The sequence below is a fragment of the Stegostoma tigrinum genome, chromosome 6, assembly GCF_030684315.1.
Source record: "Stegostoma tigrinum isolate sSteTig4 chromosome 6, sSteTig4.hap1, whole genome shotgun sequence".
Lineage (NCBI taxonomy): Eukaryota > Metazoa > Chordata > Chondrichthyes > Orectolobiformes > Stegostomatidae > Stegostoma > Stegostoma tigrinum.
In genome coordinates, this window is record NC_081359.1 from 6,224,863 (window position 1) to 6,296,951 (window position 72,089).

General features: G+C 42.6%; 1 protein-coding gene across 1 annotated transcript; it reads right to left on the bottom strand.

Annotated features, from left to right (window-relative positions):
- Nucleotides 1-25,378: 25,378 nt before the first annotated feature.
- On the bottom strand, nt 25,379-32,809 carry LOC125453388 (protocadherin-8-like). The gene is made up of 4 exons (XM_048532899.2): nt 30,234-32,809; nt 27,659-27,726; nt 27,346-27,485; nt 25,379-27,139 (listed from the first exon to the last, which is right to left on the bottom strand). The coding sequence occupies exons 1-4, from the start codon at nt 32,703-32,705 to the stop codon at nt 26,724-26,726; spliced, it is 3,096 nt and encodes a 1,031-aa protein (XP_048388856.2). The 5' UTR covers nt 32,706-32,809; the 3' UTR covers nt 25,379-26,723.
- Between the last annotated feature and the right edge of the window lie 39,280 nt (nt 32,810-72,089).

Here is a 72,089-nt window from a genome sequence, read left to right on the forward strand (position 1 = left end):
GGTGTAGAGGAGATTTACCAGGATGCTGCCTGGACTGGAGGGCAGGTCTTACGAGGAAAGTTTAAGGGAGCTAGGGCTTTTTTCATTGGAGCGAAGAAGGATGAGAGGTGACTTGATCGAGGTTTAGAAGATGATGAGAGGCATAGATAGAGTGGATAGTCAGAGACGTTTTCCCAGGGCAGAAATGACTATTATGAGGGGGCATAATTTTAAGGATTTTGGAGGAAGGTGTAGGGAGATGTCAAAGGTTGGTTCTTCACACAGAGTGGTGGATGTGTGGAATGCGCTGCCGGTAGTGGTAGTGGACTCACAAACTTTAGAAACTTTTAAGCGACTCTTGGATAGGCACATGGAAGATAGTAAAATGTAGAGTGTGAAGGGTAGATTGATCTTAGTAGGAAAATAGGTCGGCACAACATCGTGGGCCAAAGGGCTTGAACTGCGCTGAATTGTTCTAAGTTCAACGTTCATCTATCTGACTGATCCTGCTGGGTAATAACTTTTCTAAATCTACCACCATCTCACTCTGTACCTTATATCTGGCCTTAATAACATTAAGCCTAAAAAGTTTTAAGAAGACCATAAACTGTCTTTTATTACCTCTGGAAAATAATGTTAAAATGGAAAAAGATTAAACATATACATATCAAACATATAAAATTTTAATTAAAACCAGTTATTTAGCTAATTAGCTGAATAAAAATGATTCCTCTTCAATAAATCCCTCAAAAGAGAAAAAACATCTTCTCCAGAGCTGAGAGATAATGGGAACTGCAGATGCTGGAGATTCCAAGATAATAAAATGTGAGGCTGGATGAACACAGCAGGCCAAGCAGCATCTCAGGAGCACAAAAGCTGACGTTTCGGGCCTAGACCCTTCATCAGAGAGGGGGATGGGGGGAGGGAACTGGAATAAATAGGAGCTGACGTTTCGGGCCTAGACCCTTCATCAGAGAGGGGGATGGGGTGAGGGTTCTGGAATAAATAGGAAGAGAGGGGGAGGCGGACCGAAGATGGAGAGAAAAGAAGATAGGTGGAGAGGAGAGTATAGGTGGGGAGGTACGGAGGGGATAGGTCAGTCCAGGGAAGACGGATAGGTCAAGGAGGTGGGATGAGGTTAGTAGGTAGGAGATGGAGGTGCGGCTTGGGGTGGGAGGAAGGGATGGGTGAGGAAGAACAGGTTAGGGAGGCAGAGACAGGTTGGACTGGTTTTGGGATGCAGTGGGTGGAGGGGAAGAACTGGGCTGGTTGTGTGGTGCAGTGGGGGAAGGGGATGAACTGGGCTAGTTTTGGGATGCGGTGGGGGAAGGGGAGATTTTGAAGCTGGTGAAGTCCACATTGATACCATTGGGCTGCAGGGTTCCCAAGCGGAATATGAGTTGCTGTTCCTGCAACCTTCGGGTGGCATCATTGTAAAGATGCCACCCGAAGGTTGCAGGAACAGCAATGGGAAAGAAGAACTGGTGAGACAGTGATGGCCTCAAGGCCCTCCGCTTCTTCCTGTCCCGCAGGCCCGACCAGTCCCCCTCCACTGACACCCTCATCCGCCTAGCCGAACTCGTCCGCACCCTCAACAACTTCTCTTTCGATTCCTCCCACTTCCTACAGACTAAGGGGGTGGCCATGGGCACCCACATGGGCCCTAGCTATGCCTGCCTCTTTGTAGGTTACGTGGAACAGTCCCTCTTCTGCACCTATACAGGCCCCAAACCCCACCTCTTCCTCCGGTACATTGATGACAGTATCGGCTCTGCCTCTTGCTCCTCAGAGGAGCTCGAACAGTTCATCCACTTCACCAACACCTTCCACCCCAACCTCAAGTTCACCTGGGCCATCTCGAATACATCCCTCACCTTCCTGGACCTCTCAGTCTCCACCTCAGGTAACCAGCTTGGAACTGATGTCCATTTCAAGGCCACCAACTCCCACAGCTACCTAGAATACACCTCCTCACACCCACCCTCCTTCAAAAATTCCATCCCCTATTCCCAATTCCTCCGCCTCCACCACATCTGCTCCCAGGATGAGGCATTCCACTCCCGCACATCCCAGATGTCCAAGTTCTTCAAGGACCGCAACTTTCCCCCCACAGTGGTCGAGAGCACCCTTGACCGCGTCTCCCGCATTTCCCGCAACACATCCCTCACACCCCGCTCCCGCCACAACCGTCCAAAGAGGATCCCCCTCATTCTCACACACCATCCCACCAACCTCCCGATACAACACATCATCCTCTGACATTTCCGCCATCTATAATCCGACCCCACCACCCAAGACATTTTTGCATCCCCACCCTTGTCTGCATTCCGGAGAGACCACTCTCTCTGCGACTCCTTTGTTCACTCCACACTGCCCTCCAACCCCACCACACCCGGCACCTTCCCCTGGAACCGCAGGAAGTGCTACACTTGCCCCCACACCTCCTCCCTCACCCCCATCCCAGGGCACAAGATGACTTTCCATATTAAGCAGAGGTTCACCTGCACATCTGCCAATGTGGTATATTGTATCCATTGTACCCGGTGTGGCTTCCTCTACATTGGGGAAACCAAGCGGAGGCTTGGGGATCGCTTTGCAGAACACGTCCGCTCGGTTCGCAACAAACAACTGCACCTCCCTGTCGTGAACCATTTCCACTCCCCCTCCCATTCTTTAGATGACATGTCCATCATGGGCCTCCTGCAGTGCCATAATGATGCCACCCGAAGGTTGCAAGAACAGCAACTCATATTCCGCTTGGGAACCCTGCAGCCCAATGGTATCAATGTGGACTTCACCAGCTTCAAAATCTCCCCTTCCCCCACCGCATCCCTAAACCAGCCCAGTTCGCCCCCTCCCCCCACGGCACCACACAACCAGCCCAGCTTTTCCCCTCCACCCACTGCATCCCAAAACCAGCCCAACCTGTCTCTGCCTCCCTAACCTGTTCTTCCTCTCACCCATCCCTTCCTCCCATCCCAAGCCGCACCTCCATTTCCTACCTACTAACCTCATCCCACCTCCTTGACCTGTCCGTCTTCCCTGGACTGCCCTATCCCCTCCCTACCTCCCTACCTGTACTCTCCTCTCCACCTATCTTCTTTTCTCTCCATCTTCGGTCCGCCTCCCCCTCTCTCCCTATTTATTCCAGAACCCTCTCCCCATCCCCCTCTCTGATGAAGGGCCTAGGCCTGAAACGTCAGCTTTTGTGCTCCTGAGATGTTGCTTGGCCTGGTGTGTTCATCCAGCTTCACACTTTATTAACTGCTGAGACAGTGACTGGTTTCATTTCTCCTGGCAAAGAACTGAAGCAGATTCAAATGTGCATGCTGCTGTATTCTATTCTGTTAGACCCAAAAAGTTTTACAAGCCAAGGGTTATCAAAAACAAGCCCAGAAATCAGGCACACAACAGGGCCCACGATTACTCTCCCCAGGCTTGTATCAAGTCACTGGGAGTTTAAACTTCACAAGTAAGACAGCCTCAGTGTGAAAGGACAATCCTTTAGAACTGAGGTGAGGAGGAATTTCTTCAGCCAGGAATTGGTGAATCTGTGGAACTCATTGTCGCAGAAGGCTGTGGAGAGCAAGTCATTGAGTGTATTTAAGACAAAGATAGATAGGTTCCTGATTAGTAAGGAGATGAACATTTACATTTATTCATATCACTTCTTGTGTTCCTGAAAAATCTGGACTGTTTGAGACAGCCAAAAATCTAACATTTTAAAACCATTCTGCTATTTTGTATGTTTATAATCGCCTGTTAATCATTCATCTCTCACCCTTGTTTCAACCCATTGATAATATCAGAACATGATCAACCTGCTAAAGAGCACCTTACTTTGCTTACTATTGTCCACTGCAGACATCTACTATAAGTGCCATGGGAATAGTATCCAAGCAAGTGCTGGAGGTGGCAATCCCACTGCTGGCCACTTCTGAGTTAAACTGAGTATAATGAAAAAGTTCAGCTCCTGATTGAAAATCTGAATTTAATTTCCTCCGAGGTGTTGTTGCTCTGATGCTGAACTTCCAACAAAGATTCAGTGGCAGAGCTGAAACAACAAAGAAATTCCAAGCTCAAATACGTCCGTGTATTTGAATGATAGGTTGAAGTAAGCCCTCATAGACTATGAAATATTTAGCATTCAGAACAGAGACAGAATTCAGCAGCATTATCAAGTGAATCCAATATACATTTGCAATATTAATCAAGGACGGTGAATCAGCTTCCACTGTGTGTGAGTAGATGCTTATTACATTGGGACTTCTATTATAGGATTATGAGTCATTAATAAGCAGGTTACAAGATGAAAGGAGTTAATGTCTCCTTAGATCAGTAACATGCATTGCAGCTGAAAGACTTTGGTTTATACGTGAACAGTCTGCATTTATCTGCAGTGATGTGCCAGCAAATGAGAGCAGCAGAGATTATCACCACTTGGCTAAAAATTGCTATTATCAGATTTTTCCTGAAATTGAATAACATTTGCAAATATGTATGTGTACCTTGTGTGTGTAATATAGAAGATTTCCTCTTGTGAGCCAACCTTTCCATTTGAATTTTATCTGGTGAAATGGAGAATGAAAATCTTCCCTCAAGCAGCCTATTGAAAATGTTTAGCCTCTACTTGCAATTTTTTTTCTTGCTCTTATTTATTAGTTGATCTCTACTCAAAACATGCAATCTTGTTCAATAGTCTATTAGTTCAAAATAATCAGCTGTCTTTTCTTTCTTTCTCAACCTTTCTTGTTTATTTTTCCATCTAGTTATTTTTCAAACTTTTATTCCTCCAACTGCTCCTCTCACGTTCTGTATTGGCTCGGTTCCAAGTTTCACTTGCATTGGATTACAGAATTGATTTTCTAAGTGTAGAATCAGAATCGAGGATCTTCCAGCACAAAACAGATTCAGATCTCCAAAAGTGCTACAAAATGAAAACAAGTTTTATATTTTACCAATTCTCAGATGTGTATTAATGCTTCTTCTAGCTGAAATCATCAAACGCTATCAAGCAGCACTTTCATCTGGTAAAACTGTTCACTACTCCTGGATTATCCTGCAATGCAAAGATAACCATTGGCTTCCTTTTCTACGTTAGTAACTTTCCTCTTAGGGCCTTCCTTCTGCTTTTTCCATCCTCCCCACCTCTCCCCCCCCACCCCCCCGCCCCCGCCCCACAACTGAAAGAAGCCCATGGTTCACTTTGTCTCAATTATTTAGATCCTTAACTTAGCGACCGTTCATCTATATCCAGCAATGCACACATGCAACCATGCAGCAAGGCCTTCTATAAATTCAGAGGAATCAAACAAACCACTAGCATCCTCCTGAAGAGACCTATACAAGCATTGAAGTAAAACTGCTGAAAAATCAACAGTGCAGGACTAGACACCACTGAAAAGCATTTCCCCTACCAGATCTATTTTTGCAACTCTCAAGTGGCCTGTGTTCTAGTGGAGAACAAAGCAAGTATGAAAAAGACACACAGCATTGATGTTACTGGCTGCAAGGAGGTTGCTACAATTTGATCAAAACGCAACCTTGCCCATAAATCTGCATCATACCTTGGGTCAACACTTTAATTTAAAGAAAAAGCAGAGGCAGCAGCTGAGAAGAAAGGTCAGGAAAGTTGACCCTGTCCTCTGAATGCCACAACTTTGTGGGGGATCATCTGTCTCATATGTCTTCCAAAATCTCCAACTTCAGAATTGACCTGCTCAGTCACATGAAAATCCAAGGAAGACCCTGAGTGGATGTCATCATCAAATTGAGGTATGGCTGATGATGACATGTATCCTCCCACTCTCCAAAGTGCTGAACTTGAATCTTTCCCTCCTTTGTTTTCTCTCTCCCCTGCTGTCTGGTCCAAGACTCAACTCTTTATTTCTTGTCCCCAGTATACAGCAGAGCTTCCAATTGCCTGACCTACCATTCCCATGCCATCAAAGTCCATCAAGGATCTACTGTTTACTTCTATTTCTCATCTATATCCTGTTCTTTGACAAAAACCATCTGAAAATGTGACACATATTTCCTCATCTATACTGACAACATCTAGCTGCAATTCAACGTTCCCATTACCTCAGTGTTTTTAATCTGCTTGTCCAACATCCCTTTCTAAACCAGATGAAATTTTCTTTCAGTCATTCTGGTCCCTGGGTCCCTGCCATATGTTCAGTTCCACAGTCATTGATTCTGTTCCCTTCTATGGCCACTGTTTCAGGGTGAGCTGCCATTTTAGAACCTGGGCATCCTACGTGTCCTTCCCACCCCACATCACCTTCTTCAGAAATACATTCACTCTGAAATTGCTCACCCAGTTTGGACCATTGTATATTTTGTGTTATCATGTATAGTTGTACTTCACATTAATTGGCACTAGACAGAATTCCAATGATTATTCTTCATGACAGTTTTTGGCCTTGCCTTCTCCTTGACCAGTATGTTTTGAATCCAAACTCATCGGTATATGCATAAAATCACAAAACAAAATAAATGCCTTGACGACTGAAGACATTATCCATGGCTGTCCTGCTTCCAAACTGAACTATTGCAATAAAGTTTAAAGAGCAAGGGATTCTTCAACTGTAAATAGCAAGGCTACTGGAATTATGCAGTAAAATAGTGATGGCAGACTGATGTGTTTCTGCTTTGATATGTGGGAGTTGCTGGACATCAATGTGACCCAGAACAAACAAATCTGCAGTAAGTGGTTGCAGCTCGAGGGACATCGAATCTGAATTGAGGAGTTGGAGTCCATGCAGTAGATATGACACCACATTAAAGTCAGTGAAAGTTACCTTGACATGTTTGCCTCAGGGGTCCCATGATGAGGTATTCTGTGATCAAGGACAGGAAGGTATGAGTTGAGGTGAAGAGGGTATGGGGACCGAGGGATAAGCATTCAAGAAGCTGTTGCAATGGAATGAACTTCGCTTGAGCCTTCAGGGACCAGTGTCCTATTGAATTTAAATGTTTAAGCCTATGAAGATGGCCTTAAAATTAGACTTAGTCTGGGGGACAATTCTCAAGCAGAGGGATAATGAACTAACAAAGTTGAAGGGTATCACAGCATTGTAGGGCAGCTATTTAGATAATGATAGCCAGAGTGGGACATGAACGGACAGTGTGTACACATAGTTTGAAGAGCAGCAAATAGGCTAGAGGGGAACAGAAAGGATAGAAAGGCAAAACCAATGGCTCTTTAGTGAAATGCATCTACTATTAGGAACAAATAAGTCATTTGATGGCACAAGTAGAAGTTAATGGGTTTGATTTTATAGCCATTATGGAAACATGGTTACATGGAGATCCAAACAGTGGGCTAAATGTGCAGTGGTTTGTGACTTTTCAAAAGGGCCTGTAGTTAGGACATGATAGTGAGCTAGCTTTGTTAGTATAAGATGGTATAAGCAAGAAATGATCTTGGATCAGATGATGTAGAATTCATCTGAACGGAGGTAAGAAATAACACGTGGAAGAAGACATTAATGGAAACAGCCTAGAAGGCCCTTAAACAGTTGATATACTCTAGGACAGAGAATTAATCAGGGAATAGTGACAGCATGTGAAAAGGTAAAGGCATCATAATCCCAGAGGGCCAGTTGCTCTCCGCTAGGAGGTAATGACTGGTGATGGTTTTACCTGAGGGTCATCACATCCCAGACGAGCAGAGAGGTTGAGAGGTCCTTCATAGTAACCTCAGCCGATGTGGGAATTGAACCCACACTATTGTGTCACTCTGCATTGCAAACTAACTGTCCAGCCAACTAAGTTTTATGCTTCTCTCTGATTGAGTCTGTCAAAATAACAATTTCTGATATGTCAGAATTATTAGCATATTCCTAACCCATGGCCAACTCAGGAAACCAGGGATTTTCTTTGGCTCTATTTCAAAATAGTACCATCTTTATTCCCACTTGAAAAGGTAGACAGGGGTTTAATCAAAATTCTTCATAAAATCATAATTAATTAGGCCATTCAACCCATCATGTCTGCCCCAATATGTTTCTCAACCCAGTTCTCCTGCCTTCTCCCATAACTCTTGATCCCCTAAATAATCAAGAGCCTATCTACCTTTACCTGAAATACACTCAGTGACCTGGCCTCCACAGTCTTCTGCAGCAATGAGTTCCTCAGATTCATCACCTTCTGGCTGAAGAAATCCCTCCTCACCTTACTTCAATCTGAGGCTGTGCCCTCCATCCCTAGTGTCTCCAACTAGTAGAAACATCTTCTCCACGTCCACTCTGTCCAGGCCTCTCGGTAGTCTGTCAGTTTCACTGAAGTCCCTCCATTAAGCACAGACCTAGAATCCTCACTGCTCCTCATATGACAAGCTCTTCAACCCCAGGATCATTCTTGTAAACTTGCTCTCAGCCCCTCCAATGGCAGCACAACTTTCCTTCGATATGGGGCCCAAAACTACTCACAATGTTACTAATTTTCATGAAAACATGACTCATCTGATCTTGGAGTACTCCCTCTGCATTGTTGTGAAAGGAATTTTTCTTTACAGATTGCTCTGCAGTGGACGTGAACCACAATCTTCTGTTGTATCAGTGAGAAGGCTACCACTGAAACCCCTCAATCCAAGTAACATTGATAATAAACAGTAACCTGACCCAGACTATCAATTAAATATTTACCCAAGTGCCAAGTTATAGTTCAAGAAGCAACATGGTCAACCATATCATTTTTAAATAAAGCAAAGATTTTTCAAGTGGATGAGTTACTGCGGGCTAATCTGTGAAAGTGCAAGTGTAATTTTCCTTCTTTAAAATAAATGCCTGTCAAGCTTAAAATGTTGCTGCTAAGAGGTCGCAGCGTATTCCACGTTGCTGTTAAACTATTAGCTTAATGATAGTCAAGGCTGCCCAGGAGTGCCTCTGTCTCTATTTTCTTCCTCCCTGAAGATTTGGGGCGAGGTTAGCTCCATTCATATCCCTGAAGATCCAGATCCTGAGCTACATTTTGTTGCTGGATGCCCCATTAAATTTTCTCCCTGATCTAAGTTGGTGCAAAATCACTGTTATGTGCATGGTTTGGTTATGTGACGACAGACTGTGGGTCTTGGTAAGGCTGCAAGCTGCTCAACAGGCAATTGAAAAGAGAAACAAAGGAAATCTCTAACACCAAAACATGTTTGGTTCCGTTCAGTAGCGAGTATTGAAAATATCTTACGATATGTTTTCAATATATTTGCTAGATTATCCCGCCCTGAAAAACATGCACCCACATTAATGCAGCCTCTACAATGTACAATGACGTTGAAGTTGTAGTGAGCAATGAAGTCCTTTTCATTCATTGTCATTATTTTTGTGAAACTAGCAGCAATGAGCAATTAGACACAGAAACCCATATGTTGCTGCCAGTGATGGTTTGCTCTGCCAAAGAATTTGCTTTGAAAGTCCTTACAGAAGCAATTTAATCAGAAATCATACGAATTAACGTAAACTTTCTCTTTTACACAATTATACTCATTGTTAAAGCCTTTGAAAGCGTCAGGTCTTATTAAATGAGGCAGAGCTGTTTTTAACAGTACACTGACTGCTTTAAAGCTCTTTTATCTGAAAAAAAACTCAGCTTGTGACAGTATACTGAGATAAAAAAAGACAGATTTAAACATTTTTAAAATTTCTTAATGGTTTTTCAGCTTCAATTATAAATTTGTGTTCATGTTTACATTCTTAATTTTTCTTTCGGTAAAATTATTGGCCAGATCAAGCAGTCAGCAACAAAACAGAGGCTTTTATCACTGTCTACATTAAAAGCTATGATATTAGGCTTTCTGTCATCTTCATTACAAACTTTCCCTCCCAGCTACTGCTGGGCCCAACATTGAGGTGGTTGGAGAGGCGCAGCCACAAGGCACATTGTCAGCAAAGCTATGGCCCATCAGATCTTGTGAGCTAAAGTCTCACTATTACAATCATTATATAGACAGTCAAAATTTAAAAGAATACATTAATTTCCAGTGACTGACCGAAAGATCACATGAAAGGAATTCAAGCTTTCGGATATTCAGTGTAATCAACAAAGTAAAAAGCCACTTGGCCCACTGATTAGTAGGCACTTATACCACAGAAAAGATTCCCTTGTGACTTTGAATGTGACTGAAAATCCCAAACCATTACATTATCATTTAATGGACACTTTGTTCATTTGAAACTGGTCCAAAGCTATTTTCCATTCCAAATAACAAATACAGAAATTGCTGGAAAAATTCAGTCAGTCTTGCAACATCAGTAGAGAAAAAACAACATGAACATTTTGGGTCCAGTGACCCTTTGAGAGAATCATTCTGACTGGTCTGCTTCCTTTATCCTTTCCCAGTCAGGTACCTTCTGCCTTCCAGAAACCCAGAACTGATTTTCACCCGGGAGATCTTAATGAAGATTCATTTCCTTTAGTAGCATCTAAATCAAACTTGCAGCCTCCTATAATGTTTTGCAAATTGGTCTGTTCAATCTGAGCACAAACTCTTGTCTGCATTCTGCATGGTGAACCATAAAGTCAGGATTTCCTGTGTTTGCGTTGTTGGGCTCTCTGTGAGGATCAATACTATCTTGAATACCCTGTAATTTAATACTACAAAAGCTTGCAATAAACTCTTCCCATCTTAAAGTCTATCTCCATGTAAATAAAAATCACATGTGTCCTGCATCTGGGTAGAAATCTGAATTTGCTATCTTCCAGACCACCCACTCCATTCTCTAATGAAACTGAATACACAATTCGATGTAATAAAATGTGAGGCTGGATGAACACAGCAGGCCCAGCAGCATCTCAGGAGCACAAAAGACAATTCGATGTACAACAGTTTTTGAAACCTGGCGTTTCTAACAACTGACTCAAGTTTTATTGGGGCTACTTGACACCACATTCAGTCACACTTGCCCTTGTTATTATCGGTTACCACTTTTAGTTCAGTCCTGGAGGCTAGCTCTTTGGTCCATGTTGAACCAACTCTATACTGAGATCAGGAGTGAGTAGCCCTGCTGGATCCCAAACTGAATGTCAGGTTATTGACAACGGCTGCTTGATCACACTGTCGATGATGGCACTTTTCCTTGTTTTAGTGATGATCAAGAGCAAACTGAAGGCAGGTAATGTGCTGTGTTGAATTTGTCCTACTTTTTATATTCTAGATACAATGGGCAATTTTCAACGTTTTGAGCTGAATGCCAGTACTGCGGCTGTAATGGAACATCTTTCCTTGGGACGCGGCAAGTTCTGGAGCACAAATCTTTAAGACTATTGTCATAATATTATCAGGGCCCATAGCCATTGAAACATAAAACATAGAAAATAGGAGCAGGAGTAGGCCATTCAACACTATAAACTTGTTCCACCATTCAATATGATCATGGCTGATCATCCTAATAAGTCCCCTGTTCCTGTTTTTGCCCTATGTTCTTTGATCCTTTTAGCCCTAAAATTTATATCCAATTCCTTCTTGAAAGCATTGAATGTTTTGGCCTCAACCACTTTCTGTAGCAGAGAAATCCATCAGCCCCCTACTCACTGGGTAAAGAAATTTCTCCTCATCTCGGTTCTAAAAGGCTTACCCTGTGTCATCAGACTAGGACCCCTGGTACTGGACTCCCCAGTCATTGGGAACATTCTTACTACATATGTCCTGCCTAGTCCTGTTGGAGCTTTGTAGGGGTCTATGAGCTATATCCCTCATTCTTCTAAACTCCAGTGAATATAGTCCAAACAGATCCAATCTATCTTTGTATGTCAGTCCTGCCATCCTAGGAATCAGTTGTAAACCTTTGTTATGTACTTCAATAGTCAAAATATCCTTCCTCAGATAAGCAAACCAAAACTACACGCAATATTCCAATGTGGTCTCACCAACATGAATCCCTGTTCCTGTGTTCGGACCTCCTGGCTATGAAGCCCAGTACATCATCTGACTTCTTCAATGCTTGTTGCAGTTGCATGCTTACTTCCAGTAACAAGAAATCCCGAGTGTTGTTGCACCTCTCCTTTCCCAACCTAACACCACTCAGATAATAGTTTACTTTCTTATTCTTGTTACAAAAGTGGATAAGCTGACATTTATCCATGCTTATACCTCATCTGCCAAACTCACAATTCTACTAAAGGACCTCATCTGCCATGGAGTTATCCACTCAATCAACTTGTCCAAATCACACTGAAGCATCTCAGCATCTCTCCATAGTTCGCCCTCTTACCCAGCTTTGTGTTGTCTGCAAGTTTGGAAATATTACATTTAGTTCCCTCAAACATATATTGTGAATAACTGGATTCCAAGTGCCAATCGCTGCGGTACCCTGCTGGTCACTGGCTGCCACTCAGAAAATGACCAATTTGTGTTCTGTCTGCCAAACAAGTCTCTATCCGTGTCAATGCACCACCCCAAATCCCATGTGCATTAATTTTCCATGCTGATTCGTTATGTGGAACATTGTCAAACTGCGACTGAAAGTCTAGCAAACTATATCTATTGGTGACCCCTGAACAACTCTACTAACTATGTCCTCAAAACATTCCAGCAGAATTTGAAGAATGACTTCTCTTTTGTGAATCGATGCTAACTTCAATCCTGTCATTAGGCCCCTACAACTAAAGTCAGCCTAACTTGTGTCTAACTTTCTATTGCTTTCTAGGCTTGTTTTTAATTAGTGGGATTACATTAGCTACTCTCCAATCTAAAGGAACTGTTCCATAGTCTGTAGAATCTTGAAAGATGACTACCAATGCATTCTCTAATTCTATAGCCACTTGCTAAGTACTCTAGGGTGGAGATTATTGGGCCCTTGGGGTTTAATGGCCTTTAGTTCCATCAATTCCCCCAACACTATTTCCCAACTAATGCTGATTTCTTTGTGGACCATGTGTTCCGCAGCATTTTCTGGATGTTATTTGTATCGTTCCTTCTGAAGACAGAACCAAAGTATATATTTAATTGTATCAGAGATAACAGGAACTGCAGATGCTGGAGAATCCGAGATAACAAAGTGTGGAGCTGGATGAACACAGCAGGCCAAGCAGCATCTTAGGAGCAGAAAAGCTGAAGTTTCGGGCCAAGACCCAGCTGCTTGGCCTGCTGTGTTCATCCAGCTCTACACTTTGTTACATATTTAATTGGGTTGCTATCTCTTTATTCCTTATTACATTGTCCCATGTTGCTGATTGTAAGGGATCTACTTTTGCCTTCACTACTCTTTTTCTCTCCGCACATCAGTAGAAACGTGTACAAACAGCTTGCATCTTCCCTACAAGATCACTCTCATGTATGATTATTCCTCTCTTAATCAACCACTTCATCCTCCTTTACTGAACTCTAAACTGCTCAACATCCTCTGGTCTGCTGCTCTTTTTAGCTAATTTGTACTCCCCTTCCTTGGGCCAAACACTATCCCCTATCTTTCTTGCTAATCAAGGCCAGGCAACCTTTCCCATTTTATTTTGCTACCAGACAGATTCAATTTAACAATTTCTCCATGCGTTTTTTCAATGTCTGCTATTGTCTAGCCACCATTGTGAACTTAAGTAATAATCTAGAATTTATCATAGCCATCTTACGTCTCATACCATCAGCTTTTCCTCTGCTTAGATTCAGGACCTGAATTTCAGAATCAACAATATTATTCTCCATCTTAATGAAGAATTCTATCATTTTGTGGTCATCCTTTCACAAGGGGTTTCACATAGCTGTATTGTCAAATATTCCTTTCTCATTATATAATATCTAGTCTAGGGTGCCTGTCCTTTAGTTGATTCTTCAACATATTGATACTGAAAACCATCCCTTATACACTCCTGGAGATTTTCCACTACCGTACTATTCCTGATTTGATATGTCCCATCTATACTCAGATTAAATCTCATCCATAACTCAGGTGTACCTTTATTGCTTGTGGTTCTAATTTCATGTTTAATGCCTTCTCGACTTTAGCAATTGAGTTTTGAGGTCTATATAAGACTTCCACACTCATTTTCTGCCCCTTGGTGTTTGTAAACTCCACCTATACAGATTCCACTTCACTGGAGAGCTAATGGCCTTCCTCATTGTTGCATTATTGCCCTTTTTAACCAGCAATACTACCCCATCTCCTTTTTCCCTTTGTCTGCCCTTCCTAAAAATCATCTACCTCTGGATATTCAGTTTCCAACCCTGGTCACTGTACAGCCACATCCCCATAATCCCAATGATCCCATATCCATTTTTTATCTTCTTAAGTGATACTCTTTGTTTCCTGCTGTTTCTTCACAGCACATGCAGTGAATTGAATTGGCTGGAGACTAGCAAATATGATGCTAGTGACCACTGGAGGAGGTCAAAATGGGTCATTCACTCAGCACTTACGGCTGAAGATAGTTTCAAATACCTCAGCTTTATCTTTTGCATAAGTGTGCTGAGTTCCCCAATATTCAGGATGGAGATATTTGTGGAGCCACCTTCTGCAGTGAGTAGCTTAATTTCATTGTCATCAGTAAGCTTAACTACGAATTTTTATTGAATTCAAATTTCACCATTTGCTGTGGTAGCATTCACATCTGGATCTCCAGAATCATTAGCTAGATTTCTGAAACACTGGTCTGATGACAATATGACTCAGCCATCATGTCTCCTTATTTACATTATCTCTTAGGCTCTCACATCTTCCCTGGAGAATGGTCCCAGAATTGGACAAATGCTCAAATACACAAGAATTATAAGTTGGTGATCATTTGGATCTTTAATTAGCCAAATATTGGTTTAGTGTTAGATTAAAGAGTTAGGAAATGGGAGACTTTCTAAAGTATGTTCAAGACAAATTTCGTGACCAGTATCGAAAACAAAGTTGCTGGAAAATCTCAGCAGGTCTGGTAGCATCTGTGAAGGAAAAAACAGAGTTCACTTTTCAGGCCTGGTGACCCTTCTGCAGTTTTGGATCTCTTTCTCAATCCAGGAACCAAGTGTCTGTATAAGAGTACTCGTAGTATTCTAAGATTTACATTAATGATGGAGAGCAAAGAGCAAACTAAATAAGAAGTTATAAATTAGAAGTGGGATAACTTCAAGGAATGATTAGTTAGAATGAAACCAAATAGGAAAAATGGGAATGGAATAATTTGTGATCTTTAAGGGGGAGATGTTTCAGATACAGGCTGGATAAATAACAAGAAAATATAGTAGATGAGCTAGAGAATTTGATAAAGTAAACAAAAAGATGTATGATGCATTTCTGGTGGACTCATCAAGTGAGAATGAGGGCAAACAAAGTAATTAGAGAGTGGCAGGGAATACAATGAGACAACATATGAGTATAATAGCTGTTGACATAAAAGGAACCCAAAAATCTTTTACTGGCATGCAAGTAGTAAGCGGATTGTTCAAAACGGGATACATATTATTCGGAACAAACAGCTTGATATATGGTGCAGGAAAATTAGAGGACTTCATCAGAACTTTATAATGTTGCTTCAAAAGACAAACAGTGTTGAAAATAAAATCTCAAATGGTAGAGGCATGGATGGGAGTTGAGAGGATGTAGTGAATAGGTTGTGATAGTATGTGAGAGAGAATAACTTACCTTTTTCTAATTACTTGTATCCCAGGTTGCTAAAGAAAGTGAAGGTGCTGATAGCAGGATTTATCATAATCTTCTAAACTTCCCTGCATTTGGGCAGGTGCCAGAGGGTAAGAGAGCAGCAAATATGACATTGCTATTCAAGAAAGATTGTAGCAGTGTTCCATGTAACTACAGGCGACTACTTCAACATCAGTGGTCAATAAATTTTTAGCAAGTTTAATTAGAGAATAAACAGCAAACACTTGGAAAGAATTATTTTAATTAAAGAAAGCCAGTGCAGAATTTTAAAAGGTAGATTATGCTTGACTAATCTAACTAGAATTTTTTGATAAAATAAATGAAAAGATTGATGAAAAGATTTCAATAGATCTTGTCTGTATGGATGTTGAGAGAATATCTTACATCGAATTATATAAAAGGCTTGTTAATAAAATTGTGGTTCTTGGAACAGAATGACATTGGAGAAAGGGGCTCGATGGGAAAATGAGAACCTTCCCTTCCTGTCCAGGTGTCCTGAGGTTGGTGGTGAGGGATGGCAGAGTGGGAGCTATGAGTTGGTGAGAGAGAGAGAGTGTGGGAAGGAGAGCATAAGAGAGAAATACAGTGTAAAGAAGAGGGAAGGGATATGTGAGGAAGGGACCAATAGGATGTGATTGAAGATCAAAGAGAGAGTGTGGCAATACAGGAGGGAGAAATGGTGTACATGTGAGCGAAGCAATGAGAAGGTGAACGTGGGAGTAAATGAAAGAATGGGAACACGTAAACGGAAGTCAGTGCATGTAGGAGAGGGAGTAGGCAATGTATGCAGGAGTGAGAGGAGAGAGTGGGTTAATAAGGAGAGGAAGAGGCAGTGTGTGTGTGTGAATTTGACTGGGACAGAGACAGTGTGTATGAAAGCTGAGACTAGAGTTATAGAGGGCACTATTTCAATGTTTACAGATAGCACTACACTGAAAAATGTAGTTAGAGTTAGAAAAATTGTAGCAGACTTAAGGAGGACATAGACAAGTGAAATGAGCCAATATATGGCTCTTTCTCCTTTGCAAACCCTCCCTTCAACACCTATGTTTACCATCTTTCTCTGTCGCTCATCAAAGCAGGCTGACGAAGAAGAGAAACTCAGGCTGAAAGGTAACCCGTTTCAGATACTCACCTTCTTCAGAATTCCATCCGGAGCAGCTTGGTGTGTACATGAGCAGAGGTGACCACAAGTTTGGTGCTTGTTAAGCCTAACTCCTTCATTCAGCCCCTGTCCCCTACACCATTTTTTAGATTTTGGATTTCAGACATATTTTGCCATTGCGCAAATACTTGGGACATTAAGCATAACAGGAAGGAAGTTCTGTTGAGCTTTCACAAGTACAGTATTACATTCAGGCTCCTTGAGGTCATACCATGTAAAGATTTGCTGAAATTGTTGTAGGGATGAAACATTTTTGGTAGAAAATTGGGTAAGAGAGGTAGGAATTGTTCTTCTTGGAGTAAAAGAGATTCAGAGAAAATTTGACAGATGTTTACAAGAATATTGCAATTTAGAAAGGATAAACAAGGATAAGCTAATGTTCAAATACACAGTTTTAAGATTTTAGGCAAAAGAAGCAGGGAGGTTGAGAAGAAAAAGAAGGCTTCTTTGACATTTAATGGCAATTACCTGGAAATAATGACCTATGAGCGTAGTGAAAGCAGAAAAAAACGATGATTTTAGAAAGTATATGAGATATTTAAGGAAAATAAACTTGAAGGACTATGGGGAATAAAAGGAGGTATGGGGCTGAATGCCTTGCTGTACAGGCGCCCCTATGGATAGGATGGACTAAACGACCTCTTCTTGTGGTGTAATGTTTACATGACCGAAATAGTGATTTACAAAGGTTCAGCATTACAACCTAGCTTTGTCTCTTGTTCAGACTATCACTGTTTATTAAAATTCCAAATCCTAAATGTTTTCTTTGGAACAATTTTAATAGTCCTGCTACCTCAAAAGGATTATTGATGTGAGCCCCAGTGCTGTCTGCTCTGGACTTTTAAAATGTTTAAAACTTCTTTCTCACAAAGACACTGCCCTGTACTACTATGTACCACATTTCATTTGCCTTTAATGAACATATGACTCCTCTTCCTCGTGCACAGCCTACTTCAATGCAACTTACCTTTCAATCTTTCGCATGGCCCTATATTATATCTTCAACAGGACAGGTAATTAAGGGACTACATAAAACCTTCAAGACCACTGTGTGGGTAACATGAATCATTTTGGCCATATATTGGCTCATTTCACTCGTCTATTTCCTCCTTAAGTGTGCTACAATTTTTCTAACACTAACTACCTTTTTAAGTGTAGTGCTATCTGTAAACATTGAAATAATGCCCTCTATAACTCTAGACATGGTTATCTACATCAAAAGAAGAAATGGTGTTAATGCTGACCCTTGGGAACACTCTTGTATGCTTGTCTCCAGTTTGAAAAATAACTGGTCACCGTTAATACAAAAGCATAGCTCTGCAGATGCTGGGGTAGCTGGAATAAAACCAGAAAGTATTGGAAATACTCATCTTGACTGGCAATAGCCTGTTGAGACAAAATCTCACGTCAGCTCAATGATCTTTGATCAGAATTAATTCCACATCTAATACGCCATTGGTTTTTAATCCTAACGGTGCTATTGCAGCACTGTTTAGTGCTCTTTGAAAGCTTTTATGTACAATGTCAACTGTGATACGCTCATCAGCCTTGCCAATTAAGATATACAATGAAGTTTGTCAGTGACAATTTGTCATTATCAAACTTGTTTTCGTTGTCATTTAACCTTTTGACAGTCAGGCAAGCACCTGTACAGATCTATCTTCAGATAACAATTAATTTATCCTGGATCAAGTTGGAATTCAATATAGTTTGACAGGGTTGACCAAAAGGAGAAAATAAATACTTATTAACCTACAAACAGAGCAGGCATCACAGCGATTAGCATTGCTGCCGCACAGTTCCAAGGACCTGAGTTTGATCCCAACCTCAAGGGAGTGTGTCTATGTGGGTTTCCTACCACAGTACAAAGATGTGCAGGTTAGAGTGGATTGGCCATGCGAAATTTTCCATAGCGTGCGGGGGTATGCAGATTAGGTGAATTAGCCATGGGAATACAGGGTTACAAAGATAGAGTCGACCTGGGTGAGATGCTTTTCAGAGGGTCAGTGTGGACTCAAGGGGCAGGGTGGCCTGTTTCCATAGTTTAGGGATTCTATAACCAATGCAAAAGTTTTCCCTCCTTAGGGAAATTAAGTATGGTGAATTTAGTTGTGACTATTTTTCTTAACATTCACATAATAAGACCATAAAACATAGGAGTTGAAGTAAGGCCATTCGGCCCATCGAGTCCACTCCGCCATTTAAATCATGGCTGATGGGCATTTCAACTCCACTTCCCTGCACTCTCCCCGTAGCCCTTGATTCCTTCTGAGATCAAGAATTTATCGATCTCTGCCTTGAAGGCATTTAATGTCCCAGCCAAATTAATCACCATAAAGTAACAATTTATTATTGGTCTAGGTACAGTGTTTATCAGTAAATCTAGAGGGGGATTGGTTAGGTGCTTAAGGATGAGAGTTTATCTTAGCAAGGAGGCACTACTTTAGAACATTTTTCATTTATCTTCAGCAGTTAAAACTTTCCTGAATTTCAACCAGTAGAACCAAAAGTAGGATATTTTAACCTCCAAATCATAGGTTCAAGTTTGCCGTATGAACTTGAGCCATACTGAAAGGAGTCTTGTATCATCAGATGTATTAACTTTAGGTTGACATGCAAAATCAACTCTGCTTATTCAGGCAAATATATAAAGATTCCATAGTATTATTCAAATGTTATCCTGGCCAACATTTACTGCTCAATCATCAAAATAAGTTATCTGCTAATTTATGCTTTTTTCCCAATGACAGCATGTAAAAACTTGTGGCTTCTATTTTTCCACATACCACAGATTTTCCTTCACAAGTAATTATTTGGCATGAAGAGATATGGGTGTCTTGAAAAATGCAAGATGAAATAATTTTAAATTATCTCAAGCCAATTCTGAGAGGGTTAGAACCAAGATAGAAAATGTCTGTACTTTCATTCAAATTGATAACCTTACTGAAAAAGGTCTGAAAGCTGAGTTACAGGTAAATCTAAAAATTACACAAATGAAGTTGAAATTCAAGCATGCTCTTCAGAGTAAAATACTAGACTATTGCCAGCATTGATTCAAGAGTTCACACTCTAATATTAAGTGGAATGTATTCCATTTCAAATAGTTCAAACAAGATGACTGATCAAAAGCTAGTAAAAGGACAGAATTGTTAAAAGACTCACTCTGCACACAACACTTTCCTGACGTCACAATGCAGCATGTGCCATGATAACAAAGTGTGAAGCTGGATGAACACAGCAGGCCAAGCAGCATCGCAGGAGCACAAAAGCTGACGTTTCGGGCCTAGACCCTTCATCAGAGAGGGGGATGGAGAGAGGGAACTGGAATAAATAGGGAGAGAGGGGGAGGTGGACCAAAGATGGAGGGAAAAAAAGATAGGTAGAGAGGAGAGTATAGGTGAGGAGGTAGGGAGGGGATAGATCAGTCCAGGGAAGATGGACAGGTCAAGGAGGCGGGATGAGGTGTTAGGTAGGAAATGGAGGTGTGGCTTGAGGTGGGAGGAAGGGATGGGTGAGAGGAAGAACAGGTTAGGGAAGCAGAGACAGGCTGGTCTGGTTTTGGGATGCAGTGGGGGGAGGAGGCGATGAACTGGGCTGGTTTAGGGATGCAGTCGGGGAAGGGGAGATTTTGAAGCTTGTGAAGCCCACATTGATGCCATTGGGCTGCGGGGTTCCCAAGCGGAGTATGGTTACTGTTCCTGCAACCTTCGGGTGGCATCATTGTGGCACTGCAGGAGGCCCATGATGGACATGTCGTCTGAGGAATGGGAGGGGGAGTTGAAATGGTTCGCAACTGGGAGGTGCAGTTGTTTGTTGAAAACCGAGTGGAGGTGTTCTGCAAAGCGGTCCCCAAGCCTCCGTTTGGTTTCCCCAATGTAGAGGAAGCCACACCGGGTGCAATGGATACAATATACCACATTGGCAGATGTGCAGGTGAACATCTGCTTGATATGGAAGGTCATCTTGGGGCCTGGGATGGTGGTGAGGGAGGAGGTGTGGGGGCAAGTGTAGCATTTCCTGTGGTTGCAGGGGAAGGTGCCGGGTGTGGTGGGGTTGGAGAGGAGAGTGTCCCCCTCCGCACACACATCAACGAATACCAGTCACGTTTGGACATCGAGCAGTTTTTCCGCCGCCTTCGCCTCCACGCTTACTTCTTTAACTGGGAACCTAACCCTCCCTCCACTGACCCCTTCACTCATCTCCAACACAAGTCCTCCTCCTGGACACCACCCCCAGGCGAGCTACCCTCCCTCGACCTCTTCATCTCTAACTGCCGTCGAGACATTAACCGCCTCAACCTCTCCACCCCTCTCACCCACTCCAACCTCTCCCCCGCAGAACAGGCAGCCCTCCGCTCCCTCCGCTCCAACCCCAACCTCACCATCAAACCCGCAGACAAGGGAGGCGCAGTTGTAGTATGGCGCACTGACCTCTACATCGCCGAGGCCAAGCGCCAACTCTCCGACACCTCCTCCTACCGCCCCCTTGATCATGACCCCAACCCCGAGCACCAAACCATGTCCAACACCATCCATGACCTCATCACCTCAGGGGACCTCCCACCCACAGCCTCCAACTTCATTGTTCCCCAACCCCGCACTGCCCGCTTCTACCTCCTTCCCAAAGTCCGCAAACCTGGCTGCCCTGGTCGACCCATTGTCTCAGCCTGTTCCTGCCCCACCAAACTCATCTCCACCTATCTGGACTCCATTTTCTCCCCTTTAGTCCAGGAACTCCCCACCTACGTCCGTGACACCACCCACGCCCTCCACCTCCTCCAAGACTTCCAATTCCCTGGCCCCCAACACCTCATTTTCACCATGGACGTCCAGTCCCTATACACCTGTATTGCTCCTGCAGATGGCCTCAAGGCCCTCTGCTTCTTCCTGTCCCGCAGGCCCGACCAATTCCCCTCCACTGATACCCTCATCCGCCTAGCCAAACTCTTCTTCACCCTCAACAACTTCTCTTTCGATTCCTCCCAATTCCTACAGACAAAGGGGGTGGCCTTGGGTACCCCGCATGGGCCCAAGCTATGCCTGCCTCTTTGTAGGTTACGTGGAACAGTCCCTCTTCCGCACCTACACGGGCCCCAAACCCCACCTCTTCCTCCGTTACATTGATGTCTGCATCGGCGCCGCCTCTTGCTCCCCAGAGGACCTCGAACAGTTCATCCACTTTACCAACACCTTCCACCCCAACCTCAAGTTCACCTGGGCCATCTCCAACACATCCTTCACCTTCCTGGACCTCTCAGTCTCCATCTCAGGTAACCAGCCAGAACCTGATGTCCATTTCAAGCCCACTGACTCCCACAGCTGCCTAGAATATACCTCCTCCCACCCACCCTCCTGCAAAAATTCCATCCCCTATTCCCAATTCTTCCGCTTCCGCCGCATCTGCTCCCAGGATGAGGCATTCCACTCCTGCACATCCCAGCTGTCCACGTTCTTCAAGGACCGCAACTTTCCCCCCGCAGTGGTCGAGAACACCCTTGACCACGTCTCCCGCAACACTTCCCTCACACCGCGCCCCCGCCACAACCGCCCAAAGAGGATCCCCCTCGTCCTCACATACCAGCCCACCAACCTCCGGATAAAACGTATCATCCTCCGACACTTCCGCTATCTACAACCCGACCCCACCACCCAAGCTATTTTTCCAACCCATCCCTGTCTGCCTTCCGGAGAGACCACTCTCTCCGCGACTGCCTTGTCTGCTCCACACTGCCCTCCAACCCCATCACACCCGGCACCTTCCCCTGCAACCGCAGGAAGTGCTACACTTGCCCCCACACCTCCTCCCTCACCCCTATCCCAGGCCTCAAGATGACCTTCCATATCAAGCAGATGTTCACCTGCACATCTGCCAATGTGGTATATTGTATCCATTGCACCCGGTGTGGCTTCCTCTACATTGGGGAAAACAAGCGTTGGCTTGGGGACCGCTTTGCAGAACACCTCTGCTCAGTTCACAATAAACAACTGCACCTCCCAGTCGCGAACCATTTCAACTCCCCCTCCCATTCTTTAGATGACATGTCCATCATGGGCGTCCTGCAGTGCCACAATGATGCCACCCAAAGGTTGCAGGAACAGCAACTCAAATTCCGCTTGGGAACCCTGCAGCCCAATAGTATCAATGTGGACTTCACCAGCTTCAAAATCTCCCCTTGCCCCACCGCATCCCAAAACCAGCCCAGCTCGTCCCCTCCCCCCACTGCATCCCAAAACCAGCTCAGCCTGTCTCTGCTTCCCTAACCTGTTCTTCCTCTCACCCATCCCTTCCTCCCACCTCAAGCCGCACCTACCTACCACCTCATCCCGCCTCCTTGACCTGTCCATCTTCCCTGGACTGACCTATCCCCTCCCTACCTCCCCACCTATACTCTCCTCTCCACCTATCTTCTTTTCTCTCCATCTTCGGTCCGCCTCCCCCTCTCTCCCTATTTATTCCAGTTCCCTCACCCCATCCCCCTCTCTGATGAAGGGTCTAGGCCCGAAACGTCAGCTTTTGTGCTCCTGAGATGCTGCTTAGCCTGCTGTGTTTATCCAGCTCCACACTTTGTTATCTTGGATTCTCCAGCATCTGCAGTTCCCATTATCTCTGATACAGCATGTACCATTGTCAGGTTAAGTAATTTTTGAAGTTCTTTGTTACTTTGTCCCTTACAAACATAAATATGAGCATTACACTTTAAAGATTATATCGGAATATTATAGAGAATCTAACAAGGTTGCATGGGTCAAAGGTGTTCTATCCCTGCAGAATCTAATTCCATTCAAATGGAAACAGGCAACTTCTATCGTTCCATGAGGCACTAGGTTTTGACATGTCTCCTGGCCAGCCTTCCAACTTGCAAACGCTGTATGTAGATACTGATCTCTTTTTCCCTGATTCCGAAAGTGTATTAAGGCCTGTTCATTCATCACCTCTGTGTTCAGTGAGCTGCAGCGATTCCAGGTGTGGTAGTTTTGAGGAAAGTTGTGATGAAATAGTAATGTCACTGGATTAGTAATCTAATGTTTTCGGACAGGATTTGAATCCTTCCATGGCATTCATTGAAATTTGAACACAAAATCTGGAATTGAAATCCAGTCTAACGATGACCATATAATCATTGTCAATTGTCATTAGGACCAAACTCGTTCAATAATGTCCTTTATGGAATGAAATCTAAAAGATTTACTTGATCTGGCCTGTAAGTAACTTCATAACCACAGCAAAGTGATTGTTTCTTACTTCAATGTTAAAATTCATACAGTTGCTTGCACATTCCGCCAAGGTCTAACCCAATCTGCAGCTCCTGAACTCTCTGAAATTTTTGGTCTTTAGCTGATCATCTAATTCTTTCAATTCCCCAGTCCCAAGATCTATAATGCTCTCTCCAAATCCGTTTGCCCAGCCCTTTCAAGATGCTCCTTGAAGCTTAACCCAATGAGCACTACTGTCCTAACAGCTCCTTATTTGGCATGGTCACAACTTTTGTTGGATAATGCCTGTGAAGCACCTTGGAAATGTTTTTGAGATGATGGGAACTGCAGATGCTGGAGAATCCAAGATAATAAAGTGTGAAGCTGGATGAACACAGCAGGCCCAGCAGCATCTCAGGAGCACAAAAGCTGACATTTTGGGCCTAGACCCTTCATCAGAGAGGGGGATGGGGTGAGGGTTCTGGAATAAATAGGGAGAGAGGGGGAGGCGGACCGAAGATGGAGAGAAAAGAAGAGAGGTGGACAGGACAGTATAGGTGGGGAGGTAGGGAGGGAATAGGTCAGTCCAGGGAAGACGGACAGGTCAAGGAGGTGGGATGAGATTAGTAGGTAGGAAATGGAGGTGCGGCTTGAGGTGGGAGGAAGGGATGGGTGAGAGGAAGAACAGCTTAGGGAAGCAGAGACAGGCTGAGCTGGTTTTGGGATGCAGTGGGTGGGGGGGGGGGAAGATCTGGGCTGGTTGTGTGGTGCAGTGGGGGGAGGGGACGAACTGGGCTGGTTTTGGGATGCGGTGGGGGAAGGGGAGAATATGAAGCTGGTGAAGTCAACATTGATACCATTGGGCTGCAGGGTTCCCAAGCGGAATATGAGTTACTGTTCCTGCAACCTTCGGGTAGCATCATTGTGGCACTGCAGGATACGGTATACGGGCCAGGAGTGAGCAAGCAGGACTAGTTTATTTTGGGATTATGTTCAGAATGAACAGGTCGGACCTAAGGGTCTGTTTCTGTGCTAAAATGACTCTAAGACCTCAAATAATGCATTCTACAAGTATTTATGCTGTAATTAAAGTGTAAGAGTGACGTGCATTGCATTTCTATTACCCTGTCATTTTGCATACATGTTTTGAGAGATGCTGATGCCTCAAAACTTTGCTTGGTCAGGGCTTACTGTTGTCATGTCTATCGCCTGATTATCCAAAACATTTGATCAAGCAGTACAGCCCTGGTCCATTCAGGCCAGTTAATAAAAAGTTTGCTGTACTACACTTACCTTGTTCACAGCGGACATTTTTCATGGATATTGTGAAGCATTACAGATTATACATTTCCAGGAACCAGATGGAATTGCAAACGGGGGACAGCAGCAGCAGCAGGCGGCTGCTGAGGTCTTACTCACCCTGTATAACAATCCAGAAGTGTCTCAAAATACAGTCAACACTCGAATTTAAAAAGAAAACAAAACTTTAATTGTACTTTTAGAGTAAACAAACATTGCTGAAAAATTCCTCAGAAAACAAGGAACAATTCTGTAGAAAAATATTATAAAGTTACTCTCTTCCTCACCAAAGAAGTTTACACAATTAAGCCTAACAGTTACCATTCAGTACTTTGCCATAATGATACCCAAGAACAAAGACTGTATATGAGTGCACACGTGTCCTCTCTTCCCCTCAAAATTTGTAAGAATGACAGCTATCCAACTGAAATGAACATTCTTTACCATGACCATTAAGCGGGTGCTGAAAAAGGGTGTTTATCACAACTGTGAAATTTGAAACTAGGTTTTAGTCTCAGGAAAAAATAAAGAGGTTGCACATTTAGGACAGAGATGGGGACAAATCCTGCCAGAATTGTAAACCAAGCATGCTTAGAGTTCAAATGGCCTTATCCTGCTACTATTTGATACACTAGCAATGTCATAATTGTGACTAGTCTGGAATGAACTAGAGTTTTTTGTGGGTATTTAATGATTTTTCTTTTTCAAGAAATTATTCAGCATAGCCTTTGCCCAATTTTCTTAAAATAACTTTTCTACATTTTGGTTCCCTTGGATAGAATGCTTAGGAGAAAAAAAAAAAGTATAACCTTGTATGGCTGATTTGTTCCCTACACCCACATTTTGGGCAAAAATCTTGTTACTGTCCAGTGAAACCATTTTATAGAACAATATGTTGAATCATAAATACATAATAGTATAGGGTTGCTACTTTCTACTTTATTTTAAAAAAAAGGGAAGTGCAATTTTCCATAAGTTGTTTGTGTAGCTAAATCTAGTCTCTCCTACTGTAAACAATTTACCTTAAGATACATAGCAGTAACCACAAATTGCACACTACTTCTGTTCATAAAATTCTATTGGAATATTTCTAACTTAAATGAAGGAGGTAACCTAATCATGCCATATTCGGAGTAGGCACAGCGGATTAGGTTTCATTTTTGGCTAGAGTAAAAATTTTAAAAGTTGAAAATCATGTCACGTTGATAAGTCTACTCTTCTTATCACTAGTTTGAATAGGACTATGTTTGAGAGTTCATGCGAGTGTTTTAAAATGGAGCTAAACTGCAAAACAAATATGAAAACTAATTGTAAACATTCCATTAGAGCTTACATGAGGTCATGGATAACAAAGTGTGGAGCTGGATGAATACAGCAGGCCAAGCAGCATCATAGCTTCTTATCCAAAAGACATTTTTTAAAAAGTAGGCTCAGACAGAAGTGAATATATTGCACGTATATTGGCAATTATTGCCGTCAAATTGAACAATGACACAGGGTTTATTTGTGAGTTCAAAAAGAAGTAGCCACTTCAGAGAGGGCTGTATTAAGATAACTGGTTTGGTATCTTTGACCAGAAGCATTATATGCTGATGAAGTTGTTTTAATAGGTCTCTGTATCACAGATGGGTGAAGTGAGGGTCCTGTCCTTCCAGATTCTCTAGACAACACACTTTCAGAAGTTTGAGGTTCCGACCTTGTTACGTGGCCATGCTGCTGAGTATATTTTAATGGCTGATCCTGTAGAACGGAAGAGACTTCACCACTAGATGAATGCAGTAACGTTGCAGGTATTGAAGAATAAGCAACCACATAGCTCTGTTTTGAGCAAGAGGAGAATTTTCCACATTCTGTCATTTGAGACGTGAAGTTGTAATGGGGTTCAGAACTGCAAGGCGTTTGGCTTTTCTTATGACAGGGGAACACACCTAAATTGGAAGAGAAGGGTGAAAAATATTTAGAGCTTCAAAACATTGATTTTAACATCACATCCTAATAAATTTCAGGTGCAAATAAAATGAGAATGTTAACTTTTTCTGTTTGGAAAATAATTTCCAATACTGCAAAAAGAGATTCTAGAGTGATTAAACGAGCATCAAATGGAGAGCACACAATCCGTGATTTAATTGTTTACCATTCTGTCTTTGATCAATTACTGTATGTCCTTTTCTTGATCCATCACCACTTATGTCAGAATCACTATCATTGAAATCACTATCTCCTTTCCCACTGTCTTTTCCACTGAACACATCCTGTCCAGGACACACGTGGGCCCTGCAAGGGAGGAGTAAGGAAACATTACAAGAGGAAAAATATATATCTTAAAATCTGAACAGCACTTACAAAGGTGACCAAACAAATTCTGGTATTCTTCATTAATCATTTCTGACTGCCCAACATGCTTATAAAGTGTATAAATACATAATTGAATCAAACAATCCACTTACTTGATATTTTGATGAAAGGCAACTGTACAAAAAGCTCCATGATTGACATCAGGCTCTGGCATAAAGCCCTAAAATAAGCAAAATAGTATTTCACTTTTTTAGGGCTGTTTATAATTATTACTTCATTATTGAATTACATAACATGTTGTTATAGTTTTATAACAATTAACTTGCAGTAGATTTCTGTAACTATAAAATCACAGTACTGTTAGTGAAGAAAAAAAGTGAAAAAAATGATTTCTATGATAGGCAGATGAATAATTGACAACTCATTATCCCAATGACATATTCATGCTGTGCACAGATCAATGATCACACAATGGAACTTCATGACTTTCCATCAGTTGTCATTTGGATGCTTTACAGTTTGAGGGTATACCAAGTACCTGATTATTAAGGGAGGCAGATAAAAGCTTCATTCATAAAATGTACTTTCTACAGTGAGTTGAACTTTATCCTCCTCCCCACACCCCCTCCATTAACATTGGTAAACATGAAGTCAAATGTATTTTGCTGGCAAACAAGCCCATGTGCTAAATGCTCCTAAGCTTGTTTGACAGCTGTCCTACAATGTATCAGATTATCATTTTTTTTTAAACTGTAAAGTATCCAGTACAGTTAATAGACATACCATTCAGTAGCATTACTTTCTAAAAAGGATAGCAGATATTTGGAACCCTCACTCCAGAAAGTGGTGAATAAATGTTGCAAAAACAGGAACTTTAAAGGTTTGAAAATAGATTTTAGTCAGGCAAGGTTTAAAACATGAGGAATTTGAGTAAAGTGTAAAAATTGGCATGATGCAGCTATGACCTATTTGAATGGTGCAAACATCTGAGGAATTGAATAACCTGGCCCTGCATTTAAAACACACAAAAGCTACAGTAATTTTGAAAACTGCAATTTTCAATACACAATTATAGTCCAGATTTTGCTGTACCAGTATGGCTACTTACAAATAAAATTACTCAAGTGTAAATCAAACATCCATTTCCAGTGACAGCATGTGCAGTTAAATGCAGAAATCCAGGCATACTTGAATTACTGCAGCTGCCCTGCTTTTCAAGAAGTTGAGATATACTGGAATATCACTAGCAGATTTGACATTGAGACACTCAGTTGTGAAGTCATTGGACACACACACATTTCGTTTGCCAGGAAACAAAAGTGAAGTACCCCCTAAATGATGTGATATAACTGCTGATAAACATTTCTCTGGCATGAATTTTTTGTTTCAATTATCTAGAGTCTCATCTCTTCAGCTTTCAACTATTGTAGATTTAAAGAATTTTCTCTTTATGAAACTACTTTAGATCTGTTCCATCCCTTGATTTCAACAGAAAGGGTCGGACCACAATCTGAAAAAAGGGAAAAAGAGAAGAGGACTACAGATTAAAAAGAGGGCAGGGGCATAACTATAGGTGAATTACTCATTCCAATAGCCTGTGATGTCTCTGCTAGCTAAGTGGCCTTCTGTGTTGTAACTGCAAAATGAGATGGTTGGTAAAGTATGTGGAGATATCCCAAATCCAGAAATACCGCAGCTCTTAACCTAAAATGCAGTACAAGTGGCGCCAGTTCGTATTAGAGTCAGGGATAATCTTACGTTTTAAAAAAAGATCAAATTTCTAAAATTGTAGAGTTTCTCCAGCAATTTTTTTTTAAAATTATGATTTGTGGGGTTTCACTTTGTTCCAGACCCTAGTTCAATTGACCACACCTGCAATGCATTGACAGAAACCCTCCAACAATTTCTGTTTGTGTTTAGAGATTTCCAAAATTCACTGGTTTTGTTTTAGTGGTCAACAAATCTTAACAGTGCCTTGCATCATGACTGCCTGTGGAAAATTGCAGTATTTTGTTAAAAATCACAAACAGAAACTGAGACTGCTGGAAAAACTACCTGGCAGCATCTAGACAGAAACAAGAGTTAAAATAAAAACAATGTGCTTCAGGGAAGAAAACTGCCATCCTTACCTGGTCTGGCCTACATGATTCCAGACCCACAGCAATGTGGCTGACTGTGAACTGCCCTCTGGGCAATTAGGGATGGGTATAAATGATGCCTAGCCAGTGACACCCCCATCCCAATGAATTTTTTAAAAGAAATTTGCATTCTTGCATTAATGCTTCGAGTCTGGTGACCCTTCATCAGAAGGATCTTGATCAGATGTTGAGTGATAATGGGAACTGCAGATGCTGGAGAATCCAAGATATTAAAGTGTGAAGCTGGATGAACACAGCAGGCCAAGCAGCATCTCAGGAGCACTGAAGAAGGGTCTAGGCCTGAAACGTCAGCTTTTGTGCTCCTGAGATGCTGCTTGGCCTGCTGTGTTCATCCAGCTTCACACTTTAATATCTTGGATTCTCCAGCATCTGCAGTTCCCATTATCTCTGGAAAGATAAGACTCTGCTTTCTCTCCAGCAGGCGCTGGCGGAGCTGCTGTGTTTTTGTCTGACAGCCGATGGTTTCGGTTTCAGGTTCCCAGCCTTGCTGGTTTTATTTTAAAGGTGTTAAACTGACAGGTGGAGAGTTTAAATTTGGGAAGTTTAACTTTACCCAGTTGTTGATTACCTCCTCAGTGTTGCCGGTGAGTCGATGCTGTGTTTCCAGGAGAGACACTCCTTTCCTCGCCTCTTCCGAAGCTCCGTCACTGTGCAGCCCGCCCGGGGACGGGGGACGGTCAGCGTCCGGCTGGGGGTCCAAGGCTTGGGGCGGCCGCCCTCCCCGGCCCTTGTCTCCGGTGCCGCAGGTCGAGGCGATACCGACGATGGCCAGCAGCAAGGCCACGCAGCCCGCGGCCAGCACCGCGATGACGGTGAAGGAGGTGTCCCAGCTCCACTGTGCCGGCCCCGGGGAGCCGGAGGGAGCAGGAGCGGGCCGAGGCTGAGGCCCGGGCCCGGCCGTGAAGCTGACGGTGACGGTGGAGGACAGCGGGGGCAGGCCGCCGTCACTGACGGCCACGACCAGGCTGAAGGCCCCGGGCCCGGTGCCGGCGGGGGACGCGGAGAGCGGGCGGCCCAGGTACACGTCCCCGGTGTCGGGGCGGATGGTGAAGAGCCCGGGCGGCTCCCCGCTCACGATCCGGTAACTGAGGCGGCCGTTCGGCCCCTCGTCCGCGTCCTGGGCCCGCACGCGCGCCGCCAGGTAACCGCGGGGCGCGCCCCCGGGCAGCGCCACCTTGGCGGGAGCGGGAGCGGCCGAGCGGTTCCCGGGAGGCGGCGGCGGCGGCGGCGGCGGGTGGGTGATGAGCGGAGCGTTGTCGTTCCGGTCGGTAATGACCAGGCGGACGGTGGTGGAGCCGCTGAGCGGCGGGGAACCGGCGTCTGTCGCCTGCAGCAGCAGCTCGAGCTCGGGCAGCTCCTCACGGTCCAAGGAGCGGAGCGCGTACAAGGAGCCGGTGTGAGGCTCCACAGCGACGGCCGGAGGCTGCAGCCCAGGCCCCGGCGCCGGCCCCTCGTGCGGCTGCAGCAGGCGGTAAGTGAGGCGGCCGTTAGGCCCAAGGTCAGGGTCACGGGCCCGGACGGTACCGAGCTGGGCCCCGGGCAGGTTATTCTCCGCCAGCGACAGGCGGTAGACGGGGCGGGGGAAGGCGGGCGCGTTGTCGTTCACATCGGTGACGGTGACGGTGAGAGGCCTGACCGTCCGGCGGGGATCCGGGCCTTGGTCCTCGGCCACCAGCGTCACGTTATACCCGGTGTCCCGCTCCCGGTCGAGCCGTTCCGCCGTCACGATCATGTAGTGGTTAAGGCCATAAGCCGGCCGTAAGCGTAACTCGCGGGGCCCGAGCAGCGATACCGAGAGGCGGCCGTTAGCTCCTGAATCCCGGTCCCACACACTCACCAGCGCCACGAAACTACCCGGTTCCGCCGCCTCGGTGATGGACGCGAGGCCCGAGGCCTCTCCGGCCTCCGGACCGCCACCGAGCGCGCTCACGCGGATCTCGGGCGCGTTGTCGTTGACGTCGAGCACGCGCACCACCACCCGGCAGCTGGAGGCGCGCGGCCGGGCGCCGCGGTCGCGCGCCTCCACCTCCAGCTCGAAGCGGGCGCGCGCCTCGTGGTCGAGCGGCGCGTTCAGGCTCAAGCGGCCGGAGCGCGGCTCCAGGCGGAAGAGGCGCCGAGCGCCCGCCCCGACCCTCGGGCTGAAGGCGAACCGGAGCTCGCCGTTTAGGCCTTGGTCCGGGTCCCGGGCCTCGAGTTGCAGCAGCAGCGAACCCGGGGCCGTGTCCTCCCGCAGCTCCAGCTCCAAGGAGCCGCTGCCAAAGGCCGGAGCGTTATCGTTCTCATCGAGGACCCGCACCCGGAGCCGCGCCTCCCCGCTCCGAGGTGGATTGCCCCCGTCCCGGGCTCTCAGCTTCAGGCTGAGCTCGGCCTCGCTCTCCCGGTCAAGAGGCTTCACCAACAGCAGCGTCGGTGCCGGTACCGGCTGCTGGGCCCCGCCGCTGCCTGCACCGCCCGGCAGCTCCAGCTCCAAGTGACCGTTCACCGAGAGCTCGTAGCCCCGCACCGAGTAGGAGCCGGTGTCGGCGTCTAGAGCCGCGGGGAGAGGGATCCGGGTCCCCGGCGCTGAGCTCTCGGAGATTTCCAGCTCGATCTCGGGCTGCGGGAACTCGGGGCGATGGTCATTAATGTCCTGCACTTGGATCTCCACGTGGATCAGGAGGAACTTGTCCCGGGAGAAGCTCACCACATCCAGGAGCAGCAGGCACGGATCCTGCTCCTCGCAAAGCTGCTCCCGGTCAATGCGGCTTCCTACCGTCAGCTGCCCGTCCCTTTCCCCGACCCTCACCGGCACCGAGCCGTTATACTCGGGCATCAGTCGGAAACCGCTCTGGCCCCCGGCCGCCTCCAGCTGCAGATCGCTGGCCAGGTTTCCGATCACGGTGCCGGGCTCCTGCTCCTCGTACGTGGAGTATCTGACCGTTTTACAGTCACTCATGGTCGGAGCGAGGAGGAGGAGGGCAAGAAGGGGTAAGCAGGGCTTCCTGGAGGGACTGCAGACCGGGACACCAGCAACCCTGCTTCTGCCTCTCTGAGGGCTCATCCTGCAGAATCTTCACTCAGGAAGAGTGTCCAGTATAAACTTTCTTGGTGCACTGAAAGCACGTTGCCCTCCTATTACTAAGTACAAAGAATTACGCTGACAGTCAACTGTCCCTCTTGTGAACCCCCAGTGCTTGGGGTCGTTTTATTGCGAATATCATGCAAATAAGAAAATCAGTGGCCAATCCTCTCCTCTCAAGGGCGAGCAAATGTTGCCTTTGATGTTCAGGACATTTGCGAATTTAACGCGCCCCAACAAACTGATGACAAAATTTGTTTAAAGAAAGTTGACAAATGTTCAACGTTGATGAGAGTTTCATACAGAACTTCGCCTGTTTTTGTTTTACTTTTGACAGCAATTAGAAACACATTTAACAATAATTTTATTTTGTAGCCAATTCTACACGATCTTCAGACTTCCGTTACTTCAGAGCGGTATTCGTCTCGATTCCTCCAGTCGTGAAATTCTTCAATTTGCTTAAAGCCATTGTTTATTTTACGAAATTTACTCAAACCAGAAGATAAGTTGCTTGTGTGATTATGCAGTTGTCGGAACCACCTAATGCTCACTTGGAGCCCTCCAGCATGGAAACAGATCCTTCGATTAAACTTGTCCAAACCTAGTTCCCAAAGCAAACTATTCCCACCTGCCTGCATTTGGCCCATATCCGTACAAAACATTTCCTATTCATGTCCTTATCCAGCTTATTTCGCTAATTGAGTTTAGAGGTGATCAGAGCCAATCATAGCACTACTTCGAGAGATTTAATTTCGGAGTTGTGTGTTAATCTCATTATTTGTACTGATCTGTGAGCATTACATTTTCATTGTTGTATTATCGTTTCTCTTCACAATTACAGTTAAAATCATGATCTTTTGACTCTAAAGATTTTTTAAATTTAATCTCTGGCTTTTGATAAAAATACTAGATTTTCGAATTTATAAGATCGCGCATCCTTAAGTTATAACGTATTACCAGTACAGTAAAGCCTTATAATCTTTTTGAAGGCGATTTTAGAAAGTGAATCATTAGTTACATTCAAGGGATTCTATAGAGTATGACTGTGAAGGGAGACAACTGGTTATGGCTGTCAACAAAATGGATCTTGTAGCTTGAAGAGTCATTGATGTTTTAATACTAACAAACTGTAACAAAATTGCATTACATTTTTTTAATGTTCGCATTCAGTCGGATTTTAAGTATTTAATGAGCCGTGGTTCGAAATCTCGTTAAGATTAGCCCAGTTGATCTTAACAACAGGCAGAGATAACTAAGGAACAGAAGCCTGTCATTTGGAATATCCGGAAGACTTCTGTCCCGATATTAACCCTCCAACCGCCTGCTCAAGACCCACTAGCTGCTGGCAGGCTTCGTGTGCACTGTATTAACTAAGCACACCATTACAGCAACAACCAGATGCGGGGTATTATGTAAAAATGTACGCTCCAAGTATTCGAATAAACAAAAACAGAAATTACAGATCCTGCCTCACCTTACCGAGTTGTTTTTTGTTGCTGATTTACAGCTTTACAGTTTTTAAGTATGAGAATAATATTAGGTTGGAGCAATTTGGAATCAATTGAGAATCCAAAAGGTTTATTTGCATTTTATTTCTCTTGCCTAGTGCAGTGTGATCTGAATGTCGCGTCTACAGTCGATGGAAGAACCCGATGGCCACAGTAGAAGTAATTGTGTTAACCGATTAACTGTCTTAACGGACAGCTCACCGCAGGACAGATCTTGGTGCGTTCTCGATCAGATCTAGTCTGCTTTATAGTGAAGCCACTCAATGTGTTTCTTTCTTTAAAATAAAACTTCTGTGTCATCAACATATATTAAGTGGGTTAATTTTTTTAAAGTCCTGCAGCTACTTAAGCGAACTGGTGTGTTGTAGGATGAAAAAAACAAATGTGTACAGCTGGATGCCGTTTCCGTGTACGTGACGTGCTGTCTTATGCTGCAGGTCGCAGAATAGTTTTAGTTCGCTTCAGATGTTGAAGTTTACGAATTAGGTCCAGCGGACAGAAATTAGTGCCTTTCCCTGAGTGTGCGAAATAAGAAATTTTGGAGTTTGTTTTATTCCTACATTTGGCAGGTATGTTCCTGTTTGTTTTCCCGCTGAGACATCATTATCAGGTTGCTGGCTTTAGCCATTTGTGAGTAGAGGAGGCAGGGACATTTGGCTCTGGAGAAGCAGTGTGAGGATTGGGCGCACTCTGCCGTTTCACGAAGGCTGTGGAGGACACGCGAGAGAAGTGAGAGTCGTTTGTTGATGAAGCCGCCTTCGTGGTGGGTGGGGGTGGGATCGGTTGGCGCTCTCCAGCGCCAGAAACCCTGCCGAGAATACTTTTGTCGCTCCTATGTAAAACGCCAACAAAAGGATAATCTCCCTTGTTACCATTTCTAAGCATCGGAACGACATCGAGGCGCTGTGGGGTGGGGGGGTTTTTCCAAAGCATTTCAGGAAAGTGCCCCGGTTGGCAATGAAATGGACGATTTGGAATGTTGGCCGGATTGACCTAAGTGCTGATTTGGAGCGAACAGTACATTCTACCGCAGGCCTGCATTACAATCTTGAACTAAAATAGAATTGTTTAGAACTTGTTGCGGTATGTGCAAATATCTCCGAACGGGCAACTCATTGGAGGAAGCTAATGCCTGAATAGTCTTTCTTTTTTTTAAAAACAAAGTCTGCGTTTTAAAATTCTAAAGCAAAAACTTACATGTGGGAAACCCGAATGCCACTTTTCGTTTTCTCTCACTTTCTCTGTCTCTCTATCTAGCAGAAAGAAATATGTTTGGCTAACATGAGGTTGAGCCGACTGCTGTGTGGTTCCCGGCACAGTTCAGTGAAGGAACACCGAAGTCATCCCAAAGCAGTGCGCAGGATGGTTTCAGCTTGTCCTTCATCTGTTGTATCGTTTATTGGGTTCAGTGAAGGTTAATGGCTTCTGAGTGCAGAAGCAGTAACATTCGTTGGCTTTCAATCGATCGGAAGTCTATTAGTTTGAAAGCTCCAGCGATGCACACTGGTGTAGAACTTCTCAAGATAATAAAATGTGAGGCTGGATGAACACAGCAGGCCAAGCAGCATCTCAGGAGCACAAAAGCTGACGTTTCGGGCCTAGACCCTTCATCAGAGCTGCTGCTTGGGCCTGCTGTGTTCATCCAGCCTCACATTTTATTATCTTGGATTCTCCAGCATCTGCAGTTCCCATTATCACTGTAGAACTTCTCAATCCTGCTTCTGGTACATGGTGTAAAGTGGGAGGAGGACAAGTGAAGATGGTAGTTATCATTAACTATATTCTCCTCCATTAATGCATTTCGCACTGTATAGCAAAACAGCCCATGATGGAATGCTCCAAAGGGTTCTTTCGAGGCAATCATGTTGAGAATCTTATTATTTATCACATAGACAGGAATGCTTTTACTGAAGAATGTCCCAGTGTGTTTTTTTGCTTAGCTCGAATCACTCAGTGAAATCAAACGTGGTGGTAAATACTATTATCGTAATAAATTGTTCTTCCAGTCTCATTTGTTATTTTCTGGTCAGAAGATCTGACAAAAGGAGATGTTTCTCCACGTTTCGCATGCAGTTTCCAACAGATTTTAATCTATATTTGGCCAAACCAGCTCGAAAGAATTTACACCCTGGGTGAATTGCGCCAAGATGTTAGCAGGAACATGAAGCGTAATCGAATCAATGAAGTTTGAAGTACGTTGTTTAAGTGATTCCCCAAAGCAGAAACTTAGCCTCATGGTTCAGAATCTGACAATGATGTCGTATTGTCAGAGTGCTTGAATCGGAGAGAAATAACAAAGGCAGAGCGGCAACCGGCTGTCAATATCAGCATGGATATTCATTTAAAACCTCTTGGAACATCCTATGAAATGTGATGTTCTTAATAAAACTGGTTTGTCGCTAATCTAACAGGTGCCAGCATTAACTTTCTGATAGGACTCTTGCCTTGTAATTAAGTAGGCTTTCCTGCAGTAATGAAAGAGTATTGCACTTTCTAAAGGCCTCCTCTTTCACATGATACATGAAAACCAGTGCCTTTGTCAGCTGTCTTACGTAGATGTGCTATCGCCCATGCATTATTCAAAGTCGGGCATGGATATTCTGCGCTGCACTCTAGCCAACATTCGCCCCCTGCCCCCACCCTTCACACAATTCTAAATGGATCATCTTGTGATCATCTTACTGTTTATAGGACAGTGTTGTATTTTGGAATGCATTAAATCCACAAATGGTGCTCAATGCATATAGAGATAATGGGAACTGCAGATGCTGGAGAATCCAAGATAATAAAATGTGAGGCTGGATGAACACAGCCGGCCAAGCAGCATCTCAGGAGCACAAAAGCTGACGTTTCGGGCCTAGACCCTTCATCAGAGAGGGGGATGGGGTGAGGGTTCTGGAATAAATAGGGAGAGAGGGGGATGCGGACCGAAGATGGAGAGAAAAGAAGATAGGTGGAGAGAGTATAGGTGGGGAGGTAGGGAGGGGATAGGTCAGTCCAGGGAAGACGGACAGGCCAAGGAGGTGGGATGAGGTTAGTAGGTAGATGGGGGTGCAGCTTGGGGTGGGAGGAAGGGATGGATGAGAGGAAGAACCGGTTAGGGAGGCAGAGACAGGGTGGACTGGTTTTGGGATGCAGTGGGTGGAGGGGAAGAGCTGGGCTGGTTGTGTGGTGCAGTGGGGGGAGGGGACGAACTGGGCTGGTTTAGGGATGCGGTGGGGAAGGGGAGATTTTGAAACTGGTGAAGTCCACATTGATACCATTAGGCTGCAGGGTTCCCAGGCGGAATATGAGTTGCTGTTCCTGCAACCTTCGGGTGGCATCATTGTGGCACTGCAGGAGGTCCATGATGGACATGTCATCTAAAGAATGGGAGGGGGAGTGGAAATGGTTTGCGACTGGGAGGTGCAGTTGTTTGTTGTGAACTGAGCGGAGGTGTTCTGCAAAGCGGTCCCCAAGCCACACCGGGTACAGTGGATGCGGTATACCACATTGGCAGATGTGCAGGTGAACCTCTGCTTAATGTGGAATGTCATCTTGGGGCCTGGGATAGGGGTGAGGGAGGAGGTGTGGGGGCAAGTGTAGCATTTCCTGTGGTTGCAGGGGAAGGTGCCGGGTGTGGTGGGGTTGGAGGGCAGTGTGGAGCGAACAAGGGAGTCACGGAGAGAGTGGTCTCTCCGGAAAGCAGACAAGGGTGGGGATGGAAAAATGTCTTGGGTGGTGGGGTCGGATTGTAGATGGCGGAAGTGTCGGAGGATGATGCGTTGTATCCGGAGGTTGGTGGGGTGGTTTGTGAGAACGAGGGGGATCCTCTTTGGGCGGTTGTGGCGGGGGCGGGGTGTGAGGGATGTGTTGCGGGAAATACGGGAGATGCGGTCAAGGGCGTTCTCAATCACTGTGGGGGGAAAGTTGCGGTCCTTGAAGAACTTGGACATCTGGGATGTGTGGGAGTGGAATGTCTTATCGTGGGAGCAGATGGGGCAGAGGCGGAGGAATTGGGAATAGGGGATGGAATTTTTGCAGGAGGGTGGGTGGGAGGAGGTGTATTCTAGGTAGCTGTGGGAGTCGGTGGGCTTGAAATGGACATCAGTTACAAGCTGGTTGCCTGAGATGGAGACTGAGAGGTCCAGGAAGGTGAGGGATGTGCTGGAGATGGCCCAGGTGAACTGAAGGTTGGGGTGGAAGGTGTTGGTGAAGTGGATGAACTGTTCGAGCTCCTCTGGGGAGCAAGAGGCGGCGCCGATACAGTCATCAATTTGAAACTTCACCAGTTTCAAAATCTCCCCTTCCCCCACCGCATCCCTAAACCAGCCCAGTTCGTCCCCTCCCCCCACTGCATCACACAACCAGCCCAGCTCTTCCCCTCCACCCACTGCATCCCAAAACCAGTCCAACCTGTCTCTGCCTCCCTAACCTGTTCTTCCTCTCACCCATCCCTTCCTCCCACCCCAAGCCGCACCTCCATCTCCTACCTACTAACCTCATCCCACCTCCTTGACCTGTCCATCTTCCCTGGACTGACCTATCCCCTCCCTACCTCCCCACCTATACTCTCCTCTCCACCTATCTTCTTTTCTCTCCATCTTCGGTCCGCCTCCCCCTCTCTCCCTATTTATTCCAGAACCCTCTCCCCATCCCGCTCTCTGATGAAGGGTCTAGGCCCGAAACGTCAGCTTTTGTGCTCCTGAGATGCTGCTCAATGCATATATTTTCTTTTCTTAATATTACAAATAACTCAGGTTCCAAGAGGTTCTGCACCAAATGCCCCTTTTTTAATCTTCAAAGAGCAGGCATCAACTTCAAAAAGTTTAACACTGCATTCTGGAAGTGTAACCAAGTCCACTTGCTTATAACAAAGACAACAGCAACAGCAAAACTATTGAAAATGTCAACTAATTAATTACCACAACTTATTCAACCAAGCATTGGGGAGTAGAATCTACAGAAAATAAAACTCCATAGAAACATTTTTAAAATGTCCTCTTCCTCATATCTCTTAAGGGAGTTGAAAACATTGTTCTATCACAGCATGAAAGACATTATCACTAAGTATGAGGATGAAAATGTGTCAAATAGTGAATGTAACACTTCAAATTCATCCTACATATCTCAAGATGCCACAAACTGACTTAATCAGTGGCAGTAAAGATCCTTGACGAGGTTCACATATTATCTACAACAAAGTAAACTGATAGCATCAGAATTTCTCAGTTGAATACTGATTTAGACTGCAGTTACACAACTGCTTCCACAAGATCACAAAATTTCTAATATGATTGTATTACTCCAAAATTCAGACCTATTTGATTCAAAACCATAAAATTTCAACACTTCTTTGGAGTCATGATTCCTACTTTTGACATTCAATAGTAAACCAGGTTTAAAAAGTACCTGAAAGATTTTAAAATGTGCAGGGCTCATTTATCATTCCAGATTCCTTTAAAAAAAATAAGCAATACCTATTTTATATGTCTTAAATGATGAATTATGTGCCCATACCTTCATTTAGTGTTTGCTGTTCTGTACTAAACAGAACATAATGTAATCCCATAGCATTAACATTGTGAGTTCTTTGGCAGCAGGACACCACATGATGATTATTAGCTATGAGTTCCTTGAGTTAGAAAACAATTCACTATGAACTACAAGAGGTTAATTTATGTTTAATATTGTTCCCAAGAGCTAAAATCTCCCCAGTTGTGGAAATTCCATTTGAAAGCTACCCGCTTTCTTTGTAAACAACAGCAACATCCAATGATGGAAGATGGCATGCATTTATTTTTATTGTGACCTCAGGTTGAGTCAGTAATTATCTTGTGGGTATTAGAATTGGAGATTCACAATTCGAAATACATTTGCCACATCAAGTTAAGATCTTCAGTGCACTACCTTTACAGAAAAAAAAACTGCACTTTCTTTCAATTCTTTATAGATGAAAACTGAAGAAAACATCAGGTTAGATAGCCCCAGTAGGACACTGCAACAAAAGCAAAACAAAAAGGTCAATGAAAACTCTTTTTTTAAAAAATGCAGCAATAGAAACTTACCAAAACATTAAATTGAAAATATTGTTAACGACAGTGTTGTTAACGACAGCCCTGAAGGACCCATTTCTCACAAAACGCCTGCACTCTGATGGTGGAACCTGTGTGCTTCCACTCCACACACACTCTAACATGGATGTAACCATGAAAAACTGACAACAGAGTCAGGGTGTTATGACCCCATGATATGATTGCTTGGATCTGTTGATGGTCACATTGGTAACGCTCAGGAGCAGAACCATGATGAGGTCCTTGCAATCAGCCAGCCCTCTTCCACACGGGATGCCCATATAACAGGAGAATGGGTTTGAAGTGCAGGCAAACACCTAAAAGCTGTCCCTTTAAATCAGTGAACAAGGGCTACAATATTTAAAACCAATTCAAAATAAATGTGAAAAACTGTTTTGTCCAGGCCCAAAGAGTAAATTTAGCCTGGCACCCAGTAAGTGTGCTTATGCATTGTCTAGGGTAGTTGTATGCAAAGTTCTCCATCCCATATCCCCTGTGCAAAGTGGATCCATCACTGAAAAGGAAGACATTACACCAAAGCATGTCCAAATGGCAGACAATGGTGAGGAAATGGAGAGGGCGCAGCAACAGCCCATCCAGGAATCTCACCCCTCAACATGCCTTCACACCCACCAATACCACCAGTGGTTTAAAGGACACAAATTGAATTTCTTTGAGACAGCTAAAGTTGCGGGGCACAGCATCCTAAGGAGAGCTCGGTCTCCTAAGCCAATGTTGAATTCTGAATGCTCAGGAATCTGTTCACTCGAAAGACACTGCATGCATGAGCCACATTGACACTGGTTTCTTTTTTTGTGAGGAGCCAATTACCACAATCATGAGGCTCTGGATAACTTTGGCCACATAGTGGATGTTAACCAAATGCCTTAACTGCTCATTTTTCTGGGTTGCTGCTCTGCCAACCGACACATCAGAGTCTAGTGACTCCATATCCTGAGCATCCCCTCTGCCAACCACATAAATCTCAGCTGATGGAAGGTGCAGTTCCTGAGCAGCAACTGCCTTGCTCAGCCCCCCAACTCATATTTAGTGAGTACTGAGAAGAAAGCAGGGGAGAGAGAGAGAGAGAGAGAGAGAGAGAGCGCGTTATGTTATCTGTGTCCCGAACATTGCTTGAGTCCAGATAAAAGGCAATCAATCCCTGGAGAAAGGTTCAAAGGCTTATCCACTCCATGAACAGAAACTGCATGTGGCCATGTACCTGAAAGAAGATAGCATTAGGGTGAGCTTCAGAACGGTACTCCATGAGAAGCATCTAACCTCCTCTGGAGGGGTGTAGGTTGGTTCAGGTGGTTCCAAACAGACCAGAAGCTTAGAACATTTATTGTCATTGATCCTTGCAAAAATGGCAACAGCATAAACCTCTTGGCACTCACATATACTTCTCACATCAGCTGGATCTGTGAACATGTGAGCATGTCGCAAACGTCAGCCGAAAGAATCATCTCTGTGAACAACCCATGCTGAACAAAACCTGACAACTTCTTCCATAGTAAGTGCAGTAAGAAGTTGTGCAAATGACAACGAACCAGACAGGAAGAAGTCGTGATGTCTTATTCCAGTGTGAAGGGGCACCTTAACTGCTCATTTTTCTGGGTTGCTGCTCTGCCAACCAACACATCAGAGTCTAGTGACTCCATATCCTGAGCATCTCCTCTGCCAACCACATAAATCTCAGCTGATGGAGGGTGCAGTTTCTGAGCAGCAACTGCCTTGCTCAGCCCCCCAACTCATATTTAGTGGGGACCCTGTTATCATCAGGGACCTGTTATCTTTTATCAGACACTCTGTGTCAGCGTACACTCACCAAATCCAGGTGACGATGTGCATTCAAAATCTGGAACCTTGCAATGTCTTCATTGATCCACCTCAAAGAATACCTTCTCCTGAACCAGGGAGGAGTAGGTTCTACAGACTAGTTCTCTGGGAAGAGTGAGTCATATCCTAGACAGGTGAATGTTTTATGTTCACTGGTCTGAGACTATTATGACAGGTCTGGATGAACCATGAGGTCCAGCATGGTGCTAATGTGCAAAGCCAGTGCCCTGGCAAAGATTTTGTAATAAAAACAAAGTGTTGGAAAAACTAAGAAGGTCTAGAAGCATCTATGGAGAGACACAAACAGTTAACATATTGGCTCCAATAACTTTTCTTCAGATTGGAAGACTTTATCATTTCTGTTGAGGAGCTACCAATCTTTTTAGCAATCATATGTCCTTCTCTTGGACAGCAAGACGATGACAGCACTGCAACAGAGGCCCATTTCCTCAGTCACAATGCATTCTTCCAGAAACCTTGGGTCATCTTTCCCAGAGATCTCCCAGAATGCATAGAGGAATTGCATAGTCAGCTGGTTCAGCACTGGGAAGAATGCCATTTGGAGCATTTAAGCTCAGTGCAACATCGAAACGTTGCCCCATCTGTGGCAAGTCCTCCCACAGAAACTTGTTGCTGTCATTGCAATATGCTTCCAGTGAGGGAAGAGTGGAACCTGATGTCCTTACTTGGAATCTAATGACATGTAGATTTAAGGCAAGAAATTATCTAGTATCGATCAGTACCAGGAGTTGTTCCTTTTCACAGGAAAATATAGCCCTCTATCTCTCTCATCTCCAGCCAACAGCTGACAGTGTAATTTAATTTAATAAACCCTGTTCATACATGCTGCTACACACCACCATGGCAAGGGGAGTTCAAACTGAACCTTCTGGCCCAGAGATATGGACAGTCTGTGGTTGGGCTGCTCTTTCAAACAAACAACTCAATAACTGCTGTTGTAGCGGTTTAATTAAACAGGCTGGGTTCACTTCTCCCCAATAGTTGTAGAAACACAAATACAACTCAATCCCATTTGAAAGTTGCCTGCTTTCTTTGTGTTGTAGACAGCAAAGCAGTCAATCACATAAGAGGGTATGCATTGGCTTTCGTTGTGGCCTCAGGTTGAGTGAGTAATTGTGAATAATATACTGAGAGATTCACAATTGTAGATAAAATTACAACTTTGTCAAATTAAAAGCTGCACTACAAAACTTGTATAAGAAAAACATTGCACTTAATAAAGATATAAAATTTCTGCTTTGCATTACAATGTGAGCTACTTCAAAAGGTTTGATTCCAACTCTGCACCTCTAAAGATGATAATCAATTGGCTTCCAGCTCCACAATGGTGACCATTCTTGCAAAGTAAGCACTCACTCACTACCAACAAAGCAATTTGTAAGGATTCAAGTCAAGATATTGCCCCTGAAGAAAACTAAACACCTGTTTAGATTAAACTTTCCATGGTTAAATCTGCATGTTGTCCTGAATGGTTCCTTTAAATTCATCTTTTTGATTATAATTCATGTATATTGCAACAATTTCTGTCAATTAGCGAATCTTGCCTTGATTGTTTTAGACATTTACTTAACAATTGACAGTTCAAGCATCATACCATCACAAATGTATAATGTGGAGAATACCAAACCAAGCTGCCAGACAATTAGATAAAATTAACCCAAGTCAACAGTATAGAATATATGTTATTCATTTTTTTCCTTTCTGTATTATCTGCCAATTTCTGCTTTTATTGTTCTACACGGAAAACAGAAAACATAATTAATACTAATTCATTCTTTTAGCATAGAATCATAGAAATATACAGTTCAGAAAAAAGCCCTTTGGTCTATCATATGATAAAAAAAACTCTCAATCTGCACCAGTCCCATTTCCTACAATTGACCCATAGCCTTGAACATTATAACAGTTCTTGTGGGCATTCAAATACTTTTTTTTAAAGTTGTGATGTTTCTTGCCTCAACAGCTCTCCAAGGCACAAAACAAAGTTGCTGGAAATGCTTATTCCAGATTCCACCTATTCCACATTCCCACCACTCTCTAGGTGAAAACATTTTCCTCAAATCCCTTCTAAATCTCCTGCCTTTCACTTTAAACTCATTCTCCTTCAACTGTGGGGAACACCTATTTTCTATCCACCCATTCCATGCCCCTGATAGTCTAATACCCTTCAAACATGGACACCCCATCACCACGCTCCCACCCCCAGCCTTCTCTAAGATGGTAGTGCCAGCACAGTAGATAGTATTTGAGCCCCTGAGCCCATCAGCTCCAGGTCAGCCTCATCATTTTCTTTCTCTCCTTTCTCATATTTTTCTTTCTCTTCTTTCTTTTCTTCATCTTCTGACGTCGTAGAGAACCCAGTGCGTTATCGATGTGGCATCAATTGAGGTGGTGGCAGTGCCTGGAATGAGGACTTCTGACTGTGGGAGCCTGAGAGAGTGGAATCAAGGATTCAGTGGGTCATTGGCTGTGGAGGTGATGGTGCCTGGAGCAGGGACTGCGGTGGCAGGTCACTTTGGTCAGGGATACCCAGCGAGGAGACCCCTGGCCGTTTCTGAGGAAGGGTCACCGGACCCAAAACGTTAACTTTGATTTCTCTTCACAGATGCTGCCAGATCTGCTGAGCTTTTCCAGCAATCTCTATTTGTGTTTCAGATTCCTGGCTATGGTAGGTCTGAAGCACAGGGACTCCTTGAAGCCTGGCACACCTTGGAGAGACTTGCAGAAGCCCTGGAGTTTTGTTTGAAGATGAACTTTATTTATATAATTTCTTGCTGTTTGCTACTCAAAATGGCACCAGATTGTGGCGACAAAATACTTTTCGCTGTATCCTTGTATGTATATGTAGCAATAAATAAACAAATTCATACTAACTTCCGGCTCTAACAAAACAAGCTAAGCTCATACAACCTCTCTTTACAGCTAAACTACTCCATCGCAGGCAAACTCCTGGAAAATCTCCTTTGATTGCTTTCTCCTCCCCCACTCCCACCCCAGTGCAATCACACCCTTCCTATAGTGTGGTGACCAGAACTGCACACAGTACTCCAACTGTGGCCTCACCAAAGTCCTATGCAGCTCTAATTGTTTCAAAAATGCAAGCAAATCCATTCTGTTAATTTCTCATTTCTTAATTTTCTAGTTTGTGTGTCACTTTCTCCAAAGATGACTAAATGTGTTGGGTTTTTTTTCTGGTTTTGCAGATATCCCTTAAAGGCAGACACTGAACAGGATCAGTTTAAAGTAGAAATCAGATTGTGTACCAAGCTTATACTACTGCAATGCTACAACCTCTATCTATAGTCCAGAGGGAGGGATAATTCAAATTTAACACTGCCATCTGTATTTTTGGAAATAATTACCGAGTCCTTTATAAATTTGATTGATGAAATATCCAGAATCCAGGAAATGACTAATTGAAAACAGATACAGAAAAAATAAAATGAACCGGTTCAAATAAGTGTGCTCAGGAGTCTCAGGTGTGTAGATATGAAAATAACTGATTGTTTGAAACTCTGAAAAGAGACAAATCATTTTACATGGCCCTTTAATACAATAAGTAAGTTAAGCTAGCACATTGATAACAAAAAAAATCAAAAGAAAGAAACATTCTCATTTTAAAGTCTTTTTTTCCAACAAGTTTACATTTTACAGCTGGAATTTTGTTCTTGTGTCCATTTCAAGCATTAGATCACTTGTAAAATGATGCATGTGATGTTCCTTGTTTAGTTGTTCATTATGTTGTAAAAGAAAGCCCTAAGCTTTTGTTGGAGAGGGATTTTAAAGACATGAGTCCTGTGTTCAGTAACGTATCTTAATCTTTATTTGGAGCTCCTTCTCAATGCAGTGTGTGGGAGATCTCTGGGACATTCCACCTTTCCCAATAAATTACCAGATATTTATACAATCTGTGTAACAAATATTGCATACAGTGTTGACACCAGTATGAAACCACATCACGCTCTATCCTACATGTCCTATCCTGTGAATACACAATCAATGATGGACAACTTCATGGCCAAATTTAGGCCTTCCCTAAAATATTAGCCAGACAACTGATCATCTGTCCTTGAGCTCTTACAATTCTTCCTAATGGCCACATTCTAACACTGACTCCGATGTTCCTTGCCAGACATTTGCCAGTTGCATTGTATATTTGCTTATTATCAATGATTTTTTAAATTCAGTTATGCAATTTTTATTTCTTGTTAGCCAAAGTACAGGTTAGAGAGGATGTTAATTTCTACCATTTGTTATAAAGTTTGTAATATCAGCTGTAACATAAAATTAATCATAAAGCTGTACATTGTAGCCTTACATTATGATTCTGTGACAAAGCTAACAATTTTGGGTGCAGCTTCCCCCTTGCCCAATTTTCCAGTTGGCAATTGTTTATTCTCTTGAGATTATAGTGACCCTAGTTTCTGCCCTTTGCTGTTTGTTTGCCTCTTGGCACTTTTGAGATTTTCTCGCTTTTACCTTCTTGTTGTTTTAATCTTCCTGCTGTCAGAGAAGCGTTTTCTCCAAGGATGTTTATCGAAACCAGTTTCTGTGTCCAAGGGTGACTGCCTACAGAAGTCTAATTAAAATTTCCAGTGTCTAATACATTAAAACTGCTGTAAATTTTCAACTATTTGGGACACGGGACACGGGACACGGGACACGGGACACGGGACACGGGACACGGGACACGGGACACGGGACACGGGACACGGGACACGGGACACGGGACACGGGACACGGGACACGGGACACGGGACACGGGACACGGGACACGGGACCAGCCAGCTTGGAGTCAATCCCTGAATTAGGGAGATTCTGAATCTCCTGTTTTTATCAGTCAGCCAGGGCTCCCTGATTGGCCCAGGTTAACAACCCCAATCAAGGATTTCATAGCCAACGAGATCCACCTGTTTCCAATCACTACTGTTTCCATCTGAGTTGCCTTATCAGAGTCTTACTGTTTGCGCTCAACCCCCGTCTTACTGAGACTCAAGAGTTTTTTTGTGTCTGTCTGTAAAGGCCAAGATTTGAACTATATGAAATGCTGCATCAGCTACAATTTTTTGACTATTTTGTGTCATAGTTGAAAATCACAAGCAGCCATTTTGTAGCATTCAGCTATAGATCGCTACGACATAGTTCAGTACAGAGGAAGGCTATTTGGCCTGCCAAACCCCTTTGCCAAATATCACAATACCAAAACCTTGAAAACTTGTGATTTTCAATTATTTATCTAATTACTTTGAAAATTACTGATAGATTTGCTGTCAACAACCAATCAAGAAAGGAATTCTAAATCACAACAACTCACATTAAAAAATTATCTCCTCTCAACATGACAGGTACTTTAAAATTCAGAAGAAATCTTGGGCTATGTTCTATCATTCAGCACACTGCAGTGAGATCTTATATAGTTGAACAGCTCAGGGCAATGGAAAGAAATGATATGCTGTTCATTTTTCAGTGCAGTGGGAAAGTGCTTTGAGAATAATTGCCAATACAATCTCAGGCAAGTAAGTTAGAAAGAAGACCAAAACCATTATAATGTTGACAAAACGATGCATATTCTATGGGAAAAAAAGTGTTTTTTTATTCAGATAAATCCCACAGTTGGTCTGATACTGAAGATGAAGCATTACAGACAAAGTTTTTGTAGGCTCAACATCATAAGTTTCATTGGGGTCAATACTAATCACCAATAAACAGGAATCAACAATTCAGTATAAGTTTGTAGTCACATCACAAGATTTAAATTGTAGTTCAACTTATTCAAGCTACAAAACCATGGTGATTAATGTCATCCAATTGAACTACTGTTTTCTAATTCCTCCTGATATAAAATTAAATTTTGAAATGTGTGCATGAAAAGCATGACAAACCTTTACTGTAAAAAAAGGTAATATTTTTTAAACAATATATTCATTGTGGTGAATTAAATTGTTGAATTTAGCCCCTGTGCACATTAAAAAGTAGGCTATAAAAATTGAATTATGATAAATAAACAATACAATACAGCACAGGAACAGACCCTTTGGCGTACCAAGCCTCGCTGTGCTGACATTAGAAAGATCGTTATGTGATTCATTTTATTCCACTCTCAAAGGAATTAATATACAGTATGTTTGTTAGCTTGTGAATAAATTTATCAGATCATTATCACTGACTATTGATCCATTTGATTTACAGCTATGTTTAAATAGAAAAATGACTTTTGCCATGAGGAATGTAGATTTCAGGAATTGGCTCATATTGTACGCTTAAATTTGTGGTGTGTGCAATAAAATCCCCTATTTCCAAATGTTGAAACCTACCATTGACTAAAAGAAAGAAAGAAGTGTTCATTTCTGTGACATCAACATTTATTGACTACAATTGTGAAGTTTCAATTTGGCACGTTTTAACTGCGAGAGATGTTAAATTACTGTCAAATTTTAAATTGTGATCTTCTTATTTAGGAAAAGATGTACTTATTATAGAGGGACTACGGTGAAATTTCACCAGGCTGATTCCTGGAGTGGTAGGTTTGTCGTATGAAGAATGATTGTACTGACAGGGCCTGTGTTCACTGGAGCTTAGAAGAATGAGAGGGGATCCCATTGAAACATAGAAACTCTGCACAGGGCTGGATAGACAGTTTCAGTGATGGTGATCTCCCTGGCTGGGATATCCAGAACACATGATTATTTCCTAAATTCCCACAAGATTTACTCTCTATCTCACTCTACTTTTCTGAGAAAGGATATTACCCACAATAATCCACATGTTTGAGCTGTGACATTGGAATGCCCTTCCTCTCTAATGTAGGGGCTGGCTATCTTCCACAAAAGTTGATCTCACAGGTCAGAGTAAATCTTCTCCTGGGTCTTCTTGGGTTGCTGCATGTTCTTCTGTCATGAGGCTTGGTGTGAGTCTTCACCACGGGGATATCTTCCAGGTGTGTGTTTTTATCCCCCTTTGCCCCAGACCCTCCAGAATATGCTGCAGCCTTTGGCCAGTGGGATCACGAGAGGGGTTCAAATCATCCAGTGGAGTCACGCCATAATCCTTCGCTATTGCTATGGCATGGTGTAATATACATGGCTTCAGGCTCTGGCTGGAAATCAAGGTTCCAGAAAGTCTGACTGATACTCCTCCAAAAAGAAACCCATACTAGTTGTAACTGATTCCACTGAACCTTTGTGACCTCTTTGAGCTTGGTGTCCACTGTTCTCTGTAGCCGATACCCACTGGCCAATTTTCTGTCAGGCCAGATTTCTGCTGCGAGTCAATCTAAAATGTCAGATTTTGGGTCCTTGGTCAATTGACCACACTTTGACATTGACAACACCTGTGAGGTCATTGAAGTTTTTGTGGCACTGTATCTAAGTCCTTGGAGATGATTCAAAAAAGTGTGTGTCTGTGTGTCTGTGTGTCTGTGTGTGGTCTATGTGTCTGTGTGTGTGTGTGTGTGTGTGTGTGTGTGTGTGTGTGTGTGTGTGTGTGTGTGTGTGTGTGTGTGTGTGTGTGTGTGTGTGTGTGTGTGCGCGCACGCGCGCGCACGTCCGTAGACCCTCAGCCATGTTCCTCCACCAGCACCTCGATGCCGTGTTCAGCCACTGTGGAACAATGCTGTCATGTTGTGCCATTCTTCAATATTTCCCTGGTCAGAGTTGCCTGTCACATATTTGTCAGCAGTTCCTTCAAAATAATACTCCTTCCCTTTTTAGATATAGGCCACATTTAAGCAGTACAAGCTTATTTTAAGTGATGCAAGCCACTCGTATTCTTGGCATCTTGACATATCCAGCCAATCAAAAGCACAGTTAGCACTAGCAGAACGCTGGCATCACTGAAAGGAGAAGACAGCACAAAATTAGTTTGCATCCTGGAATGCTATCGACAGCCATCGGTGAATTGCATGTTAATAGTCACGTCAATTTTTGGTACCATCGAATATAACCTGCTGTCCTAATTCATGCACATTATTTTAATTTCTACATAAAACCAAAAAACTGCAGATGCTGGAAATCAGAAACAAAAACAGACGTTGCTGGAAAAGCTCAGCAGGTCTACCAGCATTTGTGGAGAGAAAGCACAATGACTGTTTCAGGTCCATTGACTTTTCTTCAGAATGGGATTTTAATTTTCTACATTGTTTATATAACGGGTTTCCAAATTCCCACCTTAAGACAGTAGACACACAGATCCTTTAACTTTTTCCTCGTCCCTACCCAGAAGCAAAATATTATGAAATATTACAGTTATGGAAATGTATGTTCACTGTCAATATTATTGCAAATGTTCAAATATATTACCACCCTAACAACCTGAATGTGCTTTCTTGTTGAAACATTGATTCCTAATTGGGGCGGCACGGTGGCTCAGTGGTTAGCACTGCAGCCTCACAGTGCCAGGGACCCGGGTTTGATTCCAGCCTCAGGTAACTGTCTGTGTGGAGTTTGCACATTCTCCCTGTGTCTGCGTGAGTTTCCTCCGGGTGCTCTGGTTTCCTCTCACAGTCCAAAGATGTGCAGACTAGGTGGATTGGCCGTGCTAAATTGCCCGTAGTGTTCAGGGGTGTGTGGGTTATAGGGGAATGGGCCTGGGTGGGATGCTGTAAGGGGCGGTGAGGACTTGTTGGACCGAAGGGCCTTTTCCCACACTGTAGGGAATTTAATATTCAAGAACGGTAGATTGCCAATGTTTTAGATTCAAATGATGTAACAGATAGAATCATTTATGGACTGATATACTGAGATATTTAATTAACTACATGTATTGAAATCATATTCCACATGCAAATAACTAACCTAAAATTGGTCTTCCAAATGTAACAAGCTTTTGGTGGCAGTATTTCCTGTATGTGCATGTAGTCAGAAGTCACATGACACCAGGTTACAGTCCAACAGTTTTGTCTGAAATCACAAACTTTTGGAGCGCTGCTGCTTTGTCACCCCAGTCCAACACTGGCACCTCCACATCATAGGTGCATCTAGACTTCTTTGTCATGATGAAGCATGAGAAAATAGTTTTAAAAATCAAACTCAGTACATAACTGGTGCTAGAGGAATGCAGCAGAGCAGGCAGCATCAGAGGAGCAAGAAAGCTGATGTTTCGGGTTGGATCCTCCTTCAGAAATTTCTGAATTCCTGAACTTTCCTACAATCTCTGCTCATCTGATGCCGCCCGGCTTGCTGTGTTTCTCCAGCTCCACACTGTTATCTCTGACTCCAGCATCGGCAGCCCTTACTATCTCTGAATACATAACTGTCTGATTTGTTTCAGACTACCACACAGAAAGTGTATCTTCTCATCTTTTCCTGAAAAGACTGTGATCTGTTACAAAGGGCCATATCACATGAATCCTTTTCTTTCCATCTGTCACTGAAGAGACAATGAGTATCACCTTGGATGTGATTTGCAGCTCAATTGTTGTGGATGCTAGTATTCAATAGGGCTGGAGATAAAGTCATAAAACATGGAAACGGATGCTTAGATACAATCAATCCACGCCAACCGTAATCCAAAGCTAAAATAGTCCTACCTGCCTGAGCTTGGCCCACAATGCTCTAAACATTGCATCAGAGATAATAGGAGCTACAGATGCTGGAGATGGCTATACCTGCATCTGCCACTTCCTCAAGAAGTTCATTCCATGTAAGAGCCACCCTCAGTGTAAACCAGTTACCCCTCATGTGTCAATCCAGGTAAAATGTTTTCCAAACTATCCATTATGTCAATCTTGTCATAAATTTCTGTAGATAACAGGGTGCAGAGCCGGATGAACACAGCAAGCCAAACAGCATCAGAGAAGCAGGAAGGCTGACATTTCGGGCCTAGACCGTTCTTCAGAAGATGTATGGAACTGGGAACTGAGCAGCAAGGTTCTCAGACTATTTGCTATAATTAATCTAGATAGTTTAATGAAGGTTCTTAGTAGCTGGGACCCTTTTGGGGTGATCGCTGAACACCATTACAAAACTCCATCTCTGCACCACTCCATTTTAAGTATTGAGTTGCTCTTCTTCACCATGCAGCCTCTCCTGACAAAGACAATGCAATGAATTATTTCTCATGTCATAAATTCTTCTTGGCGTTCAGCACCAGAATTTGTGCTACAGCTATCTGTGTCAAAAATCCAATTAAAACTGATTGAAAACTGCAATATTGCAAAGTGTTTAAGTTGACCGGCTGTTGTTCAAGGTACTACTCTGAGCTTGGTGGTAGTTCTTTCAGCTCCGAATTATAATGTTATAGGTTTAAGTCCTTCTCAATAGATTTTTTTGTGCATATAATCAACCCTGGCTCTCCAGTGTGATATTGAGAAAGTACTGTGCGGATGAGCAATGACTGTCTGAGACATTGACCAGATGCCTTGTATTTTCTCTCAGATGAAGGTAAATGATTGTGAGTCACTATTTTAATGAAAAATTGAGAAGTTTACCCAAGTGTTCAAGTTAATATTTATTCATCAAGTAATAGATAAAAGAGATTATCTGGTATCCAGTTGATAGCATGTCCTCTATCATGTGGGAAACTCCAGGATTCTTCCCATGTCCTGGTAAACTTATTGTGAAGGAAAAGTCAGAAGGAGTTTGAGATCCAGCTTATGAAGTTTGAGTGACAGCTGCTGCCACTGCATTGTACCTTAAGGCAAAGAGCTAAGTGGGTGACGCATTCCCTGAGATGGTCACCCGACAGTTCAAGAATCTGTAATTGGAAATGGGCAATCAGTGAATAGACAGGGAGAACCAGGCAAGTAGTGCAGGTACACCTCCCCGTCACACCTTGCCCCCATCGGACACACCTTCCTTTCTATCCATGGGTAAATTGGGCCGAGTGCAGGTTCAGCATGGGACTCGGCAGCATTCGTGTGGCGGGCCCAGTGGCAAAGAGATGGTGCCAAAGGAGTAGCACCTCTTACATTGATAGGTCTGGCACAGGTAGAAGACTTTCTTTCAGTTGCAGGAGACTAGGAGTCGGTGTGGGCTAGTTTGGAAAGACTGTTATACTGAAGATTTTATTTTTCAAATTTATTCCTATGACTGTAATGCTGGATTTCTTAATTTGATTTTTTTTAATTAAGAATTTGTATTTCAGAGCCTGTGTGCCGAAGATGGTGCCTTAAGTGGCAGCTTGTAAACTTTTCACTGTATTCATGTGAGCACATGTGACAATAAAGCTAACTAAATTCAAAAGCAGACTTTAAGGAGGTAAGAAAGAAATTAAAAGAAGGACCTGAAAATAGCAATCTTTAAATTGCAACCTTTGTTCTGAGGAAGGGTCACCAGGCCTGAAACGTTAACTCTGTTTTTCTCCTTCACAGATGCTGCCAGACCTGCTGAGCTTTTCCAGCAACTTTGTTTTTTGCTCCAATCTTTAAATTGCCTCCAGTTCCGCACGTTAGTGAATACAGATTAGGAGGACAGATCAGATGGATTTTGCCAGAGAGATGTTGCAGAAAGAGTGGGTTCAGATGCCTGGAAATTGCAGTTTAGGCAAGTGAAGCTTGCACAGATTAATTGGGTTGCATCTTAACAGAGCCTGAAGGAACCTTTCAAACTCATCTGGCAAAGAAATGGGCATTGGGAAATAGCAATACAGAGTTGAAACAAGGTGGGAAATGGCACTGGAATAGGAAATGTAATGATACTGATGGGATCAAACTGACAGAGAATGCAAGAAGGTATAAGATAGATTTACAAGGTGTAAAGGACAAATAAGGTTGGTGTGTTTTAGGCCTGAATAATTACAACGAAATATGCTGCAGTGCTCTAGAGCAAGTTTGGGTAATAAACATTCTTTGATCACTTTAATTAGGAAAAGTAGGGAAGGTAGGAAAGGAGAGGAATTGGCTACTCAGTTTAAGGAAAATATTGCAGGGCTTGAGTGAGAGGATGCCCCGGGAGCTCAAGTGTAAAGAATGTTTGTTGGTAGTTAAGAAGCTATCAATGTGCAGTTACGCTATTGGGTACTTTCTACAGGCGACTAATCAGCAAAATCACAAATTCTTAAAGAAGTTGTGGAGAGACCCAAGAACTATATTGTATTTTTAAGGGGAACTCCAATTATCCGTCATTGACTGGGAAAGTAATGACATAAAAAGGGAAGAAAAGTGCTCAGGAGAGCTTTCTAGATCAGTGCATTTTTAGCCTGGGAGGGAATTAGGCATTATGGATCTGGCTCTGAGGAACAAGATGTATTAAGAACAGGAATATCTATTGGAAAACATTCATGGAACAGTGATCATTGTGATTTCCATAGATAAGCTGAAGCTTGTTACACAAATAGCAACCTTAAATAAACCAACTTTATTGGAAGAGGCCCTCTTCAACTAGGTTAAGAATGCATCTGCCTTATGTAAGCTAGAATCAAAGTTTGGTTGTCAAAAATATACTGGATCAATGCACAGCCTTGAAAGAGGATATGGTTGAGGTATAGTCAAGGAAGAGTCCAGTGAGAATGAGAAACCTATAGAAATCAGCATAAGTGAGTGAATAGTACCAGAAAACTAATGGCATTAATCAATTTTAACAGATTCTATGATTTGCATCCCATGGTTTTAAGAGGTAATTGCAGAGATTGTATATGCATTTGCCTTGTTCTTCTAAATTTCCGAAACTCCGAGAACAGTTTTCAAGGATTGCAAGGTAGCAAATGTAGCTGCAATTTAAGAAGAGGACGAAGAAAACACAGAACTCCTCATCGGTTATCCTAATATTGGTCTTGGGTTTTGAAGATGATGTCGAAAATGCATTAGAGAAATTCTGCGGTGCATCTTGCAGAAATGATAGATAATATACAATGCATCGAACTTACCTACATCGATAGAAAGGAGATGGTAAAAAAATTTTGGAATGTTCAGCAGTGGGAATATTTACATTCAGGGACTTGGTTCTCATTGTTCATGAATCGTAAGTTAACACGAAGGTAAATCCAGTCATAAAGAAGCCAAATGGTACATTAGCTTTTGTTGTGAAGAGATTGAAATATAAAAGTAAAGACGTCTCATTACAATTACTGGTGAGACCAACCTTAGAACATAATGTGATATTTTGTCTCCTGACCTAATGAAGGGCAAAGTAGTCCAGAGAAGGTGCAATAAAGGTTCTCTCTGTCTGGGAAGTGAAAGTCATGAAGGATTTTTAATTTTATTACCTGGATCAGGTTTAGTACTATACAACTAATCTTTTACTTATTGATCTCTAGAAGTCCTGTCCTGGCTAGTTGTTTATCATCCATACATAAACAGGAAGATACACACTCAATTGATAACTATACCCTTGGTTATATGACAATGCAGTAACTAGCAATTGTACACCTCTTTATGACAATAGTTGGCTCATAGTTTAAAGATTATACAACTCTTGGATCAAGCAGTAAATCATTAGATATTAAGGGAAACAAGAGACATGAGAATGATGTAAGAAGGTGAATTTGACATGGAAAATTGGCCACGAGTATCAGAGTAGGGACAAATGGCCAATTCTTTGCTGTTATGCTCACCTCAGGCACCCACTTACAGAATCAACAATTTAAAAATGTAGATATTTTCAATTTAACTAGTTCAGAGATATTATAGCACACCTCTGAAGCAAACACAGCCCTGGCCGAGAACCAGGAAAACAATCAAACTTGATGATCTAAGGGAAGTAAAATTAGTAACAAGGTGTCCAGAGATGAACCTGCAGAAGGATCATTTGCGGTGACACATTGGCAAACACAGGCTTCCTGACCCAGAGGTAGTGACACTACTGCACCACAAGAGCTTCTTTACAGAGTGTATGATTATATGTGTACTTTAAGCTATCAAACACAGGTTAAGTCCTTCAACTCATCACCAGGAAAACACCACATGGGATCATTCCACCGCTCTTTATCAAGATTCGCAACTATGTATTTCAGCGGTTCAGCTGACTCTATTTCCACATTTTTCACATCAGCACTAAATTCAAAGTTAACAAGGTAAATGTTATTGTTGTTAGAAATAAACTAAATCTCAATTGAGCAGACCATGAGAAAGAAAACTCTGAAGGTGTATATTACTACATGTAGAAATCAATTCACATGTTAATTTGTCTAGTCTTATTGTTTGAAAAGCTAAACTGGGTGGCTCAATTTTGTACAAATTAATTTTAATGGCTGAATGGCCATCAGGGTGGCTGGTGTGTTTGAGTTTCCCTGATTAAGTGTCTTCTGTTGACTATTTTCACCATGGTCTTAAGATAAAGGACATTAGAGGAAAGGCTAGACAGCTAAGCCTGTGGATATTTTCCAAACTAACCTGCTCAGAAATTGTGTTCAACCATAAGACTGTAATAAATGGGAACAAGAGTAGGCTATTTTGAGCCTGCTCCACCATTCAATAAGTTCATGGCTGATCCCACATAGTCCATCGTCCACAGTCCTGCTTTTTCTCCAGAATGCTTGATTGCCCTACTGATCAAGAATCTGTCTGTCTCCACCTTAAATACACACAAGGATTATGACCTCACAGCTCTCTGTGACAAGAAGTTCCAAACATTCACAACACTCTGAGAGAAAGAATTCCTCCTCACCTTTAAATTGGTGCCTGTTTATTCTGATCCTTTGCCCTCTGTTCTTAAATTCTCTCATGAAGGGAAACTTCATCGCTTAAGTCCCTAAGAAATCCCAAACTTTTCAAGGAGCCACATCTCAGCCTTCCAAAATCCGGTGAGTAGAGTCCCAACGTGCTTAGGCTTTGGTCACGTGTCCTCCATACCAGGGATCATCCAAGTTAACATTCTCTGAACTCCCTCCAATGAAATGATGTAGCTCCTTAAATAAGAAAACCAAAACTGTTATACATCTCTGGAGTAGTGAGACTTGAACATAAACCACTCGGTCCCATGGTAGGGACAGCACCACTGTACTATAAGAGCCCTAGGCTAGGCCTGCAACCTCTGGAGTTCAGCGATGATGTAATCAAAACACATATAGTCCTCAGAAGGCTTAACCTGGTGGATATTAAAAAAGGGCATTTCCCATTGCGAGAGAATCCAGAGTAGAGATCATCAATTAAAAATAAGATGTTGCCAATATTAGACAGATGTGGAGGCGATGGCCTAGTGGTATCATCACTGGACTGTTAATCCAGAGACCCAGATAATGTTCTGGGGACCAGGGTTCAAATCCTGTTTGGAAGATAGTGGAATTTGAACTCAATAAACATCTGGAATTACAAATCTACTGATAAACATAAATCCATTGTCGATGTTTGGGAAAACCCATTTGGTTTACTAATGTCCTTTGGGGAAGGAAACTCCCATCCTTCCTGGTCTGGTCTACCTGTGGCTCCAGACCCACAGCAATGTGTTTGACACTTAACTGCCCTCTAGGCAATTAGGGGTGGGCAATAAATGCTGACTAGCCAGTGACACCCTCATCCCGTAAATGAATAAGGAAAAAAAACTTTTTTTTTAGAGGTTTATGAATCTTTGGAATTCCCTTTCTCAAAAGGCAGTGAATGCAGAATCTTTAAATAATTATAAAGCAGAGATAGATTATCAAGGGGATTAAAGATTATCCGAGATATGCAGGAATATCAAGTTGAGGTTCAAATCAGATCTTATTGAACAGTAGAGCAGACTCAAAGAGCATGTGACCTACTCTTGTTCACGTGACATTATAGGTGCAGAATATTTTGAGAAGAACAGCTAGAATTCATGGTCCATGTATGAATTGATGACCTAGGGAGGAAAAGTGTTGATGTCCTGTGGCCAAAATCTTGTTACAAAGTTTTTTTTATATTTAATATTGGTTGGCAGTCTTATTTTTGAAGGCTTGTGGAAAGTGGAGGTATTTCAAGGTTTGAAGACATACTATATAAATGATGATTGAAAGTTCACGATGGATATTGGACTCTTTGTTTTATAAATGCCTCATGAAAATCATGTAACTGGTGTTAACTGCTTGCATTGCTTTAGAGGGCTGGTTTTGAACAGTCATTGGTTTGGAGAAGTGCTTGTTTTATCACGTTCAGCTGAAGGGAAGCATGCTGAGTTAGAAGAACTATAGCTAGGAACAAATTACTTAGCTGATCTCTCTTTCTCAACTCTGGGAAAAAAAGAAGTATCACCATATCTATTCAGGATGAAAACCAATAATCTTTTAAAAGACTATCTCAAGATTGTATTTCCTGAGCAAGTTGTGTCTGCCAGAATTCAGAGACAATCTTGAGTGATTAGAAACGTGATGACATTTATGAGAATGTTAAAGCAACACTTCGCTCACTTTATTCACTCTTTCAAGAATAACCCATTGACAAAAGTCTTTTTTTTAAAGCCTTTTCTCTGTGCAAATCTTCTTCCATCCTTTTCCTGAAGTATATGTTTTGGGAATTTTTGAGTGTTTGTTATCCAATTATTGAATCTGCAGAATAGGTGTTCTTTGTTTTTGTGTTCATTAAATAACTTGGACAACAAATATTGTTGTTTAAACACTGATGATGGATGAATTAGTTCATTAGCCATTTTGGTCAGTGGAAAAAGTATTTTTATTTTATGTTGCAACTTGCATCGTAGTGGGACCAGAGCAACAGTGCTCCACTCCATCCTTGGCTGCAATAGCTTTCCAAAGAAGAAGTTTTTTTAAAAAAAAGCCAAAAGGTAGTTTTCACTGAATTCTAATTAATGTGGGAATAGTAGTACAAAACAAGTTGCCATTCTGATGTAGAATCTGTGGGTGGAATTGAGGAACACAAAGAGGAAATAAGACCCCAATGGGCCTTCTAACAGTAGTCAGGATGTAACGAAGAAAACAAAGCAGGAGATAAAAAAGATCTGTAAGAAATACACTATTACAGTGAAGATGGGGGACTTTAATATGCTGGTGGACTGGGACAATCAGATTGGTGGCAGATCTCCAGAAAAGGACTTTCTGGAATATCAATGTGATGTTCTTTTTTTGGAGCAGCTTGTGGTAGAGCCCACTAAGGAACAGGCAATATGTAATGAGGCAGACTTGATCAGGAAGCTTAAGGTGAATGAACCCCTCAGGAGCAGTGACCATAATATGTTAGAATTCACTGTGCAGTTTGAGACAGAGAAGTTGGGATCAAATGTAATGGTATTGCAACTGAGTCACTGCCCTCTGTACACACTGCCCATTGCTACTACCGATTGGATGGTTTAGCGAGGTCCATAGATGAGCCCTGCCGCAGTCAGATATGGCCCTGGCCAAGCACCAAGAAAACAATCAAACTTGACTATCTAGAGGAAGTAGAAGTTGTAGCAGTACTAGTAGTAAGGTGTCCATAGGTAAACCTGCAGTAGGATCATTTGGGACGCCACAGCGGCTCAGTAGTTAGCACTGCTGCATCATTGTGCCGAGCATCTGGATTCAATTCCAGCCTTGGGTAACTGTCTGTGTGGAGTTTGCACATTCTCCCCGTGTCTGCGTGTGTTTCCTCTGGGTGCTCCAGTTTCCTCCCACAGTCCAAAGATGTGCAGGGTAGGTGGATTGGCCATGCTAAATTGCCCCATGGTGCCTAGGGGTGTGCAGGTTAGGTAGTTTAGCTGTGGGAAATGTAGGGCTACGGGGTAGGGGGTGGGTCAGTGTGGACCTTTTGGGCCAAATGGCCTGTTTCCACACCGTATAGATTAGATTCTGTTTTATAACTAACTACAAAGACACAAGGAATGAGCTGGTCAGAGTTGATTGGTCAGGGAAGACAGTGGAGCAGTAGTAGTGAAGTAGAAATGGGAACAAAGAAATGGCAGAGGAGCAGAATATTTTGCATTAGTTTTTACAGTGGAGGCACCAGCAGCTGACAAGTTCTTCAAGAGAGCCAGGAGGCAGAGCTGAATGTAATGGCTATCACGAATTAGAAAGTGCTGGGGAAACTGCCAAGTCTGAAGGCAGATAAATGACTTGGACCAGATGGACTACAGTGCAGTGTAAAACACCAATCAGGATTCCGATAGAATACCCTCCAGTTGTCTCAGTGGGTGTATATGCAGCAGCCACGAAGAGACTCAACACTGTCCAGAACTAAGCAACTAGTCACCTCCTTGAACACACTCTTCCACAGCAACTGGCAGCTGCCAGTGTTAACTATCCACAGGATCGATTGCAGCAACATTCACACACACACACACACACACACACACACACACACACACACACACACACACACACACACACACACACATGTGTCGCATCATCACTGGGTCAAAACCCATGAAGTCTCTACTTATTGATTGTGAGAGCACCATTGTCAAATGAACCAGAGTAGTTCAAGGTAATGGCCTGGCATCACCTTATCCAGGCAGCTGCTGTTTAGTGATAAATATCTATATTGGCAGCAGCGCTCCCATTCGGAGATAAATTGAAAAATCCTCTACCTACACATAAACAGAGCATGTTGCATAGCAAACTATCATGGAGCTAATTGGCCAGATTCTCCTCCCTCATGCTCACCCTTTGTCCTTCTGGTGATAGACAGGGTAAGCTCATTGAAAGATTTTGTGTCCAAAGTCACTCACACATTACAGGGACATCCAGAGTACAAGGCCATTCACAGTCAAGTCCAAGTACCAGTAGTAGAGAAATTACAGTAAATTAGAGATTTCCTAACCCTTTGGGGGTCCACTGGACCTCCAAGATTAGAACCATTGACAAGGTGGTATCTGAAACATAAACCAGGCTCATTGTCCAGTCTTCAGTGTATTTTCACTGTCGTAAAAGAATAATAGAGCCATAGAGTCATGTAGCACAGAAACAGACCCTTCCATCCAATTTGTCCATGCTGACCAGGTTTCCCAAACTAAACTAGTCCCAATTGCCTCAGTTTGGCTCATATCCCTCGAAACCTTTCCTAATCATGTACTTATCCAAAAGTCTTTTAAATGTTGTAACTGTACCTGCATCTACCACTTCCTCTGGCAGCTCGTTCTATGTACGAACCACTCTGTGCGAGAATAAGATGCCCATTTGGTCCAGTTTGAATCTTTTTTTCTCTCATCTTAAAAATATGCCCCTATGTTTGAAGATCCCCAACTTAAGAAAAGACCTTTGCTATTCACTTTATCTACGGCCTTTATGATTAGAGGGTATCAGCTTTGAGGAGAGGCTAGAAAAATTGAGGTTGTTTTCTCTGGAGTGGCAGATACTGAAGGGAGATCTGATAGATAGCTATAAAATTAAGAGATGCATAGATAGAGTTGACAGTCAGAATATTTTCCTGAGTGTCGAAATGCCTGATATTAGAAGGCATGCATTTAGGGTGAGAGGGGGAATGTTCAAATGGGATGTGAAGGGCAAGTTTTTTTTTCCACAGAGAGAGATAGATGTCTGGAACACACTGCTGGGAGTTGTGGTGGAAACTGATACAATAGGGGAATTTAAGGGGCTTTTAGATAAGCACATAAACATACAAGGAATGGAGGGATATGGACCAAGGGCAGGCAGAAGGGACTAGGTTAAGTTGGCATCATGTTCAGCACAACATTGTGTGTCCTAGGGCCTGTTGCTGTGCTGTGCTGTTCTATGTTCCATGATTTTATAAACCTCTATAAAGGCACCCCTCAACCTCCTTCAGTCTAATGAAACAAACCCCAACCTATCCAGCCTCTCCTTATCACTCAAACCTATTAGTCTCAGCAACATCCTGATAAATCTTTTTCGAATCCTCTCCAATTTGTCCTTCACCCCCAGTATGCAGGCCATGGGATAATATGGTCGGAAGTAGAGACTAATTTTTTCTCCCAAGCCTAAGCCAGTAAAACAGTCAAATAAGGCATATTGATCTCCCTTGTCTTGTATACTTCAATATGGAGGTTCAGTATGAGCAGTTTATCCACTTCAAAGTATTAGGGTTTTACTCTCCCCTCTGCATTAGCAGAGTACATCAATACAACAAAAAATCAAATATCTTGTGGGAAAAACAATGCACATCAGAGGATTCTTTTTGGCACAACTAAACTGGAATGCACTTTGTGAAAAAGTGGTGGAAGCTAATTCAATTGTCAATAAAATGTGGAGTTGGAGGAGCAAAGTTGATCAGACAGCATCTGAGGAGCAGGAAAGTCGACGTTTCTGAAGAAGGGTCCTGACCTGAAACGTAAACTATACTGCTCCTCTGATGCTGCCTGACCGGCTATGTTCCTCCAGCTCTACATTTTATTGACTCTGACTTCCAGCATCTGCAGTACTTGCTGTATCCTAGAAGTTCATTCAGTAACATTTTTTATTTCACATGGCAACTGAATAAAACCTTCAAGGAAATAATATGTACACAGCTATGAGGAGATAGCAAAAGCTGCAGATGCTGGAGTCAGAGATAACACAATGTGGAGCTGGAGGAACACCGCAGGCCAAGCAGCATCAGATGAGCAGCAAAGCTGATTTTCAGTAGAAGGGTTCCAAAATGAAACGTTGATTTTCCTGCTTCTCTGATGCTGCCTGACCAGCTGTGTTCCTTCCGATCCACACTGTGTTGTCTCTACACAGCTGTGAGGAAGGTGCAGTGAGATGAATTGAAATGCTCTATCAAAGGCCAGGTAGAGGCATGATATGCTGAATAACCACCCTTTGTGTTGCATCACTTTATTGATTAATATTATTTGATCTTGCTTCAGTGCAATAATTGCATAACCTGATACATCAGAATTGGAAGTAGTTCTGGAAAGGTACATCTTGACGAGAAGCAGTGAGCCAGATCTTCCAGGCTCCAGGAATTTGAGACCAGGCTAAACTACAGATGCCCCCTGTAAATGACCCTGAGGCCTATGACACCTAACACTCCAAATCTGATGGTGCCTGAAGCAGGGAGCAAGGACAATAATTTCTGCCGTCTAGTTAGCGCATTGGAGAAAATTTCAGCTTGTTCAGCATTGGATGTCAAACATGAAGTCTATTAAGTTCGTGACAGTAAAGGAGTTGACCAATGTGGAGGAGGTGGGAATGTGTAAAATTCATGCTGTGATTTTGGCTGACGATACTGAAGGGAAATTTACAGCTGAGAAGCAGGAGGGGAACAAAGATAGATACTTAGAGGACACCAGAGCCTAAGATATTGGATACTCTGAACTAAGAAACAGAATCATGTATCTAGAAACAGCTTATGAAGGTGTTGCACAAATAAAGAAATCACATTGCATGAGGCACCACTGCCTACTTTCAAATGTATATGTTTAATTGATCATAGACATGTGCATACCACAGCAGTATCACATGGGGAGGTGACGGCCTAGTGATATTATCACTGGACTTTTACCCAGAGGCCCAAATAATGTTCTGGGGACCAGGGTTTGAATCCTGCCACAGCAGATGGTGGAATTTGAATTCAATAAATATTTGGAATCCATTGTCGATTGTTGGTAAAACCCATCTGGTTATCTAATGTCCTTCAGGGAAGGAAACTACATCCTTACCTGGTCTGGCCTATATGTGACTCCAGACCCACAGCAATGCGGTTGACTCTTAACTACTCTCCGGGCAATTAGGAATGGGCAATAAATGCTGCCTGGTCAGCGACGCCTTCATCCCATGATTGAATAAGAAAAAAACTAGGCTCTGAGAACTCCTGGTCTTTGATCAGCTGGCTGCACTCTGAAGTGTGAATTGGTCATTTAAGAGAAATTTGTGTGGAAACGTTCCTTGTTAAATCATATGTCCAAAGGCAGTGAGTAGCCAGCTAACTAGGACTTATTTCCAATAGTGGTCCCTGCCACAATGGAATTGCACCTTCTCTCCAGCTTGGGGGATGGTTCCACTGCTATGACCAGTGACATCAGTGCATTGACTTTCAAATGCATTCTCATTTCTCCGAAAAAAGGATTCAATCTTCAGAACATATGAAGAAGTTCCGCTCGTATAAACATTACTCAGCAGTAACAATCTTGGGTCTAGCTTAGATATGCTTCAGTCAAGTCCTGTGGACCTTGATCATATAATCTAACCTAGTGGTTGCTGGACTGTTGGAGGTACTGTCTTTCAGATGAGATCTTGTTTGCCTTTTCAGATGGGCATCATTCCCTGAGATTATTTGAAATAAAACAGGAGAATGTTCTCTGGTGACCTGTCCAACATATATCCTTCAGGCAATATCCAAACCAAATTATCTGGCCATTGTCTCAGTATTATTTTTGGGGCATAGCTGCCTAGAATATAACTCTGACATTTTCTTCACAGATATTGCCAGACCTGCTGAGCTTTTCCATCAACTTCAGTCCATAATATTAGTTGTTGGGCTTCCTCATTACACTGTGACTGCAAAGAAAAAAAAGTGTGATTAGTTATAATATCCTTTGGGCCATTGTGCAGTCATTAAAAACACTACGTAATTGCAAGCTATTTCTTTAAAATTGCCCTGCCTTCTAACTTGACAAGATTACATAATTTATCTTCCAATGAAATGACGTATAGTTCCTGGCTAAATCCAGTAATGGTAATCATGGCTGTTGAATGGAAAGGGCTAAAAATGCACACGTCATTATTTTTAACTGATTGGAATGCATTGACAGCTGAGCTACAATGCCAAAATTCATTCTGATGTTGCTGTCTTTTATTTTGCATTTGACAATAAGGTACACAAAATTGCATGCACAAGTATTCCTAACTTCATAATATTGTGCGCCTTACTTTATTACTCTAGAAGTGGCAAGTCTTTTGAGCAACAAGGTGAACACTTCTAAATGCAGTGTCTATATATATACATATAATTAAAATAATTATTCAGGTCTGAAATGAAAATATTTTAAGCATCCCTGAAGAAATATATATGCATTCCCATAATACATAGCTTCAAATAGATGTTCTTTAGAATTTTGCAATGCTGCCTGTCCATAGTGCCTCATAAGAAGTGACTTTCATATTATCTAAATTTATAGTTAATATAAATCATTGACTATATTTCTTATTCACATTAATCTTAGTAGCCAGTTAATTATTACCCATACTAAACCTTTCTTGTGCAGCTACTACAGATTTTAAGATGTTCCTTTTAGTCTAATCAGTCTGGAGAGTGCTACAATGCTTCCTTTTTCTTCAAATATATTTTTAGTAATGGTGTGATTTAGAATAGGGACAAAACAACATTAATTAAATATACATGATTATAGAATAGTGTCACTTAAATTTTAACAGATTATTTATTTTGCTTTTCAACTGTGATTTTTAAAAAATTGTTCACTACTAAATTGTGATAACCTTTGAGAATTTCAAAACCACAAATGAACCAGTTATTTGTGACAACTGATCTTGCCTATCTGAGATGGTTATTCTTCTGGAATTTTGCAGATATTCAATATTCTGTTTCGTAATGGCAGCAAAGATTCAGAAATTTATTGATATATATCAGTTCTGATACTCACATTCCTGCGAGACATTGTGCTGTCATCTCTCTCTCTCTGCATTTCTTAGTAGGTGAAGAATTTAAGAAGGTTGTATTCATTGGCTGCAGACCTGCTGGTAACATGTTAAGATATTGAATGACCAGCAGATTTTCCCTCGGTAGGTCAGGGCAAAGACCCATGACTAGGTGCCATGCAGAACGGTGGTGAGGACTATAGCTTTTACGCTTTGAATTTGGTTGGTGTCCTAAAGCTGTTGTTACTTCACACTTGTTTGTAGAATTGGCTAATTGTGCCGCCTGCTTTCTAAAGCCTGTAGTCCACTTCTATGTCTATGGTGTCACCAAGTGACATTACACTCTTCAAATGCATAAATGGCTTGACAGCATTCAGCGAGGTTCCCTTGATGACAATGCTTGGGGTCTATATTTTTCTTGGGGTGAAGGCTTTTGTCTTTTATAAACTGATTGTTAGCCCAAGGAGTTGTGCTACCTTAGAAAAATCTGTTTTTATAGCTTGCAGGTCTGATTGACTTTGGGCCAAGAGAGCGGTCATTGGCAATAAAAAGTTCAAGCGTAATGTTTTCCTGTGTCTTTATATCAGCCTAAAGATATCTTGTTATCAAATACATGCTTTCTATAATTCTGATTAAAAGGCATATATTTACTTAAATTTCTGAAATTCTTTGATGAAATGTGTCTAGTTTAAATGCATCAACAGATTTTGGTCCTTTTTTTGAGGAGGCTGAGTGCCCATTACTGACCAGTGCCAGTCATTCCAGCTCTGAGTGGCAAGTTTATATTGACAAAAATTAAAGGAAGTGGGCTCAGAAAATAAATTTCATAAACTTAAGCAGTAAGAGAGACAACTGGTCATGTTGACAGAAAGTAAGATCTGAAATAAGACTGTAAGAATGCTTTGGAAAACAAAGCAAGGTGACCAAAGAATTACAGATTAAATTGAGAACAGGAGCAATATTATTTTCTGTTTTATCCAAAACCTTTTCCACAGGTGTACTTGTTCTTTCCAGGACAGAGGTTGACATGCCTAGTCATGAAGAAAGTATTGTTACCGTTGAGTACGTTACATCCAGTTACTTAAACCAATGGGTTCAGTGGTAAATCTTTCATTTAAAGTTTTACCTGAAAGACAGCACCTGCAACAGCCCAGCACTCTTGGTATTGCACTGAAGCATCAGAGGTTTATGCACTCCACCCTCTAGAGTGAGACTTGAACCTATCATCGTCTGGTAAGAATGTGACCAACAGAGCCACATTTAATACAAAAAAATGCAAACAGGTGCAAATATTTCAGTCTTCAAGTCTGTTCCACCATTTCCACCATTCCATCAGATGTTTAACTAAATTCCGTTTATTTACTCCAACATTGCATCACATGCACTCTGCCGGGTGTATTAGTTGACTCTAGTTCCTGTGCTTGTTCACACACCAAACCTACGTACTTACCATGACAAAGTCAGCGTATATACACCAACCGCTGTACTTCCAGGCAGAGTACACTTTTACAGGATGCTGTGGTCTAAATACGTAAATCGCTGCATACTGATGATTCAAGATCTCATCCCTAACTGCTAAATTATTAAATCACTACTGTACCATTTGTATTGACTGTAATGAGGTCAGCCAGGTGGTCCTCCTGGAATATGAGTTCCCTGATTGGAGCTGTTAATTTGGCTCAATAAGGGAGTCCTAGCTGATAGATAGAAACAAAAATGTCAGAGATTCTGTTCACTCTGACAGCAAGCTGTGAAGAACCCAGATCAGGGTTGAGTACAATGCATGTTTAGATAAAGAGAGACTTGTTGATGGGATACCAGCCTCTGTGGAGTTATTTCATTATCAGTGATCAAATACTCTTTTCACCTCCATGTTGTCTGACTATCAAGAACTGTACCATGAAATATGGGTGTTAAATAAAATGTTAGGACCTGCTGCATTGAGGTTCAATTGATCTGAATTTACTCTGAAACAATCTTGATGCATATAACTTGAAAATAACACGAATTTTTATAAGATTGATAGTCTTTTCAAGTTTTTGACAATAACTTATGAGCAGTTTTGAGTTGTGAAATATCTTTTAGAAGGATATCAATATGTAACAGATAGTAAAGCTCAACAATCTGGTGAGAGATATTGCTACAAACTACATTATAGAGTAAAGTATATATGAGCATAACATTTTGCAGGCAATAGTTTGCAATCATGGAACTTGCCTGCTGTTATATATTTACAAAATCAGATCAGAAATGGGCAACTCCAACAATAAAATGTTTCAGTGCAAATAAACACAAGATATTCAAGTCTTCAAAATGTGGTTTTGTTTTTTCAAAAGTGTTACTTTTGAGATGACTTTGGGACCTCCAAACCTTTTCCCTGTGCTGGGAAGTGGTTATTTATGCTAATGGATAGGGAAGTACGGCTTTTGTTTTCTTTCAGTTGTCAATTGTATAATTTGACACTCTCCCTGTGGTGAAGAAAATGTGTTGCAAATTCAATAATCTCAGATATGGAAGGGGTTGGCTAGTGACAAAGCATTTAGTGTTTTACCTCATACAGCTGGCCTGTGACACAGCCTGTCAATTTGATAGCAGTCTCCTCACTGGTGACAGTCTTAAGCAAAATGGATTCAGGCAATCTAAACCTAGTTTCTAATGACCATGAATTAATAGCACATAGCTTTGCTCCAGCAATAAATCACTTTCAGCGATTTGTTCCATAGATTTAAATTCACAGAAGCCAACTAAGACAACTCGAACAAAATATTGCATTTGGTATGGATTTTTTTTATTCAGTTCGTTACACAGGCATAAAAATATATTTAGCACAGAGCTGTATAAAGCAAATATACATTTGAAGCAAAGTGGAGTTTTACCTGCATGTTTCATCTAAAAGATGAAAAATGTAAATTGTTAATGAAGTGTGACAGTATTTTATGGGTCTAATGTTCAACAGAATTGTAGCTCTATTAAGCGCTATATATTTACTTCAGTTAGGGAACAGTCTAGTTAATTATCAGTTCGGCAACCAGTTGACTAGCTCATGTGGGTTTAATTCTTCGGGGGATGTTTGTGATAAATATGCAATTGTGACTAAATCTTTGACAGCCCATTATAACCTGTAAAGCTTCAAGTAATCAGTGTGTATTTTAAATCTGGCAGCATATCAGAGAATCAAGAACAAGGGATGTTAAAGCTGCATATTTCAACTCATCATTCTACAAGTTGCTCTGTAATGCTTACAATATAAACCTTGTTCCCCTAACTTGGTGTTTACAGTGCAAGCATATTTCTTTTAACTGGCAACATCATAGAAAATAGAGATGCAGGGACGGCACATTGTAATTTAATGTCATGAAAGAGAGAACTGCTTTGGCCTATATGTACCACAACATCAATCATTCACGGATTTTATTTTGCTTTTGTTATATTTGTTGTTGTAGCCAGCTTGCAACTCATGTTCACACAAACAGCGATATAAAGGTGACCACGTAATCTGTACAGTGATGCTGATTGAAAGATAAATATTGAGGCAGATATTAGGAGAACTTCCCTCTCTTTCTTGTATGGTGCCCTGTCATCTGGGTGTTTAGAAAAACATTGCCTCAGACAGTGTTGCCCACCATAGTACAGCACCTGGGAATGTTGCTTACATAATGTGCTGAATCTCTGGCATGTATCTGGAACATGGAATTCTCTAATTCAGAGCCAGAGTACCGAAGCAACGCTAATGCTATTTACCTGCAAATATCCAATAGACTGTTATTCAAGCCTTCATAGCCAATTATAACTTTAAATAAGCAGTGCCCAACAATCTCTGACCATATTGATTCTCAATAATTCTATTAGTCCAAACCCTAGTATTGAACTGGAGTCAATGCAACATAAAACACACAGAGATATGGCTAACCTAGTTAAACTGTCTTAGTAAAATCAGGTTCTCCATTTCCATCTCACATAATTGGCAAAATATTGCCATTACATGAGGGAGCAACATATTGTTTTATTCCAGATAGATATTGCAGGAGAAGGCCTCAGGCACGCATTTATCAAAGAATTGATGCATTTCCTTTCCCCATTTCTCCTTGGAAGCTGCAAGTTATGCACTTGGCACAAATACACACTTACGAGATTTCTCCTGATGCCATATGGTGAAAAGAAAAGAAACCAGTCAAGGTCAGAGAGATAAGCGATTGAATGCTCTGTATGTCACTCCACATTCGAACCCAAGCCCCTATCAATTTCAAATAACAAGAGGTCGGTTAAAGTGGCTGCAGTAGGTGCTGCCTGATTAAATGCTTTTAAGGTAAAAGTTGCTTTAGTATTCACTGCATTGAATGAAGGAATATGATTGTACTATTATCTGTGGATTGACATTCTGAAGGCTACTCTGAATTTGACTGATGCGCTTTAAAAAAATCTCCAAAACTCGAACTCTTCTGTGGAAGTGACAATTTTACACATTGTTTGCTTAATGATGTTCATTTTCTATTGCTCAAAAGCTACACAAACTGATTTTTTTTTTAAATCATAGAACTTCACAGTACAGAAAGAGTCAACTTGACCCATTGTGTCTGTACCAGCCCCTGAAACAGTTACCCAGCCAGCCCCATTCTCAAACCCTATTCCCACAGCACTGTAAAATCGTCACCTACAAAAAATAGCCAGTTGTGTTTTGAAACCTTCTCCACCACGCTCCCAGGCAATGCATTCCAAATTCTAACTACTCTGAATCAAGAAGTCTCTCTTCATCTCACTCCTAGCTGTCTTGCAGGCAATCTTGAAATTGTGACCCCTAGTTAATGGCATACCGATGTGTGAAAATAGAATATCCTTTTTTACCCTGTCAAAATTGTTCACAATTGTGAACACCTCAGAAAGGTTACCTCTTCCAAAGTGAATAAGGCTATAATGTATAGGAGTAGAACTAGGCCATTCGGCCCATCAAATCTACTCCACCATTAAATTATAGGTGATCTATTCCTCAACCTCATTCTCCTGCCTGGTCCCTGTAAACCTTGATCCCTTTACTAATCAAGAACTTGTCTATTTCTGTCTTAAATTCACTCAATGACTTGGCCTCCCTTCTGCGGCAATCAGTTCCACATTCACCATTTTTGATAGAAGAAATTCCTCCTAATCTAAAGGGTCATCCCTTCACTCAGAAGCTGTGTTTTCGGGTCCAAGTCTCTCCTACTAACGGAAACACCTTCTCCATGTCCACTTTAACAAGACCTCTTCGTATTCTGTAAGATTCAATCAGATCGCCCCTCATCCTTCTAAACTCATCAAGTGCAGTGACCCAGACTCCACAACCATTCCTCATATGACAAGCCTTTCGACTCTGGGATCATTCTTGTAAACCTCCTCTGCACATCTCCAATGCTGGCACATCCTTTCTTCGATACGGGGCCCAAAACTGCCGATAATATTCCAAATGCAGTTTGATCAGAGCCATATACAGCCTCAGCAGTAGACCTCTGTTCTTGCATTCTAACCATCTTGAAATGAATGCTATCATTGTATTTGCCTTCCTAATTGCCAATTAATCTGCATACAAACCTTAATAGAATCCTGAATGAGGATTCCAAATTCCCTTTGTGCTTCAGATTTCCATACCCTTTCCCCATTTAGAAATATTCTACGCCTCTATTCTTCCGACCAAAGGGCATGACTTCACACTTTCCTCAATACATTCCATCTGCCACTTACTTGCCTTTCCAAGTACTTCAGCAACCTTGCCACTTCCTCAACATTACTTGTTCCTCTTCCTAATGTTGTGCCATCTGCAAACTTAGTAACATTGCCCTTGATTCCTTCATCTAGATTGAGTAAGCCCAATTTCTCTGATCTTCCCTTGTGTCTAAAATCCCTCATTCCTGGTATCATTTTTGTCGTTGTACTATAGAGGGTCGCTTACAGGCGTGAAGATGTGGCACTAGATAAGAAATTGATCATAGAAACCCTATAAGGCAGATCAGGGCCATTCAGCCCATTGAGTCAACAGTTACACGCCAAAGAAATCCCACCCAGGCCAACATCCCCAACCCTATCCCTGCATTAACCATGGCTAATCCACCTAGCCTGCATATGCCTAGGCACTATCATGGCCAATCTACACAATCTTCACATCTTTGGATTATGGGAGGAAATCAGAGCACCTCACAGAAACATGCAGACACAGCGAGACATGCAAATTCCGTATATAGTCACCCAAGGGTGGAATTGAACCCGGGTCCCTGGTGCTGTGAGACTGCAGTGCTAACCCCTGAGGTACCGTGCCGCCCTAATGCAGGTAAACGTGAGTTACTGCATTTTGGGAAGGCAAATCAGGGCTGGACTTATTCACTTAATGGCAGGTCCTGGGGGAGTGCTGCTGAACAAAGAGACCTTAGAGTGCAGATTCATAGTTCCTTTGAAGTGGAGTTGAAGGCAGACAGGATAGTGAAGAAGGCATTTGGTTTGTTTGCCTTTATTGGTCAGTGCATTGGGTGTAGGAGTTGTGGGGGTCATGTTGTGGCTGAGCAGAAGATTGGTTAGGCCACTTCTGGAATACTGTGTTCAACTCTGGTCTCCCTGCAATAGGAAGGATGTTGTGAAACTTGTAAGGGTTCAGAAAATATTTACCAGAA

What these genes read in the sequence shown, in the direction of transcription:
- LOC125453388 (XM_048532899.2), bottom strand. Translation starts at nt 32,705, where the DNA reads ATGAGCCCTCAGAGAGGCAGAAGCAGGGTTGCTGGTGTCCCGGTCTGC. An exon ending in TCACCGGCAACACTGAGGAG is followed by an intron (nt 27,727 to 30,233) that starts GTAATCAACAAC and finishes TGCTTATTTTAG; the next exon opens with GGCTTTATGCCAGAGCCTGA. An exon ending in GCCTTTCATCAAAATATCAA is followed by an intron (nt 27,486 to 27,658) that starts GTAAGTGGATTG and finishes CCTCCCTTGCAG; the next exon opens with GGCCCACGTGTGTCCTGGAC.